Source organism: Macrotis lagotis, chromosome 6 (genome assembly GCF_037893015.1).
Source record: "Macrotis lagotis isolate mMagLag1 chromosome 6, bilby.v1.9.chrom.fasta, whole genome shotgun sequence".
NCBI classification, from domain to species: Eukaryota; Metazoa; Chordata; class Mammalia; order Peramelemorphia; family Peramelidae; genus Macrotis; species Macrotis lagotis.
Window position 1 is genome coordinate 146,426,407 of NC_133663.1, and position 72,089 is coordinate 146,498,495.

At 32.8% G+C, this 72,089-nt stretch overlaps 1 pseudogene; it reads left to right on the top strand.

The window, feature by feature from the left end:
- Positions 1-20,753: 20,753 nt before the first annotated feature.
- On the top strand, positions 20,754-21,409 carry LOC141491879 (ran-specific GTPase-activating protein pseudogene; annotated as a pseudogene).
- Positions 21,410-72,089: the final 50,680 nt, after the last annotated feature.

A 72,089-nucleotide genomic window follows, 5' to 3' on the forward strand; every position in this document is an offset into this window, starting at 1 on the left:
TTTAAGTAATTGGTAGAATTCATTGGTGAATTCACCTGGTCCTGGAAATTTTTTCTTGGGGAGTTCATTGATAAGTTGTTCACTTTGTTCTTTTCTGTTTTTTGGAAAAGGTATCATGTAAATTTCCCTCTTCTGTTAATCTGGGCAGTTTATTTTTTTGTGAATATTCATCCATATAACCTAGATTGCCAAATTTCTTGGTATATATTTGGGCAAAATAGTTTCAAATATTACTTTAATTTTCTCATCATTGGTGGTGAATTCACCCTTTTCATTTTTGATCCTGGATTTTGGATTTTTTTTTTAAATCAAATTAGTCAAAGATAAATCTATTTCCTGTTACTTTTTCATGAAACAGATTTTGACTTTTATTTTTAATTAAATAGTTTTCACTCTTTAATCTCTTTTTTTGCTGTGCATAATCTGGAAAATATAAAATTTCCTAATTTAACCTATGCCCATCTTTTCCTCTAAAAACTATACTCAATTTTTCAGGGTAGTTGATTCTTGATTGTATATATTAAACTCCTTTGACTGTGGAAAATCATATTCAAGTCATTTCAATCCTTTAATTTTGATGGAATTGAGTCCTGTGTAAGCCTGGCTGTGATTTATGGTTATTTGCATTGTTTCTTTCTGGATGCCTGTTTGATTTTTACCTTGATCTGATAATTTAAGAATTTGATAATAATTTTCCTTGGCATTTTCACCTTGGACTACCCACCCAAAAATCTCCAGCTGAACAGTATTTCAGGGGTAACTGTCTTGGGACCCTCCCAGTAGACCTGTTGTTCCATTGGCTGACAAATGTGAATTCCAATGTTCTCTTTTCCTGATCTCTCCAGTGTCTCAAAGCCTCCAAATGTCACCTCCACTCTCTGAACACATGTATGCACACTGGTTTCAGTTCCCTGCCCTGGGTTGTTTCTGAGGGAAATCCATGAGAGCTTAAGAAAGTTATTGCTCCAACCTCCCTCCAAAAGGTGAAATTTCAACAAAATAGAGACCTTTCCTACTTACCTTGTTAAAAGACCAACTGAACAGAAAATTTTTGTCCAACTCTATGCCAACAAATCTTAATATACAAATGAAACAGATGAATGTTTTCAAAAGTACAAACTTAACAGAAGGGAAAATAATTAAAAAATAGCTCCATTTCATTAAAGAAATATAAGAAGCCATTAATCCCATATCTAAGAAAAAATTCCAAGGCTAGATGCCTTTAGAAATTAATCTACCAAATATCTAAAGAACAATTAAATCGAATTCTATTTAATTTATATGAAAAAATAAAGAACAAGTTCTGTCAAATTCCTTTTGGAATATCAGCAAAGAAAATTATAGGCAGGGATGATTAAATTTTAGGAAAACAATGAACAAAATTGATCAAATCATAATAAAATTTATAGAAATCATTTTATTATCTTAATAGATGCTGAAAAATAAATACTATATTCATTTCTATTAAAAACATGAGAGCAGAAAAATAAGAGAAGATTGTCTTTAAATGATAAGCGTTATCTACCTAAAACCACCAGCAAGCATTATGTGTAATAGTGATAAACTTGCAATATTTCCAATAAATTCAGGAGCAACATAGACCTGTCCCTCCCTCTGTTATTCAATATTACATCAGAAACATTAACTATAGCAATAAGAAATGAAAAAGCAATTGAAGGAATTAGACTAGTCAATGAAGAAATAAAACTTTCAATCTTTTCATATGATATGGTGATATTCTTAAAAGAACCCAAAAATATCGACTAAAAATATCTATGTGAAAAATTAACAGTTTCAGCATAGTAGAAGTACATAAAATAGACTTACATAAATCAACAGAGTTTCTATATATGGCCACATAACCCAAGAACAAGAACTAGAAAGAGAAATTCCGTTTAAAATAACTGTAGACAGACAAAATACTTGTGAATCCACCTACCAATACAAATCTAGGAAGGAGTTGAACACAATTGTAGAAACACAAAATCAAATTTATACAACTGGAAAAAATTCCAATTGCTCATGACAATTCTTCATAAATGAATTTAATTATGCAATGCTACATCAATCAATATGCCAAAAAACCTATTTTAAAGAGTTAGAAAAATATAGTAACAAAATTCATCTGTAGCCACAATGAGTCAAGTATATAGAGGAAATTAATGAAAAGAAGAGGAAGCTATACATAGCTGTACCAGATATAAAAGTGTAAAGTAGCAATCATCAAAAATGTCTGGTCCTGGTTATTAAATAGGAAAATGGATCAGTGCAACAGATTAGGTACAAAAGAAACAGTAATCTACTGTTTAATAGTAATCTCCTGTTTATTAAACCTGAAAACACCTGCTTCTTGAATATTTGACAAAAGCACCTGAGAAAACTGGAGAACAGTAGGGTAAAAACTAGGCATAGACCCACATCTCATATTTTATACCAAAATAAGGTCAAAGTTAGTAAAGAATTTTGACATAAAGAGTGATACCTGAGGCCAACTAAGAGAATAAGAAATAATCTGTCAAATTGAAGGAGGAAGTATACGTAAAATGCATGATTTAAACTATATTAAAATAAAAAAGATTTTTTTTTGCAAACAAAACTAATGCAGCCAAGATAGAATGTAGGAAGCTGACAAACAATTTTCTCAGCTAGTGTTTCTGATTAAGGACACATTTGTAAAATAAAGAGAGAAATGAATCAAATTTATAAGATTACAAGTCATTCTCCAATTGATAAAAAAATAAGCATTCTTGCAACATTGGTGGTTGTAAAGTGAGCCAGCATGAAGTGGATAGAAAGGTACAAGTTGAAACAAATTAGGCATGATATAGGTAGTAGCAAAAGCCAGCCCAATGAGGCTTTTTTGCTCACTCATAATAGATTGAACTTAGCTACTGATAGAGTAACTAATGCTGTTTAAAGAACTTCTCATCAGGAAGGGTTTAGAAAAGGAGGAAATGGAACTGTTGAAATATGATTTTCTTTTTGGTGACAAAAACGTAGGCAAATCTTTCTACCCATGTCTCATGAAGAACAGAAGGAGGCCATCCCATAGCAGTATTCTCTTAAAAAAACCATACATTTGGATCAACTCCTCAACTCCCCGCCCACAACCAAACAACAATATCCAAATATATGAGAAATCTGGTCAAATAAACTAGTGAACTCCAACAGACAACTTTTAATATTGGCTCCTGGTACAGAATAGATTTTATGTACAAAAGTAGTGACAGCCACCTTACTACAGAAAACTCAATGTGTAATTAAAATCAATGACTGTGAATTAGATATGGCAATCTTCCCTGAATTCTTGTTTTTTGCTGTTGCAACTCTATTGAGAGATTTCATTATAATGTGCAAAGTTTATTTCAATATATAATTCAGTCACTTTGAAGTAGGAAAGCAGTCTGAAATTTTTGTTCATCATCTTATATTTAGGTACACCATCATATAGGGTTTACAACTTTAGCCTTGTGTTTTGCTTTTATTTTTTTTCCTCTTTCTGGTTTGTTTTTTTCCTTTTCGAAGAATATGCCATGCTTATCACATGTTTGAGATCAGATAGTCAAGCAAAAGGTCTCAAGTATTTTTTTTAATTTTAATAGTATTTTATTTTCCAATTACATGTAAAATAGTTTTTAATATTGATTTTTGTAAAATTTTCTCCTTCCCTCTTTTGTCCCCCTCTCCAAGAGAGCAAGCAGAGAGGTTATTCGTGCACAATTTTGTTAAACATTTCCACATTAGGTATATCATGAAAGAAGTATCACAATAAAAGGGGAAAAAGCAAGAGAAAAAAAACAAAAACTGATAATAATATGGTTGACATGCATTTAGACTCAGTAGTTCTTTCTCTGGATGAGGATGGCATTTTACATCATAAATGTTTTAGAATTGTCTTGATCAAGGTATTACTAATAATGGCTAAGTCGATCATAGCCGATTATCTCATAATGTTCCTGTTACTGTGTATAATGATCTCATGCTTTTGTTCACTTGACTCAGATCAGTTAAGTTTAGGTTTTTTCCCTAAAATTTGCCTGCTCATTGGTTTTTATAGAAGAATAAGATTGCATTACATTCACATGTCACAATTTGTTCAATCTTGTCCCAATTGGTGGACATCCAAACAATTTACAATCCTTTGCAATCACAAAAAGAGCAGTTATAAGTATATACTATAAGTATTTTGCATAAATTTGCATATGTGTGACCATTTCCAATTTTAATGATTTCTTTAGGATAAATAAAGTGTTAGTTATGGTAATTCTGGATGAAGAATATGCACAGTTTTAGAGCCATTTGACTATGATTAAAAATAATTCACAACACCAAGAACAATACATTTATGTTCCAGTCTTTCCACATCCCCTCCAACATTGACCATTTTTCCTTTTCTGTAATATTTTCAAATATGATAGGTGTGAGGTGTTATCTTAAGGTTGTTTTAATTAGATTTGTGCAATCAATAATGATTTAGGGGATGGAACCAAGATAGGGGAGTGAAGGCAGTGACTATAACAAATTTCTAGAGTGGCAGAACTCACAGAAAGACTGAGTGAAACAATTTTCCATCCTAAGACAACTTGGGACATTTGTGGGAAAAGTCTGTTATATCTGGGTAGTGCAGCCCAGGCTGTGCCAGAATGAACCAGCTCCAGTCATCCAGGAACAACCCACAGAGCACCTGGGTCCCTTGGGGTGCTTAGATACATGGCAGCAGGAATGGTTTCCAGTCCTCTAATTCCAGGGATTACCAAAGAAAATTTGGAAAGTCAGTGGGAAAATTCTCCCACTTGAGAATGAGCATAGAACCTGTTCATAACAGACTTCAAAGCAGCCCTGGGTCTAGGAACCAGAAGCCGAACTAGGGAGCTATCCAGCAATTGTTTCCAGACCACTCAATCCACAGACAGTTAGAGGTTGCGAAGACATTGCAGAAGTCTCTATGGTGTCTCCAAGGTAGGAATCTGTTGCTTTGCCCATACTCAGATTCCCAGTCACAGAAAGAGAGGTTTAATGTTGTACTGGAGAAGGGCAAAGAGGAGTACTTGCAAAAATGCTCAAAAGCTTGGGAAAGTGTATCCTTCACCCTGGAAGCAGAGCTTCACCTTAACAAAGCATTAAAATCATGTCATGGACTGGTAAAATGAGCTAACAACAGAGGGGAAAAAACTGATCATAGACAATTAATTTTATTCCAAGTAGGATCAAAATACACTCTAAGAAGATAAAAAAGTTAAAGTTTCTGTATACAAAGACTCCAAGAAAAAAAAAGAAATGGTCTCAGGATATGTCTGAGTTCAAAAAAAGATTTTTAAAATCAAATAAGGGAGGTAGAGGAAATATTGGGAAGAGAAATTATAATAAATTAGCAACTTGGTGAAGAAGATACAAATAATATTTAAGAAAATAACATCTTAAAAATCAGTTTAGATCAAATGGAAAAAACAATTCAAGCATTCAATGAAGAGAAGAAAACCACAAAAAAGCAAAATTGGCCAGATGGAAAAGGAGATACAAAGGTTCTTTAAAGAAAATAATTTCCTCAGCATGTAGAATGAAGCTAAGGCAAGTTGATGACCTTGTGAGAAATCAAGAGTAAAACAAACCAAAATAATGAAAATCTAGAAGAAAATGTGAAATATCTCATTGGAAAAACAACAGACCTGGAAAACAGATTCAGGAGAGATATTTAAAAATTACTGGGCTACTAAAAGTAATGACCAGGAAAAGAGTCTAGTCTTTATTTTTCAAGAAATTTTCCAGGAAAATTGCACTGATATCCTAGAAGCAGTGGACAAAATAGAAATTGAGGTAATCTACCAATCACTTCCTGAAAGAAATCGTAAAATTAAAACTCCCAGAACAATTATAGCCAAATTCCAGAACTCCCAAATCAACAAGAAAACATTGGAAGCAGTCAGAAAGCAATAAAATTCAAATATCAAGAAGATATAGTCAGTATTGTATAGGATTTAGCAGCTTCTACATTAAGCTTTTACCTTTTCTGGAAGATAAAAGAGTTTGAATTAACAGAGAATCAACTGCCAGCAAAAGTGAACATATACTTTCGGGGGAAAGAAGGACATTTAATGTGACAGGGGACTTTCAAAATTTCATATTGTGATGACAGAGCTGAAGAAAAAAAATTGGTCATCAAATACAGGACTCACGTAAAGCATAGAGAGATTTTACAGGAAGGTCAAGTTAAGAGGGATTTAGTGATCCTGAAGTCCTTGAATTCCTGAATGTGAAGATGATATTGATAACTCATATGGACCTTTTGCATTTATTAGGTGATTTCAAAGGAGCATTTATAGACAAGGCACAGGTAGGAGCTGAATATGAAGGTCTAATATATTACAGAGAAGGAATTAATTGATGAGAAAGGAATGTACTGGAGAAAAGGGAAAAGAGTCAGAATGTACTGCCTTTTAGTCCAGAAAAAGCTTTTGCAATGGAGTGGAAAGGGGAAGGTGAGGGGGATGAGTGATTCTTCACTCTCATTGGAAATGACTTGGAGAGAAATAACATGCACACTCAATTGGGTATAGAAATCTATCTTGTCCTAGAGAAAAATAGGAGAGGAAAGAAATGGGAGGAATAAAAGGAGCCAGGGCAGGGGAAGGGTAGATGATAGAAGAGAGGGAAGATCACGGGAGAGGATAGTCAGATAAAATACAATTTTGAGGAGGCATAAGGTGAAAGGAGAGAGAAAGAATAGAATAAATGAGGGTGAAGAGGAATAAGATGGAGGGAAGTACAGCTAGCAATAACAACTGTAGGGAAAAACATTGAAGGATATTCTCTGATGGACTTATGATGCTATCCATCCAAAAGGCAGAGCTGATAGTATCTGAATATAGATTGAAGTACACTTCTTTTACCTTCACTTTACATTTCTTGAAGTTCTTCTTTGTGTGTGTGTGTGTGTGTGTGTGTGTGTGTGTGTGTGTGTGTGTGTGTGTGTTTGGTAGGGTTATGCTTATTTTTACAGACTCTTTCAGTAATGTAAATAGAACAATTAAAAATGAAGATTTAGAGCATTTTTTTCACATGACAATAGACAATTTCATTTCTTCATCTGAAAACCTCCTTTTCATATCCTTTCATGATTGGAAAGAATGCACTATATTTTTACAAATTAGACTTAGATATATAGATATTTTGGAAATATATCCTTTATTGGAAATGTTAGCTGTAAAAATGTTTCCCAACTTTTTGCATTCCTTCTAAATTTATTTGCCTTTTCTTTGCTAATGTATGAGCTTATAAATTTAATGCAATTAAAATTTACCATTTTCCATTTCATAAATTTCTCTATTTCTTCCTTGATTATAAATTTTTCCTTCTCCAAGGATATAACAGATAAACTATTCTTTGATCTCCTAATTTTTCTATGAACTCATGCCTTATGTCTAAATCATGTACCTGTTTTGACCTTATTTTGATATATTTTCATGTGAGATTCTGATCTATTCCTAATTTCTGCCATACTATTTTCCAGTTCTCCCCAAAGTTATTGTTAAATAATGAGTTTTTCTCCTAGATGTTGGAGTCCTTTGTATTTATCATACTGTAGATTACTATAGTTTTTTTTACTTCTATTTCTTTTGAATCTAATCTATTCCATGCATGCACCACTCTGTTTCTTTTAGTACCAGACAGTTTTGATGACTGCTGCTTTATAATATCACTTTAAATGTGATATGGCTAAGTCACTTTCTTTTATGTTTTTTTTCATCAATTCTCTTGATATTCTAGAACCTTTTTTTCCTTCAGATGAATTGTTATGAGTTTTTCTCTAGCTCTATGAAATAATTTTTTGTTTGCTTAAGTGGTGTGGCACTAATCTGTAACCTGTTTGTATTTCTCAAGTAGAGACAGCCAAAGATGTAAAAACACACAAGCACAGGCATATATAGATTCATGCACACACATGTGTATGCTTTCCATCTATTTCATACCTGAATTCATATACATATATACATATAATTGTACAAAATTTACATATACAATGCAGATAATGTTACTATGTATGAAATATCTTTTTGTACATACATAAATACATTTGCATGTAAATACAAACACATTTACAAATATACACACACTTAGAAGGAATACCTATGCTGATATCTATGTATATTTCCTTAGCAATTCTTTGCAGTAATGAGAAAGTTGGGTGTTAAAAGTGACAAATTTTTTCATCTTAAATGAAAAACTCTTCTAAAAATCTATCATCTTAACTTTATAGAGTGATTTCTATAGAGAGCTATTTTAAAGAAATACAGTAATAGGAAAAGATAAACAAAAGGAAAGGATACCTACCACAAGAACATGAATGAGAAAGTAGAAAGCAAGATAGTGCTGCTTTTGGAGGACTTGACTTATTTCCTGGCATTTCAATATCATCTTATTTAATTGACTTTAAAAAATAACATTATTGTTGAAAGTCTAGTCTCACAAAATAACTATAATTTAATAAATTTGTAGGTTCAAAATGTTGATTTATACATAGAAAAATAAATAAATGCAGCACATGATTTAATTAGTGAAAATATAAAGGTGAAAATCTTATGAATAACTCAATAAATAGCTGTCACTAATAAACTTATCACTAAATTATTTGCAATTTTGATAATTTTATCCATCAGTTGTTCTGAATTTTGCATTCAAAATAAACATATCTGTTTTTAAGAAAATTAACTTATACATATATAAACATATCTATGTATAAATCTATTTAAACACATACATTTTCTTATTTATAATTATGACTCAATTCCTAGTAGTATTTTATAGACCTAATTTTGTGATTGTAGATTTATTTTTTAATTTTATAGATTTTATATACCTATTTTTATTTTTTCCACTAAACCAAACAATTGTATAATTGCTAAAATATTTAGTAAATTATCTCCAAAAATATTAGTTATGTTTGAAAAAAATCATCATCCCTTCACTTATGAGTATCTAAAGTCTACTAATTTGAGTCAGAGGATCAATCAAGTCCACACTGGTAGAATTTCCCATTTGCTCTGCTGAGTAGATGTCACAGCAATATGAGGTAATACAGTGAATATTTTGTGGTTTATGCACATTATGATGTGATGTTAAATTAATTAAAACCTAAATGTAAAGTATATGCATATATAATCACAGTCCATATACATTACTGAACATGTATATATATATATATATATATATATATATATATATAAACAATATCTCTTAGAAACTTTTCTTCTTGATATGCCTTCTCCCTTCTTTTTAGATTTTCATCTACTTTATTCCACAAACAACAAGATCTATCAATGGTGACCTACTTGCAGTTTCTTAAATATAACATCCATCTCTTATCTCTCTCGTTTTGAAATGACTTTCTCTATATCTGAAATCCTGAAACTTTTGATCTCTCCTTTTAGATTCCCCACCTTCTTTCAGAACTTATCTCAATTGTGATCTTCAGTAGGAGGTCTTTCCTCATGCACCCTGAAACTTGTGTCTTCTTTTCTCAAATTGCTTTCTGTTTACTCTGTATATAATTTAAATATATAATTATTACATAATATATATAAATATTTAATTTTTATATAATACAAAATATATAAATATATAAAATAAAATATATATTCCTGTATAGTTATATGTAAACATATGAAGAATATATATATGTATACCCTAGTAATTTATATACTATCTTCTCAGTTACATTTTATACTTCTTCACTACAACTATAGTCCTCTTATCATTCCCATTCTCTTAGGACAGTGCCTGTCTCACACTAAATGCTTTTTGGCTCACTCTCCTTTCTAATTGAAGTTAGAGAGATAGACTAAATAAAAGGATAATGTTTCATTTCACATGTTCATGAAAAACTTTTAGAATCATTTAAACTTAGGAACAAGTGTCAGAATGTGTCTAGCTATATACATACATAGTAATGATATGCAAGTTATTTTTACTGTTTATCAGGGAAAATAAATAAAGCATTTATTTATTCTGTGGTATAGAAGGAACAAGTAAGGACAGTTAAGTAATGTGAATTCTAGTTCCAACTGAGATTTGTTAAGGCTCAGTGAGATCATTATTCCAGTTTGTCTAGATATTATTTTCTCTCATTAATCCAAGGAAAACACACACGTTTTCTTGGCTTAAATCTTCTCACCTGTATTATAGTGGAGTTGAATCAGATGACCTCTAAGTGAATTTTCTTTTAATAATTTTATCAAATATTTAGTTAAGATAAGGTAGATAATTATCACAAGTTAATCACAAAACTTTCATGAAGCTAGTCTCTTCTTTTTTTTTTTCATATTTCATTTCTCTCCAGCAGGGGATAGCATTTAGCTTAACAATTAAAGACTTTCAATTTCCATTCAAGGAGAAAAAAATATATACTTTTCATTGTTTTAACATGAAAACAGGTTCCATTCCTTGTAACTTATTTTCCTGATATCACAACAAAAAGAAAATTCTACATATATTCTACATAATGCAGGAAATTGCCATCTATTTTAAGGATTTTGAACTGTATATTAGATACTCATTATAAATAATGACTCCTGTCGTGTGTAGTCATTTAGTTATGATGTATATGTACTTTTTAAATTAATTAATAATTTTATTTATTTTGAGTTTTACAATTTTTCTCCCAATCTTACTTCCCTCCCCCATCTCCCCAGAATGAAATTATTCAGTCTTTAAATTGTTTCCATGTTTTACATTGATCCAAATTGAGTGTGATGAGAGAGAAATCATATCCTTAAAGAAAAAACATAAAGTATAAGAGATAGCAAGATCAGACAATAAGGTAGTAGTGTTTTTCCTAAATTAAAGGGAATAGTCCTTGAAATTTGCTCCCAATTCAATGGTTTGTTCTCTGGATAAAGCTGGTATTCTCCATTGCAGACAGCCCCAAATTGTCCCCTGATGAAATAAGCATGTCCATCAAGATTAATCATCACCCCCCTGTTGCTGTTAGGGTGTACAGTGTTTTTCTGGTCCTGCTCATTGTCATTATCTTTAATATGTTCATTTGGTTAGCTTTGAATGAGCAGAAACTAATTTTTAGATAAATAAAAACACCAATTTAAAGAAGCCCCCTCATATTTAAAGCAGAATATACTATTAGAAACAATAATAACAAGATAATTTACTTATATATTTGATTATTAAATATATAACATATTCAAAACACAGGAGATCCAAAAATAAATAAAACATATTACCTGCTTTTTCCTGTTTTGTTTATTTGAACTTAATGAGTATTCAATATGATATTTCTGTATATAAATTAGTATTGGAAAGGATTTATATGAAAATGGTAATCTCTATTATATTCATATTATTTAAAAATATGCACCCTAATGCCATCAACACATTTCTGTCCTACTTTTCATTGTTTCCCTTAGTTTCTTTTTTCTCTTTTAGTTGTTAATGTTAAAAAATAGCCTCAATTGACATTCCTTTTTCTTTCCTTTTTAATTTTTACAAAACTATTAATAGCAACCAAATTACCTTTCATCAACTCAGAACATCTAAAAAAGCAATTCTTCACATTTGCATGATGCCAAAAAGTAATTTTCATTCTGCACCTTGAGAATATTAGCTTCTATTAGGAGGTTGGCAGCTTGCTTTATCACTGGTCTTCTGGAATCATCAATTGATGATTGAATTGGTTAAAGTTCTAAGGTCTTTCAAAGTTGCTTTTATTTCCATTACAGTTATTGTATACATTGTTCTCTGAGTTCTATTCAATTCACTTCCCATCTGTTTATGCAAAAAAAATATCTCCCTTATTCAGTTCATTATGATTTCCTGTAGAAGCCAAGATGGTGGTGTGAAGGAAGAAAACTCCCAGAGCGTTTCCCAAGGCAACTTTGAAAGAAGCCTTTAAACAGATCCTAAAGCAGCACAATCCACATAAAAAGAGTGAAACAATTTTTTGAATGAAGATATCTTGAAGGAACTTCAGAAAAAGACTATCATAAGGGGGTAGCTAGGTGGCAGAGTGGATAAAGCAACAGCCCTGGAGTCAGGAGTACCTGAATTCAAATTTGACCTCAGACACTTAATAATTACCTAGCTGTGTGGCCTTGGGCAAGCCATTTAACCCCATTTGCCTTACAAAAAAGACTATCATAGGTGAGTAAAAGAGGAGTGCTTCCCAGGATAAACAGGAAAACTGCCAAGCAGACAGGAAGCTCCTAGTCATAGCACAGCTCAGGGCTCATATCAAGAGGCCAGTGATACAGCGGGTAAGCAGTGATGTCCCAGTACCAGAACATAAGGCAAAGTACAAGCCTAGGAATGTTGAAATAGCAGGTAGGACTGGGTTAGGCTACCATGAACAAAACACAAGCATCTGAGATGTCAGAGGGGAGAGTCCGAGACCAGATTCCCAGCCTCCAACACAAAAAATTGGGGATGGTAAGCATTATGCCACAAAAAAACAAATATCAAAATGAACAAAAAACAAACAAATAAACAAACCAAAAAAAAATAAAAAAGAATGATAACCATAGAAAGGTACTATTCTGATAGGGATTGAAAAAATTCATCTCAGGGGAGGAAAAGAATGACACAATCCTACATAGGAAGCTTCAAAGAGGATTATGAATTGTTCTCAAATCCTAACGTATATCTAAGAAGAACTCAAAAAGGATTTTAAAAACCAAAGAAGAGAGGAAGAAGAAAAATTGAGAAAAGAAATGAGAGTGATACAGGAGAATTATGAAGAATTGACTGAAGAAAATAATACCTTTAAAAACAAAATTGACAAACTGGACAATTGAAAACATCTCACTAAATGTATCTACTGGAAAAAGAATCACAAAAGCTAACTGAAGAAAATGAAACCCTAAAAATTAGAATTGACAAATGGACAATGATGACTCTAAGAGATGCACAGTTTCCATCAAAAAGACCAAAAGACTGAAAAAAAATTTAGAAGATGTAAATTTTTTCTTAAGAAGCATAGGAGAGATTATTGACAAATTACTTGTCTACCTTGAAGCCATAATTTAAAAAAAGTTTTTTTTAAAAAATGGATCCTGGAAAATATCTTTCAGAAAATGATCATGGAAAACTCCCCTGATATCCAAGAAGAAGAAAGCAAAAGGGTCCTTGAAATGATCTTATTCTGAAAGAGGGAGTTTAAGGTCTCCAGCATATATAGTTGTGCTCTCTATTTCTTCCTATAACTCATTTGTTTTTTTCAAAAATTTGGATACTACATATATGTTTATCATTGATATTGCTTAATTCTCCAATTAATAAGTGATCAAAGGTTATCAATAGACAATTTTCAAATTACATTAAACTTGTCATATGAAAAAAGATACAAATTTTTATTCATTAATATAAATTAACCAACTCTGAGGTATCAGTGCATATTTATCAAATTGACTAAAATTGCAAAAAAGAAAAATGATCCATGTTGGAGAGAATGTGGTAAAGCTGGGACACTAATATACTCCTAGTGGAGTTGTGAGCTGAGCCTACCATTATGGAGAGCAATTTGGAACTATGCCCAAAGAGGCAATAAAACTGTTAAAACACGTTGATCCATCTTTACTAGGTCTACATCCCAATTATATCATGAAAGGGGGAAAAGTTCCTCATGTACAAAAATGTTTATAGCTCTTTTTGTGGTGGAAAAGAATTGAGAATTGAGGAGATGTTCAGTGATTGGAGAATGGCTAACAAGTTACAGTATATGAATGTGGTAGAGCTCTATGATTTGTAAGATGTCATGAGTTATTGAATTTTAGAGAAGCATGGGAAAATTTTCAAGAACTGGTGCTGAATGAAGTGAGGAGAATCAAGGGGATCATTATGTACATTAACAGTAACATTATGAGATGTTCAACTATGATCAATGCAGCTCCAATTTGCAGTTCAGTGCAAGGGATGAATACTGAAAATCATCTTTACACATAATTGGAAAATTCTAAAGTCTCCTCTTTTCTTTTTTCTTCATTTGTAAAACACAAAATAAAATAATTTTGCTTCTCAAGATTTATGCATATTCGCTCTTTATCTAATGTGTTTGTTTTTGCTAAAATAAAAGAGAACAAAATAAAATTACATTTAAAAATTACATTTATTATCACCAGTGCATTAGATATAGTTATTTTACATCTTATCATATTATTTTACTCTCTCAGAAATTATATTGATTTTAAAAGACAGAAATTCCTTTCAAAAACTGAATTGAAACCTTCTACATATAAGATCTTTCTTAATAAGAAAGTTAGGAGTGCTGTTCACATTGCTCAAATCATCACTTCTCTTAGGTGAAATAGGAGACAATATGCTTATGGTAATAGGGCAGCAGTGCAATATTTAAACATGAAGAAAAACAGATGTTCATTCATTATCTTAAATCCTCTGTGAAAGTCTAACAAAGCAATCCATACTGGTAGATATTCAAATAACTTAGTGTTTAGATAGGTATAGAAGACAATTAAATGAAATATATACATATATATGCATATATATATATATATACATATATGTAAACAAAAGTGTGTGTGTGTGTGTGTGTGTGTGTGTGTGTGTGTAGAAAGAGGGAAAGTTAGAAAGACAGATAATGAGATATATATTGCACCAGTATTTATGACCCCCTAGTTGGTACATCTAGGTTGGAAACTTCCTTTGTTCTTTCATTCTTCATATTCAGATTGATTGTAAATCTGGAAAAAGAACTGTGGGTTATATTGTCCCCTAAGAGAGTTGCTCTAATGTAGGGCTACCTAGATGAAGTAGGTCCTTTCCAAGCTACAACAGTTTCCAACTATGGTTTCAGGTTCTTGAACTAAGGGAGAATATCAATAATATTAGAACACTTCACATAGATCTTCTGCGTTTTAATTAGACATTCTGAATTCCTGATATGATTCTCTGTGGACTAATGACAACACAGAGTATGCCGAAGAAAACATTTCATGATAAAATCAAATCCTAACAAGAACCAAAAAGACCTTAGAATCATTAATAGATTTGCAAAAGAACTTATATATCTTGTACTTGACACCTTTTGTTTTAAAACCAACCAAATATACCCATGAGTAGGTTAATAAATAGTTCTTAACCTGACTTTTCCTGCCTTCTCACATTTATTCCTTTCTCCATTCGATATACACTTTGAAATATTTTTTTCAGACTGATCCTCTTGCCTTTTCTCACACAAGCACTTCATCTTCAGACGCTGAACATTTTGACTAATGCCAGCAATCCCATTACCCTTCTCAGCTTTCCTTTTGACTTCTCTAGAATTCTTCAAATCTTAACATCCTGTCTTCTGCAAAAACAAAACAAAACAAAACCTCTTTGGGGTGGAATCAAGATGGCAGTGTGAAGGCAGGAATTCCTGGAAACTCATTCCCCCAAAATACTCAAAAAGCCATCGAATTATGAGTCTGGTCAAAATTTAGAGGAGCAGAACTCACAGAAAGACAGAATGATACAATTTCCCATTCCAATACAACTTAGAAGGTCAGCAGGAGAGATATGTTTCACTGGGACGATGCTGTGGAAAAAAGCTACAGCCACAGCACAGTCCTGGGATCACCAGGAACAGCCTGAAGGGGTGGTGAGAGAAATCTGTCACACCAGAGTGTATTAAGAGCAAGCACTGGCCTCAGAACAGACCTGTGGTGAGACCCTCAAGTCAGAATTTGTGGAAGCCAGCCTGCACATCCAAAGCACAACACACAGATGGTAAGGGGATCATGGGAGACTGCAGAAATCTCACTTCTCTCCCTGTGAAAGGATTTTGCTATTTGCCCACACTCTAGGTTGAAGTTTAGGCTTTCATACTACAGTAGTCGAGCAGGGACTCTCTTCCCACCTCCAGGGAAGAGTGGAGGGCCTATGGGAATCCACATATCAAAGCACAGGCAAGAAAGCAGTCAGAGCATCTCATAAGACCTTGGCAGAATTAAGGTCCCTGTGGAATGTACCAAAAACACCTCAAAGAATTGGAATTACAGTATATCAGTCACAGGTTGAGGAAATCAGCAAATGAAAGAAAAAGTAGACTCTGACTATGGAAAATTACTTTGATACCATGGAAGAATAAGGTGAAAAGAGACCCAAAGCTTCTGTAGCCAAAACCTACAAGATAAATAGAAAATGGTCTGAGGAGATGGATGAGCTCAGAAAAGAATTTGAAAAGCAGTTAAGGGAGGTAGAGGAAAAATTGGGAGGAGAAATGAGAATGATGCAGAAAAATCAAGAAAACCATATCAGCAGCTTGGTGAAAGAAATACCAAAAAATACTGAAGAAATTAATATGTTAAAAACCAGTTTAGGCCAAATGGAAGAAATAACACAAAAGGAAAATGAAGAGAATGCCTTATAAAGCAGAATTTGTCCATCTGGAAAAAAGGAGATAAAAAAAGCTCTCTGAAGAAAATAGCTCCTTCAAATGCAAAATGTTACTAAATGAAGCTGGTGACTTTGCAAGAAATCAGGAAGAAATAAAACTCTTCCAAAAAAAGCCAAAAATGAGAAGAAAATGTGAAATATCTCACTGAAAAACAACCAACCTTGAAAACAGATTCAGAAGAGATAATTTAAAAATTATTGGCCTACCTGAATGTCATGACCAGGAAAAGATTCTAGACTTCATTTTTTAAAGAAATAATACAGAAAAATTGCCCTGAGATCCTAGCAGCAAAGGGCAAAATACAGATTGAGAGAATTAACTGGTCACTTTGTGAAAGAGATCTCAAAAGAAAAACTTCAAGAAATATTATAGCCAAATTCCAAACATCCCAAGTCAAAGAGAAAATACTAAAAGCTGCCAGAAACAAGCTATTCAACTACTGTTGCTCTATAATCAGAATTACACAGGATCTGGAAGCATCTACATTAAGGGATCACAGGAAGTGAATGAAATATGATATTCTGGAAGGCAAAAGACTTTGGTTTACAACTGAAAAATCAACAAAACTGATCATCCTCTTTCAGGGCAAAAAATGGATTTTAAGTGAAACAGGGGCCTTTCATATTGAAACAACCAGAGCTGAACAGAAAGTTTGATTATCAATTAGAGGACTCAAATGAAGCATAGAGGGGGAGGACGAGTAGGAATAACTATGAGGGGCTTAATGATCTTGAATTGTTTGTATTCCTGTATGGGAAGAAGATCCTGATACCTTATATGAACTTTATAAGAGCAGTTAGAAGGAGCATTTACAGACAAAGCACAGGGAGGAACTGAATATAATGATATAATATATTGAAAAGATAGACAATGGATGATAAAGGAAAGTAATGGGAGGAAGAGAAAAGAGAGGAAGAAGGGGGCTAAGATATTTCACATAAGAATCAAGAAAAAGTGTTTTCAATGGAATAGAATAGGGGAAGACAAGGTGAATGAATGAGCTTTCATTCTCATCAGAAATGGCTCAGAGAGGAAATAACATATAAACTTAATAGAGTATATAAATCCATCTTACCCTAGAGAAAAATGAGAAGAAAGGTATGGGATAAGGGGGAATATGGAGGAGGAAGCGGGGAATAGGTGATAGAAGAGAGGTAAGATTGTGTGGGAGGGTACTCAGATAAAACATAATTTTGAACAGGGATGGGGTAAAAGGAGAGAAAGAATAACATAAATGAGAGTAGGAAGCAATAGAGTAGAGGGAAATACAGCTAGTAATAGCAACTCTTGGAAAAATAATGAATAAATTACCTTGGTGGACTTACGATAAAGAAGGCAACTCATCCCAGAGAAAGAGGTGTTGGAATCTGAACATAGAATGAAGTACATGTTTTCTCACTCACTATTCTTGAGATTTATCATCATTTTCTTTGGGGGGGTGCAAGGGAGGTTTATGATTACTATCACAACAAGATTATTGTAATAATATAAAATTTAAAAATAAAAATTATAATCCACTATTTTATTTATAGTCAAAATGTTTATAGAATACTTTTTCAAAACATTACTGTCACATCTATATGCTGACAAGGCATAAGAGTAGGATTTTAACAGAAGAAACTCACCATGAAGTATATTAAGAAAAAAAACTTCATCATTGTTCTGATATGGCAAAAAAACAAAATTGGCTTTATCTCTTGTCCAAAAAGAAAGATGATTTCCTCAAGGATTTACTGAGGAGAGGACAAAAAATATGAAGACATAGTAGGAGCCTTGATAAAAGACAAATTGTTGAAGAATATAAACTTAAGAAATGTGGCAGAAATTCTTGGAGTCATCTCATTTTGGGAGTTGTACTATCTGATGATGCCATTGTGATCTGTATTGCTCTGGGAAAAAAAAAAACATGCATTTTGTTAAAGTCTAACCAAATATGCAAAAGTTATATTGTGATAAAGAATTACATTGTCTCTTAACTATGATTGTTCATTGGTCACCTTCCCTTAACTAGTAAAGCTGATTGTTCTCAAATTTATACTGAGAAAAGTTTATAGAGGTTGCTTAATGGCCATCAATTGTGAGTTACTTTGATGATGAATGATAATCATGCACACAGAATTCCTAAGTCTCCAAGACTGATTAAAATAATATGCTAATCTGTGTTAGCTTTTATAAGTTAAAAAAATGCTTCAGAAAATCCAATAAGGGGCATCTTGACAAGATGAACTAGGAAAAACCAAATGTCTTTAGGTTAGAGTAATGTATTGACCCTGGATCGATGAGAATATATTATGTTAAAAGGTTATTTCTTCTGATTGGGCTATAAGCTTACATCTTGAATACATACCAGGTTCCTTATAAAACAGCGGAAGTTAGGCATTGATTTATTCACTTGGCACAGTGAAGTTTATTTAATAGTCACAGATTAGTTTTTTCTATGCTCAGGAATATGTACACTGCCAAGTGTAAATAGTAAATTGGTAATAGTCAGCCCCAAAGGGATATCTGAAAGGCAGATGAACATTCTGGTGACAATGTACTTCAGAGCTCTTATATAGAATTCAGGCAGAATGCCAATGAATAGAATTGTTCTGCTAATTAAAACTTTACTGAAACAAATGGACAGATAGAAAGACCTGTCTGGACTGTCCAAAATTGTTGAGGAAAGCTATGGAGATAGTATAAATTACTATTATTTTATTGATGTGGGCCCTTGAGAATGTTTTTTGGTTCTCATATAGTGGCAAGGTCATGAATTAGAGCTAGTGTATCCACAACTGATTATGGCTAAATTCAATATGAAATCATTATATATTGAAGGAATAAAAAAGAATGACTTGATAAGCAGCCTCATGTGCTCCCAGATTTTGAACTAGAAAAGCAGGTTGCATATGGAGGCGTGTGTGTGTTTGTGTGTGTGTGTGTGTGTGTGTGTGTGTGTGTGTGTGTGTGTGTGCGTGTGCATGTGTCTGTGGCTGTGCTCGATGTGTTTGGGAAGTGGTTAGTTAATATTCTTTAAGACTAATTTCCAATTAATTATTGTACTTTGGTAGAAAATGGTAATTTCAAAATAGTAAATGTATTTTTGCTCATCTTTCATACTCAAAGAGGAACAATTACATCATGATGTTGGGGTCAAGCTATAACATGATCAACTGTAACTGATTAATCTAATAAGAACTCAGAAGGCTCTTTACTAAAGGTCAAACACAAATAATCTATTTGAACATTTGAGAAGATGTCTCTAGATTTGCTCATGTCTCCATTGTGTTACTGGTATTATGCTTTGCCCATTGGGAAAAGCACCTTCTTTGATGTAGGCACATCAGGCCGGGTGGCCCTAAGCCAGTGTCTCCCATGTCTCACAATCAAATCTTAAGTTCTTCAAAGAGACCTTGGGAGTGTCTTGTACAGAAAAGTGTTGCTTTCATTTGAGCACATAAAATTATTTTTAGGTAAATGTGCATTTGATATTTGGACTATGAGATCTGCCCATGAAAGTTAGGCTCTTTAGATGTTTGGTATTTCACATCAAGAGAAGATGTCAATATCAGTTCACATATATTGCAAGTTGGTCTTCCAAATCTTTCAAAGAAAATTAAGACAGAAACCATTCAATTTTCTATCATGGTGCTGGTAGGATGCTAAGGTTTCATGGGCATACAAACAATGAAGTCAGCATAACAGCTCTGTAAAACTTCAGTTTGTTTTGCAACCTAATTCCTCTTTTTTCCCCCCAGATGGTTTGGTCCTGGATTGTGGAAAATCTCTGTTTCCTTGTCATTAATTTTCAGGAAAATAATAGCATGAATGGGACAGAATCATTTCATAATCTATTGCTTCTTGGCCTCAGAAGCTTCCCGGAGTGTTCATCTTGTGAACAAAATCAATTGTGAATCAATTCACACTTCACTTTAGTCTTATCATGCAACCTCTTGTTTAGTTGGTTACTTACCATCAGTTTAGTAACTAACAATAATATTTTCATCCTCATTGAAGACTTCTGAAAATATCTTGAAAAACATCAAGATAAAAAAAAATGAGGGTGAGCATACATTTCTTCTTCACTCTTGTGGATTGAGAAAATCATTTATTAAAAACTCATAAAAGCATAATATCATGAAATTGGAAATGAAATTTTTCCATGATCTTCCACAAGCTCTCCTGGCTAACTATATCTGCTCTGCTCCTGGCATTTCTCCTGTAGAGGTTGGGTAGCAAACACTATATCAATAATTATTTGAGGCGGTGGGGCCGAGCTGAGGTTAAGCGCGGGCCGAGGCAGCGCCAGCGCCAGACGAGCAGGGCCCGGGCCGCACCGACGGCCGCCGCCGCATCGGCCCGCTCCCCGGCCCGGATGGCAGCCGCCAAGGAAGCTCATGAGGAACACGACACGTCCACTGAGAACGTGGATGACTCAAACCATGATCCACAGTTTGAACCCATAGGAATTTAAGACCCTGGAGGAAGATGAAGAAGAGCTCTTTAAGATGCTAGCCAAGCTGTGCCCATTTGCGACTGAGAATGACCTTCCAGAATGGAAAGAGCGAGGGACTGGTGACGTGAAGCTGCTGAAACACAAGGAGAAAGGCACGATTCGCCTTCTCATGAGAAGGGACAAAACTCTGAAGATCTGTGCCAATCACTATATAACGCCCCTGATGGAACTGAAGCCCAATGCAGGTAGTGACAGGGCCTGGGTCTGGAACACACACGCAGACTTTGCAGATGAAAGCCCCAAGCCGGAGCTGCTGGCCATTCTGTTCCTCAAAGCAGAAAATGCTCAGAAGTTTAAGGAAAAAAATTGAAGAATGCAGGCATGAGATAGAAGAGAGAGACAAGAAAGGAGCAGGCAAAGAAAGCACTGAAAAAATGGTGGAAAAGCTCTCGGAGCTGAGGGTGAAGGAGGAGAAGGACAAGGAGAAAGAGGAGAAGGAAGGCAGCCAAGAGCCTAAGAGCCCCGAGCCGCCCGACAAGAAGACCAAGGACCAGGACGTGTTACTGCAATAAATCATCTCGGGGGTCTTGCCTTCTTTCCATTTATTTTCTTTATTTTGTTTCATTTTTTTTTACAAGGGACTTTATATAAAGAACTGAATTCCAGCCTCCAGGTTGTTTTCTAAGCTTTTACCCTTTGGAAGATGTCTTCAGCAAACCCATTCCCAGTCATATGTACTGCGCTCATAACATTCTTTTCCATAGTGGAAACACTTATTTATAGTATATCCAAAAGAGTGAATAAATGATTTGAATGCTGCATCCAAGGACAGTACTGAGTTTTATATCTTTACCTGCACACATTGATGGCTGTAAACCCTGGCATTGGTTGTTGTTGGGTGCCTTTGTCTTTGTGTTGGTGATGTAGGATTTTCTTGGAGGGTGCATCTTTAAGTTGGATGGTGTCATTAGGAATGCTCCCCACCCTTCGCAGTAGATGCTTCTCCATTTGTGATGTACCAGCTAGCCCAGCACAGTTGCAGCATTATTTCCTGGGGCACAGTTGGCATAGCTTGAGTGATTGAGTCTTTCTGGGTAGCCACGGAGTAGGGCGCTGTGCTCTAGATACCTTAGTGTTGTGACCTTGTCCAGCCCCGGGATCTAGGGGAAGCTGGTAGAAGCAGCACTTGTGTGTGTGTGTGGCCTTTATAGGCCCTGGGTTTGGGAGTGGATACATGGGCCAGGCTAGGGTCCTTCCCCTGATCCTCCTCTGTAAGCTGTGCCTCCCTGTTTCACCTTTCTGGCATGGGTGTCCTCCCCACACCTTGTGTGATGGGTTGGCACATGAGTCAAGGTGGCACTGAGGCCTGAGTTCCATCCCAGCTGAGCTGGGGGCCTTGGTGACAGATGGGTAACACCTGGAGTCACCAGCCTCTGGTGGGAGGAATGCTTGCCTGGTGACTATTCCCCTAGGTGGTGGCACTATCCAGAGGGTTTTCAGGCCAGTGCTAGCCTCTCTGCCTCTACCTTTAGATGTGTGTTGGGTCCCGGATGCTGCCAGGGGATCAGCTGTCTGCACCCCCAGAAGTGAAGAATACCTCAGGGAAGTCACCATGTGCATGTGGCTGTGCTGTGTGCCCCTGCCCGCTCCCCCCTTCTCTCTGGCTGCTCACCTGGGGTGCTTGTGTCCTGTCTTTAAATTTTGCTCTATTCTCTTAAGTTTTAAGCCAAGAACTTTGAGCTTGCTTAAAATGAAAGGCCCTCCCATAGGGAGGATGGTTTTACAATTTTAAATGCTGAAGGTTTTGTTTTTTTAAAATATTTTATTCTGCCATAAGCTTGAGAAATGATGACCATCCGTGTCACCAGTGAGAACGGAGAGCCACCCATGCTTGAGTTTTATTTCCACTATTCACTGTGAGCTTTGGAAAGCAACATAAATGGTTGAAAAGTGTTATTAGCCTCTAGTGTTTCTTAGTAGTAATAGGTAAAAGGACTTACTTTTAATCTTGGCAGGTTCCCTTCAATTATTTTCCTTACCACACACCAAAGGTGCTTTATTTAAAACAAAACAAAGAGCATGTACCTCTTACCTGCTGAAGGTCCTTACTTAGCATCCTCCACCAGTTCACCTGTGTTTATGATGTCCCACTCTAGTTGTAAAAAAATAAATGTTTGATGCTTTCTGAAGCCACATGGGATATCAGGTGGATGAAGCATCAGTCTTTTAAGAAAGACTCTGGGGTGGCTTGGTAGTGCAGTGGATAGAGCACCGTCCCTGGAGTCAGGAGTACCTGAGATCAAATCTGGCCTCAGACACTTAATAATTACCTGAGTGGTCTTGGGCAAGCCACTTAATCCCATTTGCCTTGCAAAAAAAAAAACCTTTAAAGAAAAAGAAGCCCTCTGGCAAGATACTTGGCAGTAATGACTAAGAGAAAGCACCACAACCCCCATTCCTCCCTTTGCCCATGATTGTCATAGGAAAATCTGTTTATGTTTTCTTAATAGAGATAGACAATAGAGAGACACAGAGGTATCCTTGATCTCTTTGAAAATATTCTTATGGTGTCATAAAATTCAGGAGATTTCAGTCAGCTTGCATATGTACTGTGTACAGAAAGACTAGTTGATATCTGATGAAATGGAATCAGTACCAGTCATTTTGCCACATAAGAAGAGCTTATTCTTGAGTTGGAAGTTCATAAAGAGGAGGAATGACTTCAAACTTAGGCATAATTTACATAATTTCAGCATTGGTTGATAATGATCTATTAAGAACATTATTAAAGGTTTCATTCATTTCTCCAGGATCAAATTCTTATCACTCATCAGGCTTATCTCCATCAGCCCTGAATAGCTGATTAAACTGCTCCATTCTTAGTACATTGCCTAGAGCTCAATCTCTAGGGAGTGTTAGGATAGGGAGGGATCCTTCCCCAACAGATCCAGTCCTTAGAATCAATTCTTATTCCTAAACTATTGATCAGACTTGCTGACTTCCCTTATTTACTTCCTTCCAATATGCAGAGGCTGTTCACCTTGATGACCTACTTAGATAGGGTTATGACCAGGTGTGAGATTTATACTCTCTTCCCTGAGATCAAGGGTGGCATTAACAACAGAGCAGTATATTTCTACAAACAGCAAACTTACTTTGTCCTAGTGTTAAAACTGTTACCAATCATTCATACTGATGAGTAGTTCAAAGGTGGAAGATCTGAGGGGAAAGGCCATACTGATGTCCATGAAAGACAGATTAAGATATATTGGTTAGTCACATCCCATTGTCAGATTATCACATACTGGTGTTTGCCCAACATTAGTGGGTCACACAATACTAGTGATAAATAACTCAAAAGTGAAGGTCTGCAAAGAAAGACTATACTCACAATTAGCTCATCAAGAAACAGGTTAGAAAAAATTGAGTAGTCACATACTGTTGTCAGATATCACATGTTAGTTATTACAGTGACATTACCTTGGTGTGCTGTAGTGCCTCACTGATATGAGAGGAAGTAAAACCAATTTAAGACCAAACCTTGCCACAGCAGCCAGACCATCTCTAATAGACCTATTTCCTATTAATCAGGCCATGGGGTGGAATGATTCTCGTTAAGACAAGTGAGAAGGATGCTCATAAAACATAATAGTGCAAGTACAACTTATGCTACCAATCATTTACTTGGTTGACATGAATCTCTTTGATAATGAAGGACTACTAGTAGTAGAGTAGTTGATATGTACAAGAAGTCTTATGTACAAAATTAGATGTCAGCACATTATATAAACAGTTTGGATTATTGCTACAGAGTGTAAAACTGAATCTCACCTCCCTTCCGAAGAATTCTCCATTTCTCTAAGCTTTGTTTGCGTTTTATTTTTGATGGAGTTAAGCTCTTCTTTTTGATGAATACACTGTCCTTCTAGCAAACCCTATGGAGTTTTCTTTATTCGTTAGTAGCTTCTGATTTTTCCCATCATTTTTATAGAACCTATACTGATCTTTGTGAGTGTTCTGGCTCACATGAATAAATGTGGAACTGTCTACTAAGTCTCTGAAAGGTGTCCAGTCTTTTTCTGCTTCACTGTTGCTAGCTATATGCTGACTTAGTTTTCCATCCTGGTCGTTAATGAACTATTCATGAAAGGGTAAATATTTTAATCTGCTTACTTTGAGCCTCTTGACTATAAGTTTGCCTTGGGAAAACACCTTTTGGTGAATGTGAATGTGAATATTTATTGGAGATGATAAGTCTGAGATTAATTGAACACAATGTTGTGGTTCACTCTCATATTCTATCAATCTTGTCTTAGAATGGTGACATCTATTAGTTTTCTTCAATATGCATCAGTAATATGTTGTAGCATTTAGGTAAAAATAAGAGTATTTATGATGAGAAAGCCATGAGATGCTCAAATCTTCATTAGTATGTGGCCATTGCTGTTGTAGTTTTTACAGTTCCTCTCAGGGACCACCTTTCATGCATGATAGTCTATGCCTATTTTGAGATTAAAGTCATGCAGAAATACAAGCTTGTCTTCTTTTAACATATTGATGATGAGAACTGACTTGTCTTCTTTTACCTCAAAAGGGTTCCTTATGACAAAAGTAAATGAAAAAGATGAGGGCAGTATGTCATTTTCATGCAAGTTGCAATGGCATTGTCACGAGATTGCCATTTACTTCTGTGCCTTAATCCCTCTGTATACAGCATTGTGCTGTTTCCACAACTGCTGCTTCATCACACATCTTTTCCCATAGGACTTCAAGAAGACAAAATAATAACATAGCAAGATAGTGAAATAATAAAATAGCTAAAAAGTAAAATAAAAAAATAGTTAATGAAAGATATATGTTAATAGAAGAACCTAGACCTGAACAGAACTCAAAATGAAACAGAATCCAAAAATACGTTACAAAAGCATTTAATGTCTGAAAAGAGCTTTGAGTAGAGCCATGAAGGAGAGAATTCTCAGTTGCTCGGCGGGGTATGGAAAAAAGACTGAGATATTTAGTTTTCAGAGGTTCTCAGGTAGGAAGAAGGGTTTAAGGACAAGATTTCTGTAAACACAATAAGATAAGGAGTAAGATGTTTAGAAAGCTATGAATCTGCAACTGTTGTTCATGATTGTTTTTGAACAAAAAAAGTCTAGTTTAGTTCTATGGTATTTAACAGTTGTAAGCATCTCCAATTTAAGCTAGGGTGATCCCCAATGATCATTGTTGCTTCAAGCAATTCAATATTCCTGATTAGGTAGCAGTTGTATAATCCTATTGTATTGCTCCCCTATTAAAAAATGAAATGGTCTAAGATATCTTCTGTGCACATGGATGATGTCTTAACTTGCACCTGAATTGAATTTAAGTCTGAGTTGTGCAATATCATCAACCTTAATTTCTTTTTCAGAGTCACTGAAATCTTTTGTCATGATGAAAGTGAAAATAACTGCTGATGGTCTTGGATGCTGTGAATAAACTTGGTTGGCATTTTAGATGTCTGACTCAGTTCTAATCATTCTGCATTCAGGGTCCTTCTGAACAAATTGCTGTCATCTGTCCATTACATCAGAGGAAGTCTTCACATTGTTGGGTTAGATATCACCTACCTCACCAATGCATTTGAGACTCTTCAGTTATCCTTGAGTTGGTTTAGTCCATTTGTCAAAATACTTTTACTATTTGGCTTCTGCTCATACCACAGATTCTTGGAGACAAAGGTGAGAGTGTGTTGACCAGACACCACAGTTGTTCCTCCCCAAAAGTATGACTAGGTGAAGAAAAACTGCTGAAAAACAAATCAGTTTACTCTATTCCTGTTCTTCTCAGATTGGAAATACATTCCAAACCTATGTCTCTTCCTTGACAAATGACTAGCTTTCTTCCTGAATCTTCAGGTTAAGGAAAGTACCAACAACAATCATATCTTCAGGTATCTCCTTACTCAATTTCTGACTCTTTGAATTTTGTCTGGAATTTTGAAGAAGCCCCTTTAATGCTAAAAGTAAACTTCAGTCTTTAACTTCTAATTCAGTATTTTTATATTCCATCCTTTTGGTCACTTCCTATGAGCAGTTTATTTGTCTTAGAAAACAGTTTAAGGAAGGTGCTCACACCAAATATGCCTTCATTGCTCTCTTGGCACTACTCTTTTCTCTCTTGGCTTTATCTGGGATCCGACAGTTCACAGTCCCACCTCCTTTATAGTTTGCTTGTATGTGCTATACTTCCCATGAGAATATAAGCTCCTTGAGGGCAGGAATCTAATTATTTGGCTTGTAATTATATTTCCTCTGTGCAAACTCAGTTTCTGACACAATAATAATTTTTTTAACTTGATATGTGCCCATATCTTAAAAATGTGTTTTTTCTTTATCCTAATTCTAATAATTTTTTAAAAATTAACTTCATGTTGTATGCACTTAAATATCATATTATTTTCAATAAAATCTCACTTCAACATGAAAAAGAACAAAAATATTAGTCATTAAAAATAGCATTACTGATATTTCAAAAAATGACGTTTCATTGAGTTCTCATTTGTAATAAATGTCAAGTATTTCTATTTCATTTTGTTAATATTTGTGAACGTTTGCTTCAACCATCTGATTTTTATTCTCTTAATCTGTTATATTGACTACAAAGTAAAATATGTTTCTCAATGACAAGGGGGAAAAAGAGATAAGTCAGGATATTCGGTTCCAATTGAATTTGCACCTTAAATTGTTTGTGCTTAACTGTTTGGATTAATTTCCTTCACCTCAGCCACATCTACATCTAATAGAAAAGAATGAACTTGCCAAACAATTTATATGCTTTAGACAGTCTGTGATGCCACAGATGGGGTAAGCTCAGTAATAGCAGTGTGATCAAATCTGCCCTACTCAAAGGGGACAGAAGAACCTTTACATATTTGCTCTCTAGTTTTGAGTGGTTGAGTGTTAAACAATCCAGATGGTCTGAGGGTAAATAAAAGAGCTATTAACTACTTAAGAGATTGATTCATAGTTCTAACATTGTGATAGGCACTGTACTTGTTTTTTGGTGGGAGTAATAATTTTTATCAATTTCATATTCAGGCATTTCATATACACCTGTCCAGTAAAAGTTAAACTCTGAAGTTTTCAGATTTTATAGTTTTGATGGAAGTAACCATCTGCTTCAGTCTGTAACTTATTACAAATTTAAGTTAATAAACAGAATTAATTATAAATGATAGAAAATTTGATATTACTATCAACTTTTTTCATATCCTAAAAGCAAACATAGAGAATGAAGGTGAAAAAATATCAGCTTTATTCTTCCTTTGGTATCTTGCTTGGACCAAGTCATTGTGTGGTGGATTTTTTAGATGTTCCTGAAATATCAGATACATTTTTCTTTTTAGCATATGAGAGAATATGTACTCTTTCTTGGAAATGAATTAACTTTATATGAGTAAAGTTCTATGACTGTGTGTTGGGAAAATGGAAAGAATTTTAAAAAATTCTGTTTTCAAGCATTCTAATTGATAGCTAATCATATTAATCAGTCAAGTGATTCCAAATGAAGTCCATATCAGCTCTAAGTTTACTTTCCTAGAAAACTGTGACCCAGAACCAGGGCTGTTATATTTCATCTCAGAGATTAAAGTTTAATATACAAACTGAGAAAGTACCAGGTAGTTAATATCAAATAGCTCAGATGTCCCTTTAATGTATCCGATATGTCTATAAATTGATATTAATTAATCAACTGCACTTGCTTAGTTTTATTAAAAAATAAATTTAAATAAATTTTAAGGTAATTATACTGAGAATATATTGCCTCAAAAATTTGTGATTCACTCTCCTACAACTATATATCTATATCTATATCTATATCTATATATATCTATATCTATATCTATATCTATCTATCTATCTATCTATCTATATATATATATATATATATATATATATATATATATGTTATATGTACTTCTCCTGGCAATGAATTAACTATGGTTATTTTCCATTATCAATAAATTACAATTTTGAGTGTTGGCGAAAGGAAAAGAATCAAGTTAAAATAGTAAATATGGCAAATGATTATCTACAGTTCATACTATCTGGAAGACCTTTGTTCAGTTCATAGCATACCTATAAATTTGCAACTTCTCTGCTAAGTTCCCCATTAATTATTATGACATTTATAATAAGCATCATTTAAATTCTATTCTCAAAGGAAACAGTGTTTTGCCTATTCTAAAAAGAATTGTGAGGAATAGGTTATTAAGGTAAAGTGCAACATACTGCAATCTTTTGGTATTGTCAGTACTCTTCGCTGATAAAATGATATAGGGAAAGAAATGATATATACTTCTTATAAAAATTACCTTTTAGAAGCTTTGCTTAAGGCTTTCATAAAAAAGCTACCAATATTCAAATCCTACATTCCAAATTGTCTTCTTGCTTATGGAAAAGTCAGTTGCAACTGTTTTTTAAATCAATATTTATATATTTTCAGTTCAATGTCACTGAATATCAGAAAATTTAAGAACTCAATTCATTAAATCTTTTCTCACTTATTTTAATTTATTTGATTATTCACTTAAGACGTACAAATTTTGTTTACTCATGTAATTATTTGTTATTAGTTGAGATGTGATAAAAATCCCTACTTTGTAGAGCAGAGTGATTGAAATTTTTACTTTTACATTAATGCTAAATAAAGTCTTCATGGAAAATGTATAGCTAAAATTTATCTCTGAAATATTGATAATATATCTAAAATGAACTAGTACAGTCTTTCACTAATAAATGACATTTTTTTTACTTTGTTACTTAAAGGTATTCTTCACATTTCATATTAAGTATTGTAGTATAGCAGAGAGTGCTACAAAATGACTCAAGGGCTTAATATCTGTGTTTAAATAATGTTCATACAGTCTTCTGTTGTGGATCATTGATGATGTTTAATTTAAATTGTAGTTTCTTTGTGTAAAGACTGATTTGAAGTAATGAGTGTTATATGATGTGACTCAAATGCAACGAAGAAGACCAATTATATTTTTCATTCTTTTGTATGCCTTCTGAATTTGAATAATAGAAAGATACATTATTTCTATAAAGTGATCTTTGTCTCTTATTTCTACAAATGAATCATGAAATACCATGTGCTTTAAATTCATGGCATTATCCATTCGATTTAAGAGAATAAAATCACAAATGGTGATCATTAAAAGTTATGAAAAAAATATTGTATAATTATTCATTGAAAGAGTCTTGCAAATAACTTCCTTTTATTATCATCACTGTGTTATCTAGACCAACATAATTTAACATTTTCTTTAGAAGAAGCATGCTTAGACATTTGCTTTCTTTATATGAAACATTAACTTCCAAACTGAGTGTTTTCAGATATATTAAACTGTATTTCATTGGAATTAATTAGGATATTTATATGCCAATTTTAAATTGACACTTCATCTCTTTATCCTTTGTAAAAATTAGTAATCATCATGAATTTGCTTCTTATTTACTTTCAGTTATCAGTACATTGAATATCTAGTTTCTTTTTTTTTGGGGGGGGAAGCAAACACAATTCTCTTCAGTGTCCATAAGATGAATATTTCTTTGCAATAGAAGAATGAATGTTTACCTTCTCTTCCACATTTCTCATTTTGTATATTAGAATATTGTGTAATGCTCAGTTGAGAAGACAGGTATAGGGTCTTGAATTATCTGATCATTGGAGGTGACAGGAGGTACAATATGGGCCATGGCTATATAAAACCTCTTCCTTCCCAGTGTCTGCCTACTCCCCCCTCCAATCCCCATGTACAGTATTAGGGAGAAGATTTTAATGAGAACAAAAGTTCTCGCTGGTATAGCAATGATTCAAATCTGAAATCTGATGCTTATCACACTTTCTGACATGCAGTAGGCACTTAAATTCTTATTGACAAACAATCTCTATTACAACAATATTCCTGCTTAAGAGTCTTACTCTACTTTTAATTAATTGAAGCTTCTGAATACTGATGGAAGTACAATTTCTTTGTTTCCACACACTTAAGAAGGAAAAGACTGAGTAGTTGTAATTAAATTTTGTAAATATTACAAAAATGAATAATGGAGATAAAAACATATATGAAATCCCTTATATATAGTCCTTTGAATATTTGAGTACTTTTGCCAAAATACTTATTGGATATATTTTAAGATTTAAGAATGAAAATTGCTTTACATGATATCATCTGCTACAACTTGTAAATGATGCACTTGATAATGCCAGTATCAAATGATGATGACTTTCTTTGTAAATACATTTTTTTAAACAAAAAACTAGGGGAATCAGCTGTATCATGTTGCATCAAATGGAACTTGGCAGATTGAAGCTTTGAAATACAGAACCATCATGTACCACTAATTATTCTTAAAATTGAGAGATTTGGCATAAGAAAATAACTGGTGGAAAAAAGAAGGATCTATATATAGAATTTTGGTTTTTAATTTAAATTTTATTATAATTTTTCCTCTTATATGCAACAATGATCCATTTGCAAATTTATAAGTTCCACATTTTTCAAACATCCTCCTTTTGCTCCCCATTCCTCTAAAGGGAAATAGTCTGGTTAAAGTTGTATGTGCACATTTGTGTTTAACAAATTTGCATATTAATCAAGTTGTGAGAAAAGAATTAGAAATAAAGGAAAACCAAAGCTCAAGATAGGAAGGGAAAATATAAAAGGACTTTCATAAAAGTGTACATAGTATTCATTCAGACTTGATAGTTTTGTTTTTTTATATGGATGTGGATGTCATTGCCAACAATAGGTCTCTCAGGGTTGTTCTAGATCTCTGAACTGCTGAAGGGAGTTGCATTAACATACCTTTTAAAAACAGAAATTTCTTCCTAATCAGATTACATTTGATTGGTATCACTTTCCTTCTTCAAGAAAGAATCACATTATTCCTTATGAGTGTGCATAAAGATGTTACCATGAAACTATATATAGATACTGATTAACTATTTTGCTAATAATGGCTAGAAATTTCTGAGCTAATCTGCACTGAACATTTTAACTTCACTTTGCAAATTGCTATGACCAATAAAAATAAAAACAGTAGCTAATTAATCATTTATCTATCAACAGCAAGAGATAGCAAGAGAAGTCTTATTTATAATAACTTCAAACAACATAAAATACTTGGAAATCTACCTGCCAAAGCAGCCTCAGCAACATTATGAAAAAGAAGGAAAACAGAAAACTAGGAAAGAATTTTCACAACTAGGGCTTCTGATAAATGACTCATTTCTAAAATAAGGTGGCACAGTGAATAAGTGGCACCTTGGAGTCAGGAGGATGTAAGTTCAAATCTATCCTCAGACAACTGACATTTCCCAGCTTGGTAAATTTGATATTGGGCAAATCACTTAATCACTTGCATTCAGGGCCATATTCAGCTGTTGTGATCCATATATGACGACTGGATCCAGATGGCTCTGGAGAAGAAAGTGAGGCAGATAACTTAGCACAACATCTCCTCACTTAAAATCAATTCAAGATCTGATCATGGTATCACATCTTTGTTTTCATGGTCTTCTTCAAAAACAAATGACAAACACCATCAAGAATTGAATCAAATTTATAAGGCTCCACTTAAGTCCCCAATCTATGAATGATCAAAGGAAATGAACAGCAGTTTTCAAATCAAGAAATTAAATCTATATAAATATATAAATACACACATATAGATATACATATACATAAACATACATATGCATATGCATATGTATATGTAAAAATGATTTGGAGAATTTTTACATATGTAAAAACTCTCCAAATCATTTTTATCCAGAGAAATGCAAAGTAAACAACTATGTGTTACCACTTCACACCTACCAGATTGGCTAAGATGACAAAAAAGGAAAATGATCAATGTTGGAGAGGTTGTGGGAGGATTGGGGCATTAATGCATTGCTGATAGAGTTATGAACTGATCCAACCATTTTGGAGAGGAATCTGTTACAGTGCCCAAAGAGTAATAAAATTGATCAAAACCTTTGACCCAAGCAATAGTAATACTAGACCTATATCTAGAACAAATCATAAAAAATGTTAAAAGCCCGCATTTCAAAAAATTTTGCAGCTCTTTTAATTGTGGCAAATAATTATAATTAGAGGACATGCTCATCAACTGGAGAATGATTAAGAAAATTATGGTATATGAATGCTAAGGAGTATTAGTGCTTTATAAGAAATCGTTAATGGTTAGCCTCTAGAGAAGTGTGGAAAAAATTACTAATACTGAATGAAGGGAGCAGAACTAAGAGAAATTTTCACAGATTAGTAACACTGTGACTTGATCAACTATGATGGAAAAAGCTCCTCTCAGCAGTTCAGAGCTCTAAGACAACCATGGAAGGCTATCCACATTCAGATTTAAAGAAAAAGTAATCAACCCAAACAAACAAACAAATAAAATCAGAATCTGAATCAACGATATGATCACTTAGGAAAAAATTTCTCTTGTAATATTCCTTCCAATCTCATGGTTTTTTTGTTATCCCTTAAATCCTAATCCCTCATATAGAAAATGATTACTATTTAAGCATGTTAAACACAGTTGTACATGAACAATGTAAAATGACTATTAGCCACTGAGGGTGGGAAGGGAGGATGGAATAAAATTGTGCAACTTATAAATATGGAAGGGGATGAATATTGAAAAATATTCATAACATGCAAAGGGAAATAAAAAATAAGATGGATGCAAAACAGCACTATTCCCTCAACAAATTCCACCTGTTCTTTGTAGGCTCCAGGATTAATTAAAAAAAATAAAATGGATCATACTCTTTGACTTTGAAATACCAATATAAGATCTATATCCATATGAAATTATAGTAAATGAGAAAAATTGCATCATTGTGTAATGCAATTTTTTTTCTATTTTTGTGCCTTTCTGTACCTTAGTATGAGGATTTATGCCTATTTTTGAGTAGATGCTATGTAGCACTAATAAAAAGAAATATTCTGGTCTTTAAGATACTCTTCTAACGACTTCCATTTCATGAGAAAGTTTGTTCTGTTAAATTAATAATTATGATTCCTAACTGAATTTTCCTCCATTCTATTTTGCTACTTGCTTAATCAGCCCTCCCTTTTAACAGCCCCTTCCCTTTTCTTTTGCTTTTCTCCAACTAAATCTACCCTCCATTCTATCCTTTTTTTCTATCAGTTGATTCTATGTTGTTTTCTCTTTTCCCCTCATAATTCCCTGTGGGATAAGATAAATTTCTAAACCAAAGGGAGTGATTATGTCATTCCCTCTTTGAGAAAAATTGTATAGATATACTATAGAGTAAGATTTATGCTGTTCTATGCTCACCCTTCTTTCCTTTTTTGATTCTTTGCCTCTCTTTTCCTGAAGTAATTTAATAAACACTGCCCCCCTTCCTCTTTTCCCTATTCATTTTTTTTATTATATACATATTTTAGTTGTTTTTCCACAATTCCTACAGTGGTAGTTTTTACCAATCATGTTTTCTTGAAAAATTTTCAGTTTTGCATTTTTCTCCCTCCCTCCCTTCTCTCCCCCCTCCCCATGGAAGAAAGCAATCTGATATAAGTTTGCATTTTTATCCATGTTAAACATAGATTGAAATTTGAATGTGATGAGAAAAGACTCAAAACCAAAAGGAAGAAAGCAATAGAGATAGCAAAATTGCATAATATACAAGATAATTTTTTTAAATGGAAGTTAATATGCTTTGGACTTCATTTCAACTCCACAGTTCCTTCTCTAGATACAGATGGTATTTTCCATCACAAGTCCCTTAAAATTGTCTCTGATTATTGCGCTGCTGAAATGAACAATTCCATCTTAGTTGATCATCATTTTATGTAGTTGTAAGTGTATACAATGTTCTTCTGCTTCTACTTGTCCTCATCACATCCAGCATCAATTCATGCAAGTATTTCCAGGGTTTTCTGAAATCTTATCCCCCGTGATTTCTTAAAGAACATTAGTGTTCCATTACACACACATATAACATAATTTTTTCATCCATTGCTCAATTGATGGGCATCCCTTCAATTTCCAATTCTTTGCCACTGAAAAAAGAACTTCTATGAATAGTTTTGTATATATGGGATGTAGTGCTATTGCTGGATACAAGAGTAAGCACATTTTTACTGCCCTTTGGCCATAATTTCAAATCACTCTCCATAAATGTTGCATCAGTTCACAAATCCACTAGGAATGCAGTAGTGTATTTCCACATTGCCCTCCAACACAGATAATTATTATTTCTAGTCATATTGACCAATCATTGACATGTGAGGTGGTACCTCAGAGATTTTTTTAATAATAATTTCTCTAATTAATAATGGTTTAGAACACTTTTTCACATGACTAAGATTATTTTTGCATTCTAATTCTGAAAGCTGCCTTTGATCATTTATCAATTGGAGAATTGGAGAATTTTTATGTATTTGACTCAGTTCTCTAGATATTTTACAAACGAGTCTTTTGCCAGAACTGTAAGTTGAAAAAATAGTTTTATGATTTACTACATTACTTTTAATCTTGGTTGCAGAGGTTTTGTTTGTGCAATTTTGTTAATTTAATATAATCCAAATTATCTAGTTTTGTATTTCTTTTTTTTCTTTTATGCAGTTTTTTGTTTGTTTTTCATAATGCTGTTCATCTCTTCTTTGTTCATAAACTTTTCCCCTTTCCTTTTTTGTAATCAAATTTATTAAAAATATTATTTGAGTTTTACAATTTCCCCCCCATCTTACTTCGCTCCCCCCACCCCCCCACGGAAAGCAATCTGTCAGGCTTTACTTTGTTTCCATTTTGTACCTTAATACAAATTGGGTGTGATGAAAGAGAAATCATATCCTTAGAGAAGAGGCAAGAAGTCTAAGAGGTAACAAGATCAGATAATAAGATATCTGTGTTTTTCTAAATCAAAGGGAATAATCCTTGAACTTTTTTCAAACTCCACAGCTGCTTATCTGGATAGAGATGGCACTCTCCTTTGCAGACAGCCCAAAATTGCTCCTGATGGAATGAGCGAGTCCTCCAAGGTTGATCATCACTCCCATGTTGCTGTTAGGGTATACAGTGTTTTTCTGGTTCTGCTCATCTCACTCAGCATCAGTTCATGCAAATCCCTCCAGGGTTCCCTGAAATACCATCCCTCCTGGTTTCTAATGGAACAGTAGTGTTCCATGACATACATATACCACAGTTTGCTAAGCCATCCCCCAATTTAAGGACATTTACTTGATTTCTGATTCTTTGCCACCACAAACAGGGCTGCTTTAAATATTTTTGTACAAGTAATGTTTTAACCCTTCATCATCATCTGTTCAGGATATAGACCCAGTAGTGGTATTTCTGGGTCAAAGGGTATGCGCATTTTTGTTGCCCATTGGGCATAGTTCCAAATAGGAACTCCAGAAGGATTGGATGAGTTCACAGCTCCATCAACAGTGTAATAGTGTCCCAGATTTCCCACAAACCTTCCAACAATGATCATTATCCTTTCTGGTCATATTTCTGGTCAATCTGAGAGTTGTCAGGTGGTTATTTAGAGAAGCTTTAATTTGCATTTCTTTAATAATTAATGATTTAGAGCATTTTTTCATATGGCTATGAAATGCTAGGATCTCCTTATCTGTAAATTGCCTTTGCATATCCTTTGACCATTTGTCTTTTGGGGAATGGCTTTCTGTTTTAAAAATATGAATCAGTTCTCTGTGTATTTTAGAAATGAGTCCTTTGTCAGAATCATTAGTTGTAAATATTGTTTCCCAAGTTACTAAATTTATTTTGGTCTTGATTACAGTGGTTTTATCTGGCAAAAGCTTTTAAATTTCATGTAATCGAAATCGTTTAATTGGTTTTTGGTGGTGTTCTCCAACTGTTCCTTAGTCATAAACTGCTCCCCTTTCCATAGATCTGATAGGTAAACGAGTCCTTGATCTTCTAATTTGCTTAGAGTATTGTTTTTTATGTCTAAGTCCTGTAACCATTTGGATGTTATCATGGTAAAGGGTGTAAGGTGTTGGTCTAATCTAATTTTCTTCCATACTAACTTCCAATTATCCCAGGTCTTTTTTTTTATCAAAGAGAGAGTTTTTAATCCAAATGGCTGGACTCTGGGTTTATCAAATAGCAGATTACTATAATCATCTCCTGCTTTTACATCTAGTCTATTCCACCACTGGTCCACCACTCTATTTCTTAGCCAATATCAAACAGTTTGGATGATTGATGCTTTATAATATAATTTTAGATCAGGTAGGGCTAAGCCACCTTCTTTTGCACTTTTTTCATTAAGCTCCTGGCAATTCTTGACTTTTTATTTCTCCATATGAATTTATTTACACTTTTATCTAACTCATTAAAGCAATTTTGTGGAATTTTAATTGGTAGGGCACTAAACAGATAGTTTTGGTAGAATTGTCATTTTTATTATATTAGCTCGACCTATCCTTTTGCAGTTGATATTTTCCCCAGTTATCTAAATCTGATTTAATTTGTTTGAGAGGAGTTTTATAATTATTTTCAAAAAGATTCTGAGTCTGTCTTGGCAAATAGACTACCAAGTATTTTACACTGTCCGAGGTTACCTTGAATGGCATTTCTCTTTCTAGCTCTTCCTGCTGTATTTTGCTAGACACATATATAGAAAAGTTGAGGATTTATGAGGGTTTATTTTATAACCCGCCATTTTGCTAAAATTGCTAATTGTTTCCAGTAGTTTTTTGGATGATTTCTTGGGATTCTCTAGGCAGACCATCATGTAATCTGCAGAGTGAGAGTTTTGTCTCTTCCTTCCCATTTCTATTTCCTTCTATTTCTTTTTCTTCTCTAATTGTTAACACTAACATTTCTAATACAATATTGAATAGTAGTGGTGATAATGGGCACTCTTGTTTCACGGCTGATCTTATTGGGAATTCCTCTAGCCTCTCCCTATTGAATATAATGCTTGTTGATGGTTTCAGATAGATACTGCTAATTATTTTAAGGCATAATTCATTTATTCCTACACTCTCTAGTGTTTTTAATAGTAATGGATGCTGTACTTTATCAAAAAAAATTTTCAGCATCTATTGATATCATCCTATGATTTCTGATAGGTTTGTTGTTGATATAATTGAGTATAGTAAAAGTTTTCCTAATATTGAACCAACCCTGCATTCCTAGAATAAATCCTACTTGATCATAATGTATTTTCCTAGTGATAACTTGTAGTAATCGTTTTGCTAAGATTTTATTTAAGATTTTTGCATCTATATTCATCAGGGAAATAGGTCTATAATTTTCTTTCTTTGTTTTAACTCTTCCTGGTTTACGTAACAGCACCATATTGATTTCATAGAAAGAGTTAGGCAAAGTTCCATCTTTCCCTATTTTTCCAAAGAGATTATATAGAATTGGAACCAATTGTTCCTTAAATGTTTTTTAGAATTTGCTTGTGAATCCATCAGGCCCTGGAGATTTTTTTCTTAGGGAGTTCAATGATGGCTTCTTGGATTTCTTTTTCTGAGATAAGGTTGTTTAGGTATTTAATCTCTTCTTCCATCAACCTAAGCAACTTATATTTTTGTAAATATTCATCTATTTCACTTAGATTATTAAATTTATTGGCATAGAGTTGGGCAAAATAATTTTGAATTATTACTTTTATTTCCTCCTCATTGGTGGTAAGTTCACCTTTTTCATTTATGATACTAGCAATTTGGTTTTCTTCTTTTTTTTAATCAAATTGAGCAGAGGTTTATCAATTTTAGTGTTTTTTCATAATGCCAACTTTTGTTTTTATTTATTAATTCAATAGTTTTTCTTATGATTTTATTAATTTCTCCTTTAATTTTTATAATTTCTAATTTGGTATTTAATTGGGGATTTTTGATTTGTTCTTTCTCTATTTTTTTTATTTGCATGTTTAGTTCATTGATTTCCTCTTCCTCCAATTTATTTATGTAATCATTTAGAGCTATAATGTATCCCGTGAAAGTCTCTTTGAATGAATCCCATAGGTTTTGGTATGTTGTTTCATTATTATCATTATCTAGGCTAAAATGGTTAATTCTTTCTACAATTTGTTTTTTGGTCCACTCATTTTTAAAATGAGGTTATTCAGTTTCCAATTTGTTCTGGGTCTATATTTCCTTGGCCTGGTATTGCATATGACTTGTATTGCATTGTGATCTGAGAAAGATGTATTCCCTATTTCTGCCTTTCTGCAGTTGATCATTAGGTTTTTATGTCCTAGTACATGGTCAATTTTTGTATAAGTTCCATGTACTGCTGAGAAAAAGGTATATTCCTTTCTATCTCCATTAAGTTTCCTCCATAAATCTACCATATCTAATTTTTCTAACAATCTATTTACCTTTTTAACTTCTTTCTTGATTTGGAGAACTTTTTCACATGACTTGATAGACAGAAAGATAGAGAGATAGTTAGCTATTTCTAGCTATTTCTCTCTCTATGCATCTCTTTCTGTCCATCCATATATCTATTTATCTATCCATCTGTTTATCTAGCTATCTTTAATTCCTCCTTCTGAAAACTGCCTGTTCATATCCTTTGATTATTTATCAATTGGGGAATGAATTATAATTTTAAAAATGTATTTAATTAAATATATATTTTAGAAATGAGATTTTCATCATACAAATAAGCGGTGGAAAAAGTATTTGCCAGCTTTCTATATTTCTTCTGATCTGAAATCTATTGGTTTTATACTGCAAAAATTTATAAATTTATTATTTTCAAAATAATCCACTTTGTAATTTATGTTTCCTAATTCTTATTTAGTCATAAATATTCAAATTTCCATAAATCTAACAGATAAAGCAGTTCTTTACATGTTAAATGATCTATGGTATTGCTCTTTTTTCCCTTATGATTGATTTATTTTCATCTAAATAGCTGCAACATTCATCGTTTCAATTTTGATGCAAGTAATTTCATTTTTTTCTTTGTTTGTAAAAAAGATTTAATTTGTTTTGAGTTTTACAATTTTTTGCATATTCTTGTTTCCCTCCCCCGACCCCCAAATAAGGCAGTCTGCTAATCTTTACATTGTATTTAGGGTATACATTTATCTAAGTTTAATGTGATGAGAGTGAAATAATATCCTTAAGGAAGAAAAATAAAGTATAAGAGATAGCAGAATTACATAAAAAGATAATAGGTTTTTTCCCTAACTTAAAGGTAATAGACTTTGCTCTTTGTTTAAACTTCACAATTCTTTCTCTGGATACAGATGTTATTCTCCATCGCAGATATCCCAAAACTGTGTCTAATTGTTGCATTGATGTAAATGAGTAATCCATTAAGATTGATCATCACCCCCATGTTGTTGTTAGGTTTTAAAATGTAGTTCAGATTCTGCTCATCTCGCTCAGCCTCAGTTCATGCAAATCATTCCAGGCTTCCCTGAACTCCCATTCCTCCTAGTTTCTAATAGAACAATAGTGTTCCCTCATATACATATAGCACAGTTTATTAAGTCATTCCAAAATTGATGGACATTCATTCAATTACCAGTTCTTTGCCACCACAAACAGGGCTGCTATGAATATTTTTGTACAAGTGATATTTTCACTGTTTTTTTCCCTAATCTCTTCAGGATATAGACCATGTAGTGATATTGCTGAATCAAAGGGTATGCATATTTTATTGCCCTTTCAGAGTAATTGCAAATTTTTCTCCAGAAAGGTTGGATCAGTTCATAGCTCCACCAAAATTGTATTAATGTACCATATTTCCCCACATCTCTTCCAACATTGATCATTTTCCTTTCTGGTCATTTTGGCCAGTCTGAGAGCTGTGAGTGGTATCACAGAGATGATTTAATTTGCATTTCTCTAATAAGTAGTGATTCAGAGAAATTTTTCATATGACTATGGAAAGCTTTGATTTACTCATCTGTAAATTGTCTTTGCATATCGTTTGACCATTTATCAATTGGGGAATGAATTGTTTTGGTTTTGGTTTGTTTTTGAAAATTTTATTCAGTTCTCTGAATATTTTAGAAATGAGACATTTGTCAGAAATACTAGTTGTAAAAGTTGTTTACCAATTTACCATATTTCTTTTGATCTAGGTTACAGTGGTTTTGCCTGTGCAAAAGCTTTTTAATTTAATGGAATCAAAATTATTTAGTTTATTTTTATGATGTTCTTCATCTCTTCATTGGTCATAAACTGCTTCCCCTTCCATAGATTTAACAGGTAAACTACTCCTTGATCTTCTAGTTTACCTATAATAATTTTTATATCTAAATCTTTTATTCATTTTGATCTTATGTTGGCATAAGTTGGGAGGTGTTGGTCTAATCCAAGTATCTCCCGTGCTAACTTCCAATTTTCCAAGCAGTATTTATCGAAGAGAGTTTTTTTTTCCCAATAGCTGGACACTTTGGGTTGATCAAAAAGCAGATTACTATAATCATTTCCTGCTATTGCACCTAGTCTATTCCACTGATCCAATACTCTGTTTCTTAGTGAATATGAAACATCTGGTGAGGTTAGGTCACCTTCTTTTGCACCGTTTTTCATCGAATCCCTGGCAATTCTTGACATTTTATTTCTCCATATGAATTTAGTTGTGATTTTTTCTAACTCAGTAAAGTAATTTTTTGGAATTTTGCTTGGTAAGTCACTACACAAGTAGTTTAGTTTTGGTAGAACTGTCATTTTTATTATAATACCTCAGCCTATCCATGAGCAGTTGATGTTTGCCCAGATACTTAAATTTAATTTTATTTCTGTGAGAAGTGTTTTGTAATTGTTTTCAAAAAGTTTTTGAGTCTACCTTGGGAGGTACACTCCCAGGTATTTTATATTGTCTGAGGTTACTTTGAAAGAATTTCTCTTTCAAGCTCTTTATGCTATACATTGCTAATCATATTTAGAAATGTTAAGGACTTATGAGGGTTTATTTTATATTCTGCAACTTTCTGAAAGTTGTGCATTATTTCTAGAGGTCATTTAGATGATTTTTTAGAATTCTCTAGGTATACCAACCTGTCATCTGCAAAGAATGATAGTTTTATCTCTAACTTCCCAATTCTAATTCCTTTAATTTATTTTCTTCTCTCATTACTGAAGCTAACATATCTAATACAATATTAAATAGTAATGGTGATAATGGACATCATTGTTTCACCCCTGATTTTACTGGGAATGCATCTAACCTGACCCCATTACATATAATGCTTATTGATGGTTTCAGAAAGTTACTGGTTATTATTCTAAGGAACAATACAATTATTCCTACAATCCCTAGTGTTTTTAGTAAAAATGGGTGCTGTGTTTTTTCAAAAGCTTTTTCAGCATTTATTATTATAATCATATGATTTCTGATAGGTTTGATATTGATATAATTAATTACACTAATGTTTTCCTGACATTGAACCAACCTTGCATTCCTTGTATAAATCCTACTGGATCATAATATATTATCCTAGTGATAACTTCTTGTAATTGGTTTGTTAAGATTTTATTTAAGATTTTTGCATCTATATTCTTCAGGGAGTTAGGTCTCTAATATTTTTTCTCTCTTTTAATACTTCCTGGTTTAGGTATCAACACCATCTTGGAGTCATAGAAAGAGTTAGGCAGAGTTCTGTTTTCACCTATTATTTCAAAGAGTTTATACAGAATTGGAAGTAATTGTTGCTTAAATGTTTGATAGAATAAACTTGTGAATCTATCTGGCCTTAGAGATTTTTTTTTCCTTAGGGCATTCAATAATGATTTCTGGAATTCCTTTTCTTTGAGATAGGGTTATTTAGGTATTTATTCTCCTCTTCATTTAACTTGGGCAACTTATATTTTTGTAAATATTCATCTATTTTATTTAGATTTTCAACTGTATTGGCATTGACTTGGGCAAAATAATTTTGAATTATTACTTTCATTTCCTCTCCATTGATGGTGTGTTCACCTTTTTCATTTATGATATTCACAATTTGGGTTCTTCTTCCTGTTTTTAATCAAATTGACCAGAGGTTCATCAATTTTATTGTTTTTTTCCAAAGAAAACAGTTCTTGGTTGTATATATTGGTTTGATAGTTTTCTTGTTTTCAATCTTATTAATTTCTTCTTTAATTTTTAGAATTTCTAATTTGGTATTTAATGAAGGATTTTTAATTTGTTCTTATATATTTTGGTTGCATATTTAGATAATTTATTTCCTCTTTTTCTAATTTATTCACATGAGCATTAAAAGATATAATATGTCCCCTCAGAGTCGCCTTGAATGCATCCTATAGGTTTTGGTTTGTTGTTTCATTATTGTCATTATTTAGAATGAGATAATTAGTTTTTTCTTTGCTTGATCCACTCATTCTTTAAAATGAGATTATTTTGTTTCCAATTAGCTCTGGGTCTATGTCTTGCTGGCCCAATATTGCATAAGATTTTTATTTCATTATGATCTGAGAAAGATGTATTCACTATTTCTGCTCTTGGGCAATTGATCATTAAGTTTTTATGTCCTAGTAGATGGTCAATTTTTGTATATGTGCGGTGTACTACAGAAATAAAGTGTATTCATTTCTATCCCCATTCAATTTCATCCATAATTCCATCATATCTAGGTTTTCTAACAGTCTATTTGCCTCCTTAACTTCCTTCTTGTTTATTTTATGATTCAATTTATCTAAATATGAGAGTGGGAGGTTGAGGTCTCCCACTAGTAGAGTTTTGCTGTCTATGTCTTACTGTAGCTCTTTCAACTTCTCCTCTAAGAATGTGTAATGCTATACCACTGGGTGCATATATATTCAGTATTGAAATAACTTTATTGTCTATGGTATCTTTCAGAAGGATATAGTTCCCTTCCTTATCTCTTTTAAACCTATCCATTTTTGTAGATACTTTGTCTGAGATACAGATTGCTACCCCTGCTTTTTTTCACTTCAGCTGAAGCAGAATTTATTTTGCTCCAGCCTTTTATATTTACTCTAAATGTATTTCTCTGCTTCAAATGAGTTTCTTCTAAGCAGCATATTGTAGGATTCTGTTTTTTAATCCACTCTGCTATTTGTTTACATTTCAAGGTAGAGTTCATCCCATTCACATTCAAAGTTATACTTACTAACTCTTTATTGCTCTCCATGCTATCTTCGCTCTGTTTGCATTTTTCCCCTTTTCAGCTTTATCCATATTTCCCTGTATTTTGTGTCAGAATAACACCATCTTCAATGTATTTGCCCTCCTATATCAACCACTCTCCTTTCTCTTCCCTTTCCCTTTTCCCCTTCTTCCTTCCCTTCCTTCTGTTAGTTCAACTTTTTCTTCCCCTCCCTGCCACCCATAATAGGATCTTTTATACCTCTTAATGTAATGAGATTTACCCCATTCAGTCTCCTAAGTATAGTCTCTCTAATAGAATTGTGATTCTTGAAAGTTATTAGAGTCTTTCTCCCAGGAAGGGATATAGCCAGTTTCATCTTATTGGACAGCATTTTTATTTACCTTTTTTAAGGTGTTTTCTTTTTTTTTGCAAGGCAAATGGGATTAAGTGGCTTGCCCAAAGCCACACAGCTAAGTAATTTTTAAGTGTCTCAGGCCAGATTTGAATCCATTTACTCCTGACTCCAGGGCTGGTGCTTTATCCACTGCACCACCCCCTGCTGCTGTTCCTGTGTTGGCCCTCTAGTCTCAGCTCCCAGTTCACCCATGGTCTCCTGAGACAGACATTGTTGGTAAGAATTATTCTCCTAGCTTCTCTTTCTGTGTTTTGTCAATCAAATTTCTGTTAAGTAGTTTCTTTATTTTATTTTTGAGAAGACCAGGAGTACTTAGAACAATGCCTGTCTTCTCTCTGCCATCTTGGCCAGAATTCAGTATTGCTCTTTATGTCTTAATTCTATGGTCATTTTGTCCTTATTTTGGTATATGGTCTGAGATGCTGGTTTGTACCTAGGGTTTGCTTACTAATTTCCAGTTTTTCCAACAGCTTTGGTCAAATAGTGAGCTCTTATCCCCAAGGCTAATGTCTTTGAACTTGTCAACCAGAAGATTACTAATTTACTACTGCTTCTTTTGTACCAATCCTAATTCACTGATTCATTACACTTTTTTCTTAACCAGTACGAGACAGTATCAATGACTCCTGTTTCATAGTATAATTTTAGATCTGGAAAAGCTAGGCTACTTTTCTTTGCATTTTTTTCCATCAATTCCCTTGATATTCCTAATCTTTCACTGCTCCAGAAGAAATTTTTTACTATTTTTTGGCACTGTAAAGCAGTTTTTCGGTCGATTGTTGAAATGATATATGTCATCAATTTTTGTACCTCTCTTTCTAAGATGTTCACTTTTTGATCATAATTTTCTCAGATTACCCTACCTTTTCATCCCAATTTTTCTGCCATCTCTCTTTTTTGGCATTATTTTTCTTTACAGAGTTTCTTTTTTGATATACCCTGTAGTCGTAATAGACGGTGTTCTTTTTAGTTTTTTATTCATCTCTTAAAGTTGAGTTATTTTTCTATAGCACAGGCACACTATCTTGGAATTAGACTGCATACTAGACTCCTTAACACTGATTTTTCATGCTGGGTCTTCAGGTCCTGGACACTTGCCCAATAGGCTCAGTTAGCTTTGAACTATTTGCATCTGTTGTGTGTGTGTGACTTAAAGGTTGGCAATATTTCCTTCTGTTCTGAGGCTCTATGTCTCACAGCTGACTTTCAAAACCATTGACCTGCTGAGCCAAGATAGAGGGACCTCAATTGTTTATCTATACTATAGCCATGAAGTTATTGCTGGCTAATCTACACACAAACTAAGCTATACTTTGTTTTTACTCAAGTTAGACAGAGCTTTTCTGAAGTTCTTCTAAATTATTATAAACTGGAAAATGGTTTTACTGTTTCTTGTAGGATGGAGTCTAGATGGCAGAGAGAAGCCAGTGAGTCACCTGAAATCTAGTTTCCCTCAGAAACAACTTTGAGCAAGACTCTGACTAGATCTTAGAATGACATCAGTAGAATACACTTGAAATGGATTCATTGTTTATGTAGCTGAAAGATACAGACTCATCTCTATAGTGCAATACAAAGGTATCTGGAATCAAATGTCCAGAATTCACTTCCTTCCTCTGCAATTTGTCATTGGTGTGAATGTGGAAAGTCATATATCTTCTCTGAGTCTGTGATCTCTTCTAAAATGGAATTTCATTTCTTTATTTAGAATAGTCTAGCTCTTTAGCTCCTTAAAGCTTTAAATTTATGTTATTATATCTTTTTGGGGATAAGTATCAAGGGTATATGCATTTACATTTTTAATATAATATTTCAAATCATTCAAATAATGAAAATGTTAAGGATAGATTTTGATATATCAGTAATTATAAATAAAATTTAAATTTTTAAGACATTTGGTACATTGTCTTGGTAATTTTAACATTATGTACATTGTGTATCAACAGAATTGCTACAGTATAAGTATAATTTAGAAAAATGTACTTCTCTTTCAGTGATGGATGTTGAGATGGGCAATTTGTTGATGCAATCAGAAAGCTGTTTAGGGTTGGATCTCACAATTCAATTTTACTAGAAGCATTGCTTTTGATGCTACCACCAACTCATGTAATGCAAATTGATGTAAATTTTATTTGGATTCTGTTTCCCTGCATTCAGTCTTCTCATGCATGCTGATGAGTTATGCTTTTCTATTGACACGTCATTTTTTTTTCATTTTTCATAGTGCTAATCATGGTTGTGAATGAATATGTCTCTCAAAGAAATGGTGCACCAGTAAATTAAAATTAACAGGAAAAAAAAAGATTAACAGGAAAAGTATATGATGATAGTGGCTCATATAATAGGATATACTAATATTTAAAACTGGTAATTCTTGGCAGATAGCTACATATTGCAAAACATAAAGAGCAGGCATTTCTAGTTTGAAATATTTTTTTCTAATTCTGGAAATATTTTTTGGACATTATCAGGGATGTTTCAAAATTGCAAATATTAGCATAAAAGTATGACTATTTCCATATATGATCTAGCCTTTTTAGGGAAAATTTTAAATCCAATTTGCACTTTTCTTTTGAAATAATTTTGAACAATATCAATTTTTCCCCCCTCAGTACTTTATTTTACCTGTTTTCACTAATAAATCAAATCTAAGTTCCATGCTGTAAGGTCTGTGTTGATCATTGCACATAGGAGCTTTTGAGAACCAACTTTTTCTTTTTCTTATATCAATATCTTTGAATGTTTTTGCCACAAAAGTAAAAATTTGATTTTCTCTATGGATAGTTCTAAGGCTAATAGAATAATTATCTGGTAAAGAAAATAAAAGACTGCATGTTTTAGACATTTACAAATATAATTAGGAATAAATCATATGTGCTTTATATTTTTATTCTAAAAAATTTGATTCAATGTAATAACTTATTTTTTCCATTTCATCAAGTGTAATATATAACTCTATTAAAATTATGTATGTATGTATATATATGTAAAAACATATTTGTATATTGTACAGGCGTTGTCTGACTGCCTTTGTGATTTTTAAAAACATATCCTTGTAAGTCAGATCATGCATTTGGCACGCTTTACATCATATTTTAATGAACCACTGTTTCTTTCCAATTTTTGCTGTTTCTTTTTGAAGGGACACTTCCAGTATAAAATAGTAACTTTTGTTTGGGCAGCACAGTATTTCTAAGTGCCTATTTATATTCAGGTTTATAGCTATATATTTATGTAAATACATACAACCATACAAATATATATATGTGTGTGTTCACATATACACATACACACACACACATGTGAAAAAATACAAGAAAGTCTGATAAAGTTCCTTTGGAAATCTTTTTTTTTCACCCTAGCTAAGTCATTGGATACTATCTGTTCACAACTTGTTAATACTGTAATGAAAAGGCCCTCTATCTTTTCCCAAGCAAAGTTAAATTCTATATTTTTATTTTATAAAAGTACCTAGTGTTATAGTTTCTTTTGTAAACATTTATGGAAATAAATGCAATGGAATATTTCATACCAAATGGATAAAGACTTGTATCAAAAGTTACAAGTAAGGGAACAAGAATGTGTCAAGGTAAGTAAAATGATATTTTTGGATCCATCAGTAAGTTCCATTTAATCAGAACTACTTTAATTAGGAAGTCCACTTAACTGAGACTTTCCCAGCTTACCAAATTAAACCTAATAAACACTCAAAGGTAAAGACAGATGCTTAATTGTAATAGTCATTCCAGCTAATTGAGATGCCTGAAGGTGATTAAAAGACCCTTAAATCAATCTGAATTTGGAATATTATGTCTTTCTTTGTGTCTCCTACTGTGTTTGTTTATTTGCTCATTTCGGAATGACCTCTCTACTGATGCACAATTCCTTCAAATTCTATTTTCTTTCTTTGTAATTTAGTCTAGATTTAAATAATTTTCTTTTTACAATCCTTAGAAAATTAATCATAATTCTACTACATTTTGAATACTAAAAAATAACTATTTTTTGTAAAATTATGGATAGAATTGGACCAAAAATAAATTCCATATATATATATATATATATAGTATAAGATTAAATGGTAACGGGTAAGATAAATATACACAATATACATACACACGTGTTTGTGTATAAATTTTCTGTCATCTGGATGCTACTAAGCAAAAGAAAACCAATTAATCATTTTAATTTTAAAATTCTTAAAAAAACACAGAAATTCTTATGCCTGCCACTGAAATGTATCTTTATAAACAGAAAGATGAATGTCTAAAATTCCCAAGTCCCTCAAAAGAAATAAATTGAACTATACTTTATGTATCATATATGTAAATGACAAACAGAACCAAGTTTAAGAAATTAACCTGCCTAATGAAGGAATGTCATCAAGTTAAAAAGTTCATCGAACTCACTGAAATTTGTGATAAGAAATATCTAACATCAAATCCTTCATATTCTTTGGTTTTCTGAAATTTATTATAATAAGATATTACAAGATTTATAGTTTAAAGTGAAAAATGCTTGCATTTTAAGTATTTGCTTCTTTTCAAAAAAACCTAAATATACATTCTCCATCTTTCCTCAAAGGTACATAAGAAATATTGAAAAATTTAGAACAATATGCTGATTCAGTGCAAAAAAATATTTTATATTCTGAAAACTTGTAGTGTCTGAAGACTGAACTGCTCCAAGGGAAAAAAATATTACAAGTAAAAAATGTGTGACAGAGACACTTCAATGCTACCATACAGAGAACATTTCACAACCATCTTATAATCAAAAGGCTTATTCTTTAAATATTTTACCCCATGAAGTAATATCTAAGTAAAGCAAATTGTGGTCTATCATATTCTTTTAGGTTTTTGAAAGGCAATGAGTTAAGTGACTTGCCCAAGGTCACACAGCTAGGTAATTATTAAGTGTCTGAGGGCAAGAGCTCTATTAACTACCCCACTTAGCTGTCCCTGTCCCATTTTTCAATGATAACTATTATTGAAAAACTTGTCAGTCTTTATTGTTTTTCTAATGCTGTATTGGCATTTGATTTATCTATAATTATGTAACTGGGTTTTTTTGGAGAGAAAACAATGGAACATATCAGGTATGAAGTTTATTTATGTAGATCTATTGATTGACAATTAGCATTTATATATTCTACTGCAGTGAACTTGCATTTGAAAAAAATCATTCAATTTATAGTTCATTCTTCCTTCAAACCTACCTCACTCAATTGAGAAGGCAAGAAAAATTATACCTATTATATATATATATATATATGTAAATTATGTTTTTGCATTAGTCATAGTGAAGAAAAACAAATCAAAATGAAGAGGAAAAAACTTATTTCAATCTACTGAGTCTATTAGCTCTTTATATGAATATAGTTGAGCTTTATTTTTTCATCTTGAGACTTATGTAATTGTTGCAGATAACTATATTGATTACTGTACCTAAGTCTTTCACAATATATTATTGCTGTAATATTGGTTATACTGAGTAAATTATTGTACTTCTGTTCAATTCACTTTACATCATTTCCTATTTGCCTTCTCCAGTCTTTATTTTTCAAAAATAATCCTCTTCATCATTTTAGAGTATAAAAATATTCCACCAAAATCATGTAAGTAAAATCATTCCTTAATTGATAACACATTAGTGACAATGTATTAGTATACCTAATGTACTTACTTATCCATGCCACTGGAATTTGAGAGGTAATAGTTCAGAGTTGTTTAAATTTGAGATTCTCTAATTTCTAGAGATTTAGAAAAATTTTTCCCTAAGAGTATTGATATTCTGATGGTAATAATCTCATATCAATAATATTGTGAAGTTTGATATTCTTCTGCTGAAAATCATTTATTCTTTCAATGAACATTAAATTTTCTATTTTGTATATGGGCATATGAATGAAAAATTGTTTTTAAAAGTTTATATGGTCATGCAATGACCTAACATGGAGTATTAGTTATATGGATAGATTTTTCCCTCTTTGATATAAGTTCTCCAACATTCTTTTGTTTTATATAATTTGGAAAGAATAAGATTAGGTCTATTTTCTACATGGGGGTGATGATCAAACTTGATGGACTTGCACATCCCTTCAGTGCAACAACCCGGGACAATTTGGGGCTATCCAGAGAAAGAATTATGAAATTTTGAACAAAGAGAAAAGACTATTACCGTCAAATTAGAAAAAAAGTTGTATTTTTATATAATTTTACTATCTCATACTTTATTTTTCTTCTGTAAGGATATGATTTATCTATGATCACATTCAACTGAGGTCAATACATTACATGGAACCAGTGTAAAGACTAACAAAATACCTTCTATAGGGATTGGGGGGGGAGAAAGAATGGGGGAAAATTGTAAAACTCAAAATAAAATTTTACTGAAAAAAATATGATTAGGTCTATGTTAATTCATTTTTTAGGGTTTTGCAAGGCAATGGCATTAAGTGGCTTGCCCAAGGCCACACAGCTAGTTATTTATTAAATGTCTGAGGCCAGATTTGAATTAAGTTTTTACTCCAGCACCAGTGCTTTATCCACTGCACCACCTAGCCACCCTTTAATTCATTTTCAATCATGTCTGAATTTGGTTTATGTAAGAACATATCAGCACTAAGGGGATAGAGTACAGACTTTATTTAAAAAGTCTGTTGTTTCATTTTAAGAAATCTCTTATAGAAAATATATTTGGATCCCATTCGCTTTATAATCCAGATGTGACCTGTTGGAAACATTAACTTTTCTCAAAAAGTAATATAGGATCTTAACAAAATCATCTTGAAAGTGTTCTTTGATTTCTTATAAATATTGTAACTTAAAATGTGCTTAGTTTTAATTTTTAGTTTTTTTATTTTTAATTTCTTAGTTTTTTAATGTCAAAAATATGGAAAGTCTCCTCTATACAGTAGCCAGATTTCATTCATTTTTATTTAGATAATTAAAAAATAAGCAGGATAGGACTTCAGGGCAAGATGAGTATCTGAAATGAAGGCAAATCTATCCAGGTCCCATGTTGGTACTCCAGGAAAAAAAAAGTACATTTCACTTTGAATAAAAAAAGAAAATTGATCAATAATTTTGTTAATGAACTTTAACAAGCAATTTCTTTCATCTAGCACTACAAAAGTTAGTCAGGCATAATTCCACAGGCAAAAGAATGATTTTTCTATATTGTCCCCTCAAACCAATAGCCCTCTTCTACTATTCATGTTTTCCCTCTATGTCTATAAGCTTATTCTAAGAGTCTTTTGAGTTTTCTTCTCCTTAAATTCTTTAGAAATGTCAGTCTTTCCTTTCTTCCTAATTTTCCTCTCATTTTATATTTCTAATTCTTTCCCCTTTATCATGTAGGCTATATCTCAAAGTACCTAAGCCTCTTCCTATGGTTAAAAATTAACTGTTTTCCATCCTACATCTCTGAAATACGTGTCCATTTTTAGGTAGGGGATAAAGTACAGAGTTGATCCGTTTCAAATTCAGGCATATTTCTTTTATACTACTTATCCACAAAATATATTGGTTTATTCTATTCCTTTTTTCCTCAGTTCTTTTAATCATATGGAACTGATATAGTTTGAATCATCATAATTAATAAAAACAAACAATGGTACCATATTAAATTTACAATATAATAATAATAATTATTATTATTATTATTATTTAGGAAATAAACTAGTGACTTTTATACCCATTATAAATTTAAGTAACAAAAGAACTTCATTTCAAATTGAGATTAATTCCATTTTATTCATTTAAATATATTCATATGAAAATCCATCACCCATGAATTCCTGAAGTGTAAACTCTTTTCAAAAATGACAATCATAGTAGGTCTCTTGTTTGTCATTAGACGTTCTTTATCATTTGGGGGGGGGGGAGTCCTGAAATCCCTTTATGGTATATTATAGATTCTTCTTAAATCACTTTTAGAAATACTATATTCATCTGACCCTCACAACAATACTGTAAGAACATTTTGTTTTTATCACCAATTTACAATTGATGAAAGTAACATAAATAGAGATTAAATGACTTTTTCAGAATATTACAGCTAATATATATCTAAAGTTGGATTTGATCCCAAATCTTCATGACTTCAGATGTAGCTTCCTATTCACTGTAATACCAATTGCCCTTCTTACATGAACAAAATACGTTTAAAAAGGAGACAAAATAAATTGAAGACCAATATATTTAAAGTTATAAAACCCAAAATAAAAACCAATTTGTAAAATTTCTTGGAGCCCTATGAGTTTAAGAAGTCCTCTGTTCATACAGTATAATTGTGAATGAAGCAGGACACAAAATCAAGTTTTTCTGCAAAGCCAGCATTGACTACTATTCCAATATAATTAGAATAAACAATCTGAAGTATATTTAATTTTGCTGCATATGAGTTCTGTGGGAAGGAATTCCAAGGAACATGAATTTGGGGGCTAATGCCCCCTTAATATTTCTTCCAGTGTCAGATCCAGGTTACTCAAATGTAGAAGTCCTTAACATATCCTAGGTGATCTATTGTTACGCATTGTTGTCTATTTTACCCTATAATAGCATACTCTAGTCTATTGGGAGCCAACTGGCCATTTGGACAACTCAGGTCATTATATTTCCTTTCCTTCTTCATTCTTTCCCTGCCTCCATTTCTTCCTTTCTGCCTGCCTGCTTTCCTTTCTTCTTTTCTTCCTTTCTTCGTTCTTTTCTTCTTTGTGGGTCTTCTGCCCAATGGAAAGCACATATGTGTGTGTGTGTGTGTGTGTGTGTGTGTGTGTATGTGTGTGTGTAATATATATATATATATATATATATACATATGTGACTAATATAGAAATTTGTATGTGATTATACATACATAAACCTGGATAAGATTACTAGCTTATATATATATATATATATATATATATATGAATATGTTCATATTTTGATATTAATAATAATGTAAAAAAAGAATCAGAACAAAAGGGAAAAACTATATGAAAGAAAAACACCTCCCCCACACACACAAACATGCAAAAAGTCCATAGTTATTTCTTTGAATTTTGGGGGGCATCACAAATGTGTTAGAATTATCTTTGCTCACTGCTTTCCTTAGAGGAGTTTTCTAACATAGTTGATCATTACACAATGTTGCTGTTCTGTATACAATATTCTCCTGGTTCTGCTCATTTTGCTAAGTTTTTTGTAATTCTTTCCCAGTTTTTCTGAAATCTGCCTGCTCATAATTTAAAAAAAAATTTAAAGAATGAATATAACATTACATTTATAAACCAAGGTTTGTTCAGTCATTCCCCAATTGATAGGCATTCCCTCAATTTTCAATTATTTGTCATCCCAAAAATAATTGCTATAAATAATTTTGCTCATGTGGGCCTTTTTAAAAAAATTATTATTTATTATGCCCTTGTTCGGATATAGACCTTGTAGTGATATTGTTGCATCAAAGGGAATGAAAAGTTTTATAGGTTTTTAAGTATAAGTATGTAAATTTTGATCTTTGAAACCTTGCAAGATATTTTTTTGGGATTTACAGGCTAGATTTGTTTTTAAGGACCATGCCTTAAAATCTATACCATTCAGGCTTTCATTAATTGATCAACATTAGGAACTCAGTTCAACCTTCATTTAGTAATCACTTGTAATTGGCAAAGAAGTGAATGTAAATAGCAAATATTTCTGTTTTGATCAGAAACTCTGAATATCTTCCCCTCCCATACTGATTTTTTGACTAAGTGAAAGAGGTCATTCTTTGCCTCATTTCTTTCTTATCTAGCCTAAATCACTTAATGGGCATTGCTTCAGTTAGACCTATTTAAAAAATACCTAACATAAAAAGGCCACGATCTTCTTCTGAATCTAGGGTCATCTCTAGTAATCATATTCTCTATTTTGACACTGGACTCAAATGCTTCTAGAAGATAAAGTTAGGGTGGCAACTTTGTATAGCCCTCCCTCACTTAAATTCAATTTATTTACATGTGATGGCATCACCATCCTGATGGTCCATTTCAAGAAGGAAGAGCAAACAACAAAAACAATATCCTTAAATAAGATTGGTCTTAAGAAGTAGTTGCTACTTCCAAGAAAGTTCTACATAGTCAAGGTCAACAACAAAACCCTTAAGATAAGTTTTATTTACTTCTGTATCTTTGAAATTCTAATATGTAGAATAGAACTTATTCATAGAGGAGATTTCTGGCAAACTATCTTTTTTTATATAAATAAAAACATAAAGGAGATGGCTGGCTTTTATGGTAGAGTCAAGTTCCCTGGACTCAAGTAATTATTTATAGAGGTCTTTGTTCTTCTTTGTCCCATCATTAATTGCATGATGCTACTCAGAGGTTGTTACCAAAATGCACACACACACACACACACACACACACACACACACACACACACACACACAGATCTCATAATGTGCTTCTAGAAGAGTTTGATCATGAGGGACAACTGAAAATTTTGAAAAAGTCAAAGAAGAGGAATTGAAATTCTGAAATTTTTGGAGCATAAGTCTTAAAAGCTATTTTTATACATATTTACTCCTGGTGTATGTGAATAATTGGTGAGAGACAAGAGTACACTGCATTCTGAGTAAGATAGGAATTAACTTGTTTCTCTCATGGATTAACTGTATAAATTTTTATTAATGGTAATAACCTCTTTGTGATCTTACCATACACTGCAAACTCTTGAATTTCTTCAATAAGGATTAGAGTTCTAAGGAGTGATTTGAAGTAAATAATGAAAGGGAAATATATTCAGTTCCTTTTGACATATTCATAGATCACTGCAAAAAAATTTCATTCAAACTGAAATGATAGTCAAAGGGGCAGCTTATCTGGGCCTGGACTTGAGAGGAAGAAACAGACTCTAATGAGATTTCTAAATCAAAATCTCTCAAAATAGCAATTATTAGCATATTGATCACTTTTATGTTTCTTTCACATTTCATCTTATTTTAGATTATTTTGTAGCTATTTATGTCCCATGAGTGTCTGTGAAGATAAATTTCACTGATGATTTAAATCAAATATATATTGTCAAGGAATTCTGAGATCTGATTAATTGATTTCAGAGAATATCCAATAGAAATAATAAGAAAAAGAAAAAGATAATGATTTGAAAAAAACTTAATCCAACAAAAAAACAAAACAAAATAAATGGGCAAAATCTAGATTATTTAAAATAACATTGAGGACACCTTTTTAGAGAATAAAGGACACGCAAAAACAGCAACGTTTTCATTACTTTTTCCTGTTCTGAAGAAAATTTGTAAAGATTCTCTCAATACATTCATAACTGATCCAAGTCATTCAAATATAGAAGTCCTTAATATATGTACATCAACCTTAAAACAATGTAAAAATGACATTTAAGCAGTTAAATTTATATATATATATATATATATATATATATATATATATATCTACTAAGTGCACGTGCCAATTCAATGTAGTATAATCTAAATTCAGATAAAATTTGATTTGAAATGACTAGGAACCATTTCATTCATGTCTATTAATGTACTTGATATTAGATTTTTGACCTCTGTGATAAAGTCTTCCCAATCTGGGTTTACTTATTGTCCTTATTGTCCAATGCCTTTAAACTACCTAATAAAAGGGACTTGCAATGTTTCTCTCATCTCTTGCCAAAGACAGCTGAATTTGGATTTTTTTGTGTATTTTTTTAAATTACTACAGGTATACAAAATTATATTCACAGATCTGGGTTTTACCAGTGAAAAGAAAAACATCAAAGCTGGAGGACCATGAAGGGAGGGCAAGATAAGGAATTCATTCACCTAGTGAATGAATTAATAAATTAATTAAAACTTTATTGAGTGTTTATTATGTACAAAGCACTGTAGTAAACTCTACAGATATACTGAGAAAATAGCCCCAGTTTTCAAGGAAGTCACACACCAATGGGGAAGCAATGTACTTAGAAGATTCAAGTTCAAGTTAGATGAAAATGTCCTAGGGTTCTTCAGGTACAACAGAAGCCTGGCTATTCAGTGATGTCATCAATCTTTCACCAGGAAGTCACATTTTGGTACTCTACTCAGTATTGCTGAAATGTGATGATGCTGATATGGGAGGGACCCACATTCATAAAATCAAGGACTCCCACAACATATAGGCCATCACCAGGAGTCCTATTTCCTGTTAAAATTCCCAGGCATTGAGGAGTTAATGGTTCTGGAAAAGGCAATGCGAATGATGTCTTTGTATAGCATTCCTCTCAGTATAATAAAAATAATGATAGAAGTCATGCCATCATATATAGGAAGATATGATGTCTGTTTATTATGAAGGACTACTACTATGATTTCAGCTATTATGACTACCACTATTAGTACTAACTATTAATACTACTATTGCAGCTTCTTATGCTGTTACTACTACTACTACTACTACTACTACTACTATTGCTACTACTACCATATCTACTACTACCATTACTACCACTACTAGGAGCAGCTAGGTGGTGCAGTGGATAGAACATTGATCCTCAAGTCAAGAGGACCCTAGTCAATCATTTGACACAAAATATGTGACCTTAGTCAAGTCATTTAACCCTTATTTCCTTACATCCCATGCTATCTCCAGTCAGCCTGATTCATATATGGCCACTGGACCCAGATGATTTTCTAGGAGAACGTGAGCCTGGTGATATTGCACAACATCCCCTCACTCAAATCCAATCCACATGCTTGTCATAGCATCACTTCCCTGATGCCATGAACTTTGAGAATGAAGAATAAACAACAATTATCACTACTAACACTACTACCATCACTACTACTACTGTTATACTGCTGCTGTTGCTTCTGCTGCTGCTGAAACTTCTACTGCTACCTCTATTGCTACTCCTGCTACTCCTTCTCCTCCTCCTTCTGCTATGACTATGACTACAACTCCTACAATCATCACTACTGCCACTACTACCAATACTGCTAATACTACTGTTGCTATTGCTGCTGATGCTTCTAGAGCTACTCCTACTACTCCACTCCACTAATATAACTATAACCACCAACACCACCGCTACTACTAGTATTACTACTACTACTACTACTACAACTAATACTATTACTATGACTGCAATTATGATGACTACCACTTCAGTGAAATTTTCACCCAGTGAAAATGAAGATGAACTACACTGAGGACGAACAGGGCCTCAAGATCAGCTACCACACTGATAGAAAATTCTTCAATTTGAAAAGACTACAAATGAAGACCAAACCAAAGGGAGTGTTGTTGTATAATCTTCTGTTCATAAATGATTGTGCACTGAATGCAGCCTCTGAATCTGAAATGTTTCATAGTATGGACTCATTCTCTGCTCCTTGTATTAATTTTGATCTAACAATTATTACCAAGAAAACACAGGTATTCCCTCAGTCAACACCACATCATTCATCAGTTAGGGCAAATAGAAAAGTTTTGAGTTCTATGGACAAGTTCACTTACCTTGGCAGTTTCTTCTATGGGGAGGTTCACATTGATAATGAGGTTGGCATGTGCATTTCCAGACCTATCTCAGTATTTAGGAGATTGAAAGCCAGTGTGGGAGAGAAGTGGTATTAGACTGTCTACCAAACTGAATATCTGCAGTCATTGTGCTGACCTAATTTCAGTATACCTGTGAAACCTAGACTGTCTACTAGTCTACCAAGCCAGGAAATTGAATCATTTCACTTTAAATTTTCTTAGGAAAATCCTGAAGATCACTTGGCAAGAGAACATATGAGACATTGGGGGTCTTTTCTTGAGCTAAACTGCCTAGCACTCCAACATTACTGCAGAGGGTGCAACTACAATTGTCTGGGTACATTGTAAGAATACCAGTTATACCCTTGTCAAAAAAAACTATTTTATATAAATTTCACACAGGGCAAGCACTCCAAAGGAGGTCAGTAGAAGTGATAATGGGACAGCCTGAAGGTCTCTCTTAAGAACTTTAGAATTAATGTCTGGTCAAAGTGGAAGAGGAGAATCAGTCACTGTTTTAAACTCTTCTGACATTCCCTCAAAACTGATGTGAATCAAGCTTTTAATATATTTAGGATGCACAGAACATGCAAAAGAACAGAGAGGAGCATCTTCCAGGAAGTTCTGTTACAGAGGAGTGTGGGCATGGCCAAGGTAGAGAGTAGAGACTCAGTACATTGCAAGGTGAGGGGCTAACTAAACTGAGAAGAGCAGCAGTGAGAGAAGAAACCTTTGTGGTGTTCATGATGGGTGAACTGGGAGAGTTCCAGGCCAGTTACCCAGGACATCCATTTGGTCAGTGATGCTGATATGGACAGCAAGCCCCTAGTGATCCCAGAAGAACCTCTCACATTCCTGTGAAAGGACCTATCTCCAATACAAGCCCAGAAATAGTCCCAGTTTTCACACCTTTCCCCCAGGCCTAATTGTGGATGATGGGACTTTCCTAGCAGTTAGTATCCAGAAAAATAGTCTAGATAGTGTAACAGTAAAGGCCAGAGACTGGGTTGCAGGAGGACAGTCTAGATCCAGTCCCATACCTTGGGAGTGGGTCTCTAACATCCCTTAAACAGAGGATCTAGAGAAAACTTCTGACATCCTTTACTGGATAGCCCACTGAATAACTTACTGGAGTCCTAAACGCAGTAAGAAAGGTCTCTAGGGTTCTCAACATTGAAGGTCTAGGAATCAACCTCTCCCCCAACACAAGACCCTTGGAAATGCTAACATCCCGAAATGAAAATAAGGCAAGCACAAAGCATAATGTTACCTTGGAAATAATGATACTTACTCAGAAAAGGTGGACAGAAAGAAAGTTATATGTGAAGTTTCAGAGGAGAATATAAATTAGTCTCCAGCCTAGAAAGACCTCTTAAAAGAGAAAAGAAAGGAGATTAAAAATCAAATAAAAAAATTGGGAGAGAAAATTAATACCATGCACATGAAAATTAATAACTTACTGCAAAAAATGACAGGGGAAAATAAATCTTTTAAAAATGCCACAAATTCAGAAAGAAAATAATTCCCTCCAAAATACTAGTGGGAAAATGGAAAATGATAAATACTCCTTTAAAATAGAATAGACCAGGGGGCATCTAGGTGGCACAGTGAATAGAGCACTGGCCCTGGATTCAGGAGGACCTGATTTCAAATCAGACCTCAGACACTTAAAATTACCTAGCTGTATGACCTTGGGCAAGTCACTTAATCCCATTGCCTTGCAAAAATGTAAAAAAAATAGATGGAGTAGATCAAATGGAAAAGGGGAGGCAAAAAGTTAAATGAAGAAGAATCCTCTGAAAAATAGATTGGGATCAGTGGAAGCAAATAACTTCATGAAACAGCAAGAATCTGTTATAATTAAAAAATTGAAAAAATTATAAAATTGAAGAAATTAAAAAAATTTCATTGGTAAAACAAGTGCCCTGGAAAATATATACAGGACAAATAATTAGGGAATCATAGAACTACTTAAAAAGAATCTGGACTTCTTTCTTCAGAATATACTTAAGGAGAACTATTGGGATATCCTGGAACCAGAGTGCAAAATAGTCATTAAAAGAATGCATTGGTATCCCTATGAAAGGATTCACAAAGTGAAAATACTATGGAATATTGTGGTCAAACTTCAGAATTATCAGATCAATGAGCAAATTCTTCAAGGGGACATATACAACAATTGCTACAGACTCCAAATCCTTAAAGGAGAAGCTAAATGAGACACAGATAGGAAAACTCTACTGGTGGGGTCCTCAACTTCCCTCTGTCAGAATAAGAGAAATCAAACCATTAAATAAGCATGAAGGAAGTTAAGGAGGTGAATAGAATGTTAGAAAACTTAGATATGATATATCTCTAAAGAAAACTGAATGAAGATAGAAAGAAATATATTGTTGCCTTTTTTTTCCTATGGTACATAGCACCTGCACAAAATTTACTATGTAGTAGGGCATAAAAACCTCATAATCAAATGCAGAAATGCAGAAATATTGTGCATCCCCTTCAGATCATGATGCAATAAAAATCACATGCAATAAAGGACCATGGAGAGATTGACTGAGAAGTAATTAGAAACTAAATAACATAATTATAAAGAAAGAATTGATAAGGGGCAGCTAGGTAGCATAAAGTATAGAGCACCAGCCCTGGAGTCAGGAGAACTGAGTTCAAAGCCAGTCTCAGATATTTAATAATTACCTAGCTGTGTGACCTTGGGCAAAGTCTCTTAACCCCATTGCCTTAAATAAATAAAATTTAAAAAATTAAAAGAATGAGTTGATGAAACAGCATTTATTTTCTTCCATATATACATGCATATTTCTAAGTTCGAAAATTTTCCTCCACCTACCCTTCCCATTCTGCTCCCCTCATTAGGTAAAAGTCAAGATAGCATTCTACTTATATATTTTGTTAAACATGGCTACAAATTAGTAATTTTTGACATGAGGTATTAGAATTAATGGCAAAAGATATATAAGACTTAGTTTTTATAAAGTGTTCATAAGATTTTAAGAGTTTTTTTCTATGTTTTTTGTTTCCTTTTTCTTCCTCTGGTTGGGTATATATATAATATAGTCCATAACCAGTCAAATACAGTTGTCCTAGCTCTCTGTACTGAGGAGAGGAGCTGATTCCATCATGGTTGTTCATCTCACAATGTTGTTGATGTGTACATTGTTCTCTTGGTTCTACTTGCTTAGCTCAGCATCAGATTCCCACAAGTCATTGAATGTCTCTCTAGAGTTCAACCATTTATGGTTTCTTATAGGACAACATTTTTCCATAGTATTCATGTACCATAACTTTTTTAGCTATTCCCCAGTTGATGGGCACCCCTTAGTTTCCATTTCTTTGCCACTACAAAAAGAGCTACTATGCATATTTTGGAACATGTAGGACTTTTTCCATTTTTTACAGTTTCTTCTGGATATAGATCTTGAATTGTAATTGCTTGGTTAAAGGGTATGGGCAGTGTTACTGCTTTTTGGGCATAGTTCCATACTCTTGTTCAGAATGGATGGATCCATTCACAACACCATCAGCAATATATCAATGTGACAGTCCTCTCACAAACTCTCCAACATTGATCATTTTCCCTTTTTCTCATCTTGGCTAAACTTTTAGGTGTGAGATGATTCTTCATTTTATTTTTAATTTGCATTTCTCTAATCAATACTGAATTTGGAGATGGCTAGGTGGCGCAGTGGATAGAACAACAACCCTGGAGTCAGGAGTACCTGAGTTCAAATCTGGGCTCAGACACTTAATAATTACCCAGCTATAATTGGGCAAGCCTCTTAACCCCATTGCCTTTCAAAAAAAAATCAACAAACAAACAAACAAATAAATAAATAAATATTGAATTGGAGCAATTTTTCATATGATTATATATAGATTTAATTTCTTCATTTGAAAATTCTGTATTCATATCCTTTGAAAATATCAATTGAAGAAATTGAATTAATTCAAGACAATAATAATAATGAGGCAACATGCAAAAACTTATGGGATACAGTCAAAGCAGTTGTTATGGGAAATATATCTCTAAATGTTTAACTGAATAAAATAGAGACAGGGGAGATCAAATGACATGGGTATGCATCTAAAAAAGTTAGAGAAGAAACAAATTACAAATCCCCAATTAAATATTAAATTAGAAATTGAAGGTAAAATTAATAAGTTAAAAGGGTAACTTTTGAACTAATAAGTAAAGCCAAGAGTTGGTTTTATGAAAAAAGTGAACTAGATAAACTGTTGGTTAATTTTATTTAAAAAAAAACAAGAAAACCAAATTACTAGTCTCAAAAATGAAATAGGTAAATTCACCACTAAAGAAAAAGAAATTAAAGTAATTATTCAGAATTATTCTGCCCAACTTTATACCAATAAATTTGATAATCTAAGTAAAATGGATGAATATTTACAAAAGTATGAAATTCCCTAGTTAAAAGAAAGGGAAATACAATACTTAAATAAGACTTATTCAGAAAAAGAAATTCAACAAGTAATCAATGTACTTCCTACAAATGTCTTTAGGTCCAGATGGATTCAATAGGGAATTCTACCAAACATTCAAACAATTAACTATAATTCTATAAAAACTATTTGGAAAACTAGGTGGAGATCTGAAAAATTCCTTCTATGACACTACTATGGTGCTGATAGCTAAGCCAGGAAGGGTGAAAACACAGAGACAATGATAGAAAAAATTCCCTAATTAATAGGAATGTAAACATTTTAAAGGAAATTAAAAAACCAAGCAATTACAGCAAGTTATCACTATGATAACATACTATGGTCAAGCATGATTCATACCAGGAATGCAGGTTTGGTTCAGTATTAGAAGTGTCAGTATAATTGCTTATAATAACCACACTAACAGAAAACACATTACTATTTCAATACATACTGAAAAACCATGGACAAAATATAGTACCCATTCCTTCTAAAAACTCTAGACCTTAGAAGAATAAATGGGATGCTCCTAAAAAATGATAAGAAATCTCCATCTGAAACCATCAACAACTATATGTAATGAAGACAAACTAGAGGAATTCCCAGTAAGGTCAGGGGTTAAACAAATATGCCACTTATCACCACTATTATTCAACATTGTATTAGTAATGTTAACTTTAGTAATAAGAGAAGAAAAAATAATTGAAAGAATTAGAATCATTAATGAAGAAACAAAATTCTCACTCTTCCCAGATGATATGATGAAATGGCTAGACATTACTAGAAAATCATCCTAAAACACTAATAGAAACGATTAGCAACTTTATTAAAGTTACAGGGTGTAAAATAAACCTTCATAAATTCTCATCATTTTAATATATTATTTGCAAGATACAGAACAACAAGTGGTAGAAAGAGAAATCTGATTGAAATTAACTTCAGACAACATAAAATACTTGGGAGTCTACCCACCAATGCAGACTCAGAAACTTTATGAAAATAACTATAAAACACTTTTGATACAAATAAAATCATATGTATAATTGGTCAAATGTCAATTGCTCATGGATAGGTTGAGCTAATATAATGAAAATGGCAATACTTCCTAACAGCTTATTTAGTGCCAATCCAATTAAACTTCCAAAAAAATTACTTTACTAAACTAAAAAAATTCAGTAAGTAAAGTCATATAGAGGAAAAAAGGTCAAGAATATCTAAGGAATTCACGAAAATAAAAGAAAAGAAGGCAACCTAGCCATACCAGATATAAAAATCACATTATAAAGTCATAAAAACTTTTTGATACTGGATAAGAAATAGAGTGGTGGATCAGTAGAACAGATTAGGTTCAAAAGAAACAGCAGCAATTGGCTATAATAATCAACTGTTTGATAAAACCTAAGATTCCAACTGCTGGGATAATAATTCACTCTGATAAAAAACTGTTGGGAAAACTAGAAGATAGGATGGCAGAAATTAGGCTTGGATCTAAGTCTCACACCCTATTTCACGATATGGTTTAATTGGGTGCAGGATTTAGGAAAAAAAAGAGAAGGCAATATTATAACCCATTAGGTGAACAAGGAGTAGTTTACCTGTCAGATCCATGGAAAGGGGAGCAGTATTATGATCAAAGAAGCAATAGAGAATATTAGAAAAATAAACTAGGATGTTTTTATTACAATAAATTAAAAAGGTTTTGCACAACAAAACAACTCCAACTAAGATTAAAAGAAATGTAGTAGGTTGGGAAACAGTTTTCCCAACTAGTGGTTCTGACAAAGGACTCATTTCTAAAATATATGGAGAATTTAGTCAAATGTAGAAAAAAGCAGGTCATTTCCCAATTGACAAATGGTCAAAGGAAATGGAAAGGCAATTCTCAGACAAAGAAATCAAGCTAAATATAGTCACATAGAAATTGCTCTAAATAAATATTGATTAGAGAAATGCAAATCAAAACAGTTCTGGGGGCAGCTAGGTGGCATAGTGGATAAAGCACAGTCCCTGGAGTCAGGAGTACCTGGGTTCAATTCCGGTCTCAGACACTTAATCATTACTGCCTTGGGCAAGCCACTTAACTCTGTTTGCCTTGCAAAAACCTAAAAAAAAAACCAGTTCTGATATACCACCTCATATCCTCTCAGATGGGCCAATATGACTAGAAAGGAAAATGATCAATTTTGGAGGGAATGTGGGATATATGGAACACTAATACATTTTTATTTCTGGTGTTGTGAACTGCTCCAACCTTTCTGGAGAACAATTTGGAATTATGCTCAAAGGCCAATAAAATATGCATATTATTTGTGTACTGCTGAGTTTGCATCCTGAAGATATTATGGAAAAGGTTAAGAATCCCACATGTACAAAAATATACATAGTGACAAAAATATGATAATTGAGGGAATGCCCTTTAAATAGAGAATGGCTAAACAAATTGTGATAAATGTATGTGATAGAGCACAAATTGTTCTATAAGAAATCATAAGATGTGGGATTTCATAAAAGCCTGGAAAGACTTGCATGAATTGATATTGTGTGAAATGACCTTAACCAGAAGAGCATTATACTCATTAACAACAATGGTAATGATCAACCATTTTGAACTTGTTTATTTCAGCAGTACAATCATCAAAAACAATTTTAAGAGACTTAAGATGGAAAATACCATTTATGTCCAGGGAAGGAATTATGGAGTTCAAATGAGAACCAAAGTTTGTTATCCTGAATTTTTCAAAGTGGTATTGTGTATTTTGTCATTTATTTCTCTCTAATGCATTATTCTGTTTCGATCTGATTCATCTCTCACTATATGGTCATTATGTATTTATGTTTAGCATGATTATAAATGCAAATCCTGTATCAGAGTGCCTTATGCCAGGGGGAGGCAAGAAGGAAGGAAAGGAAAAAGAAAAAAACTGTAAAACTCAAAACATTGCACAAAATGATTGGTAAAAACTATCATTGCATGAATTTGGAAAAGCAAATAGAATATTTAAATACCACAAAAAAAGACCTTTAGAATAATTTGCATGGGAGCATGGGAAATATTGACACAGAACCACTCAGCATAGTGTGCCCTCATTAGTGAAGTTCCTGCACTCTATGAGGAAAGCAGTATTGAAGTAGCTCAAAGGAAACAAGTGATACATAAATTTAGAGCAAGCACCCCAGGTGTTCATATACACTATTTCTGCCTGACCTGTGATAGAGCATTCTGAGCTTGCATTAGTCTGATCAGTCACATTTGTCTCAAACATAGTGATACCATTTTGGTCCTCTTTGATAACGAAGGACAAAAATTAACCAACCACGACCACCACTACTTCTACCATCTCCTCCACTACCTCTATCCCTACACTACTAATATCACTAATACTACAACCTCCTCTTTTGTAAAGTAATTTCTACTTTTAATACCATATCAGTATCTCATGTTGAAATAATGTATAGTGTCAAAGGGTTAGATGACGCTGATTTTCTTTTCTGGTTCATCAATATATGTGAGTACAGCATTGGAAGGAGATTTGTTTAAGATAATGACTTAAAGTACTTCCTTAGAAGTTTTGCTATTCCCAAGATTTTTGGATTGAAGGTCCAAGGTTTTATCCATCACAGTTTGATAGGAGATGACTATCAAAGTGGTAATGTAACCCAAAAGATTTTGTCTTCTGTGTTTGCACTGAAGCATCTTTTTATATAAGTTTGACTATAATGATTACCCCAAATGTCATAGTTCTTGAAATGTCTTATCCACAAGAACTAGAATAAGGGACTTATCCAATCCACAGACTTCCAGAACATGGATTGAGAAGCATTGACCACTTCAGTTAGATTTTCTTGCATGCTCTGTGAGTGGCAATTGATTGGCAATTGATGAGGATGATTAACCTTTTTCCACAGGAGCCCAATGGATGATGTACAAAGGATGGCCCAGAAGCAGCATCAGTCCATTGGTGAGTGGAACCATGAATTTGCCTACTGTGGATATTCAAGAAGTAGAGGTGGAAAATTAAGATGAAAGCCTCAGTATTTTATTTTCTCAGTAGATCCTTTTTACATTTACATATTTAATTTCTCTCAACATACCTTTCTATTTATTCTCATCAAACCTCCTTAATATATTCATTAAGAAAACATTTAAAATAATATTAAGCACTTTATTTATTTTCAATTGCTTAAGGTATTCATGACCTTACTAAATGCTAGAGATGCAAAAGAGTCAGAAAGTTTATACTTAAAAAGCTTGTAACTTGTTCAAATGTTCAGCTTTCACTAACATAACTTGAATTTACTTATGTGTGATAGGGCTGAAGTTAATATGAGAACTTAAGTATTCAGGTAGTTCAAAAAAGCTGATAGATTAGGTTAAAAGCGTAAGACCAAATAAAGTAGATTATACATAGCAATCCTCTTTGATTGTTTTGTATAATTTTTCACTTTTTGGGCTTTACCTTCCAAATGGTTTGGATTTTCAGTTGGGTTTTACATCTTCCCCAGGGTATTTGGTGTTTTATACATATACTATGTGGTAGATTAGATTCTAAACTTCTCTTTCTCTTAAGGATATAGATTGATATGTGTCAGTTTTGCCCTAGGAATCTTGATATTAACAAGTGAATATTGTTTTCTAATTGCTCATGTACTTTTATTCCTGGATCTTATACTTTCAGTTAATAACCAAAGCTGAAACTAAAATTTGAAGGATAGTCTATGTTTTTTAATTATATAGATATTTTATTTTTTCCAATTACATACAATAGTAGTTTCTACCAATCATTTTGTTGCAGGTTTTGAATTTTACAATTTTCTCTCCCTCCCTCCCTTTCCCTCCCTGCAACATAAGTTACTCTGATATAGTATTTGAATTTGTTTCCATTATAGACAGACATCGATCCAAATTGAATGTGTTGAGTGAAGAAACTGATCCAAAAGGTAGAAAGAAAATATTAGAGATAACAAAATTATTTAATACATATGATAACTCTTAAAAATTAAAGACAATAATGTTTGGTCAATGTTTATACTCTATAGGTATTCTCCATCACATATCCCCTGAAATTGTTTCTAATCTTTGCACTGAGTTAGTGAACAAATCCATGAAAGTTGATCACCACTCCATGTTGTTGTTAAGGTGTAAAATGTTCTTCTCATTCTGCTCATCTCACTCAGCATCAAGCAAGTCTTTTCAGGCTTTTCTGTAGGGACAGTCAATTCTTGCTACAAACATAGGCATCTCCCACCACCTCAGGATAGATTTACATAAGATTTAAATAAGAAAGAACTATATATGTTTTCATACATAAAATAGAATTTAGTGATGAAGAAACACCTTTTGCAGACTAACACATTCTGTATTCTTTATAATAATAGATGGTTCCCTGGAGTATAAAAAAGTTAGATATCTTGTCCAGCCTCATAAATTCAACATGTTCAAGGAAGAAAATGATTCTTGATTTGGCTCTCTATCTACTTTGTCATGATACTTGCTTATAAGATAAAAAGAATAAATGAGATGCAGAATGTAAAATTTCAGATTATACTAAAGTATAATTTCAGTCTGAATGCTTAGCAATCTGGAATAAATCAGAAGGACATGGAATTAATAAAAGCATCAACATCACTACTGTCCCCAAAGCTCTAGAGTTTGTTGGATGGTTTGTGTTTATTATAAATAAATCAGCATAATCATTAAGATTTCTTTTCAATTGATATGCCAGTAATAAGAGGGTTGAAAAAGGGGAAGCCTTTCACTACCCTGAAATTCTTGGAAAGTCTTAAGTTAAATGTTTGTTCTTTCTTCTCAAAGAAAACCATTGCATCAGGGAGGTGATGTCTTGAAAGCACATGGGTAACCAGCCTGACTTTCTCCTCCAGAGCCCATTGGGTCCACTGGCCAGATATGTTTGAGAAAGATTGCAGTGGCCCTGGTAATGAAGAAGTCATGGTTAAGAATTTTGCCCAAAGTCACACAGTCAGGAAGTGTCAAGTATCTGAGGTCAGAATCGAACTGCCATCTTCCTGACTCCAAGGAAAATGCTCTCTGCTGTGCCAAATAGTTGCCCTAAATTAAATGAATAGTTTCAGTGTAGAGTACCCAAGAAGTACATTCCTCATCTATATTTTAATAATATGAATAAAATAGAGGATTGTTATTACAAATATGAAAAAAAAATTAATGTCAAATCAGACTCGAAGTAATTTTGTTTTGCCATACTATGGTTCATGTAGAATCAAAATGTGTATTAAGGACTTTTTAGGATTTTTATATTCAATAATTATTATTCAACATTCAGTATATGATATTATTTTATCAAGTTTTCTAATTTTATATGATTCCAATATTAATAATTTTTATCTTCAACTTTGCTTTCATTCTAGAATATTTTTGAAATAGCATTCAATGACATAAAACATTTTACTTATTTTAAATTTTAAAAGTCTCAATTTTACATTATGATATTATTTTATCAAGTTTTCTAATTTTATTTGATTCTGATATTAAGAATTTATCTTCAACTTTGTTTTCATTTTGTAATATTTTTAAAAGTGCATTGAGTGACATAAAACATTTTCATTATTTTAAAATTAAAAAATCTTTTAATAAGAGTTTTTATATTTATGGAATTGATAATATTTTAAGTTCAAGCTTTTCTCCAAATAATTTTAGCATTTTGCAATGAATATTCAGTCCTCTTTCACAAGTTGAGAATTTGTGACTCATTAAAGGCAGTTTAATCGATCATGCTCATTTTGACCATGTGACTTTATGGTGGTAAAGTCTATTATAACTCTTTCATCTAATGAAGGAAGCAGCAGCTGTTAAAAGTGCAATAATTATTTCTTGTGTAGGAGTTTAACAATCTAAAGTGCAAAGACATTTCAATATGTTAGTGCATGCTGATTTGAAAAAAAAATGATTTGACACTTCACAGTTTTTAAATGACATTAATTGTGTTAAATGCAGAAAAAAATCTCATTTCTTGTAGCACACATCAATCATTTCTTGTACTCTAGAAATAGCATATATTTGTGCGATTTCATTTTGTCTATTTTATAGCAATAATGGTGTCATGGGGAGGGGAGAAAAATAGTTCTTATTGTATGTACAAAATAACCTCAATTTAACTAAATGGGCACCATCAGCAACCTTTTTATTACTTTTTGAAAGTTATTTTATTTTTTCCAATGACATGATAGTTTTTTCAACTTTTCATAATTTTTTGTAAGTTTTGAGTTTCACATTTTTCTACCACCCTCCCCATGAAAATGCATGATCTGATATGGGTTATACTCAAACAATCATATCAGCATAATACTTGAAATAATTCTTGTTCATAAAGAGCATGTATAGTAAGTTGAAAAATATATACATTGGTGGATTCACTCATGATTACCTATTTTGTAATTTGATTTGAGGTATGAATGAACACATGACTTCACCAAATTTTTCTCAAATTAATCAGCAAAATATTGCTTTTCTTATTGTAAAAGGGTTAAATTTTATGTAGGTAATTTTATGTAGATAAAATTTATTAATATTAATATATCTATTTTGTGAACTAATAGAAAGCATCATGGCAGCTAGGTGGCACAGTAGATGGAATTCTATCCCTGCAATCAGGAAGACTTGTCTTTCTGGGTTCAAATTAAACATCAGATGCTTATTAGCTATGGAACATTAAGCAAGTTATTCTACCTTTTTTGCCTCAGTTTCCTCATCAATAAAATAAGATGGAGACAAAAATGGCAATCTATTCTAGTATGTTTGCTAAGAAAATCCCAGATGGTTTCATGAATTATTAGAAAAAAACTGAAAAAAGATTTAACAACATCAGACCATATTATGTGTCATATTTTAGAAGAAATATATTTTATGATCAATTAAAAGAATATGTAAAATATTCCATCATTTAACTAGTTTGAACATGAATAAACATGAAATATTACATACTTTCAATTTACAAACTTTTACTCCAATATCTCATGATGACATAGAAATGATCCTGGGTTTTATGAACCATTGAAAATCGGCTCTGTAAGGTTGTACAATGCAAGCATCATTTCAACAATTGTTTTAGCAACAAAATTAATTGAGCTGAGAAGTAGTAAAATAATGAAGAATTGCTTGGTCATATCAATTACTTAAACAATGGGAGGGAAAAATGTCCTCAGTTCTATGTAACCTTCCCATCCCCACCCCCATGGATACCAATGTGAAAGGAAAGGCTAAAGAAGGCACTGAGAATAAAAATATATTTGGACAATCTCTAAAAAATAAATATCTGATATAATTTGTCTCTTATCACACTTAATTTGGATCAATGTACAACATGGAAACAAAGTAAAGACTGACAGATTGCTTTTCGTGGGGGGGAAGTAAGATTGGGGAAAAATTATAATCCTCAAATAAAAACTTTAATAAAATAAAAAATAAAAATAAACATCTGAATTTATTCATATATAAGATAGTTGATTGATAATTGAAAATTTAAGATTCTATGAAGAACTAAACAATAATTGTAAAGTTTATGTAAAAAATATAAATAGCAAATATTTTGCAATAAATTAAGCAAAAACTAAACAAAAACCGCAGCAGAATTGAAATATGGTTTAAAGGTTTACTTTGGAAAAGTAAATGAAGAAATCATTTTATTATATTCCAAAAGTAAATATTTTAACCTATTCAAACCAAACAATAAAGATGGCTATTTGAAACATAGAAATGCAGAGATATTAACTTTGTATATTGCTATTTTCTGGTAAAGTTAAAACAGTTAAAACAGAAAATGTAGGTCCAAGGTTTCTAAAATGTATTTAAAGAAAGTATATAGTTAATTTACTATAGAGTAGTGAATTAATGCCAAAGGGCAATAACTTTCCTAATACTGTTTATGGTGCCACGATACTTTCAGTCATAACCTCAATATTTTCCTTGAATCCTAAATCTTTCTTACCTCACACATCCAATCAGTTGCCAAGTTCTAGCAACTCTCTCTTCTAAACATGTTATATATCTTCACTTCCGTTTTCTGTTTCTAATACCATTGAAATTCTTATTACCGAACTTTTGGATTACTGCTGGACTCATATTTGATTCTCCCTGCCTCATGTTTCTTCTTAGTTCAGTTTATCCTATACTCAGCTGTCAAAATGAAATTTAAAAAGTAAGAATCAGAAAAGAAAAGCATTTATATAACACCTACTGTAAGTTAATTTCTTTTAACAAGTATCTCATTTGTTCTCACAATAATCCTTAAGTTTGGAATTAGTACATTTTGTGTATATATATATATATATATATATATATATATATATATATATATACATATATATACATATATATTATATAAAACAACATTTTCTTATTTTTCAAGTGAAATTGGACAAAAAGAATAATCAATGATGTCAATTCAATTAAGAATGTTTCTGTTTTATTTTGTTTTTTAGCTTCCTACATCTTGGACTTCACTGTCATTGAATACAGCAAAGTCTTGCCCAGAATCACAGAACTAGTGAGAATCTGAGATCAAATTTGAATTCAGGTCACCCTGACCTGAGCAGTCTAACTGATCAGTCTAGCCTGTGTACCAACAGTTGCCTCAGAATTGGCCTTGTCACTTCTTTATACAATATACAACTATCAATCTTTTGTCTTCTGAACTAAATATAAATTTTTATGCAAGTGTTCTTCCTAACTTGAACTTCTCCTATTATGCCAGTCGCCTCATACTTTATTCTTCTTCACACCATCTATGATCAAGGGACACTGACTTCTTTACTG